General features: G+C 44.1%; 1 protein-coding gene across 1 annotated transcript; it reads left to right on the top strand.

Annotated features, from left to right (window-relative positions):
* The first annotated feature begins 5,319 nt into the window (after positions 1–5,319).
* LOC144258988 (interleukin-5 receptor subunit alpha-like) lies at positions 5,320–34,069 on the top strand. The gene is made up of 12 exons (XM_077807140.1): positions 5,320–5,446; positions 6,646–6,774; positions 13,176–13,324; positions 13,482–13,629; positions 14,650–14,758; positions 14,840–15,027; positions 16,364–16,500; positions 22,273–22,417; positions 28,267–28,366; positions 29,143–29,233; positions 32,220–32,289; positions 32,845–34,069. Exons 2-12 carry the CDS (start codon positions 6,702–6,704, stop codon positions 32,934–32,936), a joined length of 1,302 nt encoding a protein of 433 aa, XP_077663266.1. The 5' UTR covers positions 5,320–5,446; positions 6,646–6,701; the 3' UTR covers positions 32,937–34,069.
* Positions 34,070–62,667: the final 28,598 nt, after the last annotated feature.

The raw sequence follows: 62,667 nt of genomic DNA, 5'->3' as shown, positions 1-62,667 counted from the left end.
ATTTTTGGCACCCACCTACCCCTGCTCCTATGCCCACTCCCAGCTCCTGCTCCTAACCTCGCTCCCCCACATGCTTCTATTTCCTCTTCCCCACCCTGCGTCTCTTCATGCAATCCCCCCACCCCCATTACTTACCCCTCTACCTTTGAGTTGGACACCTTCCTCCTTTCCCTGCACCCTGGGCTCTGGCAGGGGGAGCATTGCAAACGCAGGCAGGCTCCCTGCTCTCATTTCTGGCACTTGGCACCACAGTTGCTCCCTAGCAGCCAGGAGCTGCAATTGCAGAGAAAGCTGGCTTGGCCCTTGCAGCACTGTGAATCTTTGGCGAATTTAGCTGCCAAACTCGGACAAGTCTCCACTGAGCATGTGTAAACTGAGATTTTGCAGACGCTTATAATTTACCAAAATGGGGAAATTTTTCACAGAAGTGGCAAAAGGCACATTCCTGATATCAGGTCAACCCCCCTCTCCCCCAATCAAATTTTAAATCCCTACTCCAAAACATGGAGGTGTTAGAGATTCTCATGAAACAGATAAGGAGTACTTGCGGCACCTTAGAGACTAACCAATTTATTTGAGCATAAGCTTTCGTGAGCTACAGCTCACTTCATTGGATGCATACTGTGGAAAGTGTAGAAGATCTTTTTAGACACACAAAGCATGAAAAAATACCTCCCCCCACCCCACTCTCCTGCTGGTAATAGCTTATCTAAAGTGATCACTCTCCTTACAATGTGTATGATAATCAAGTTGGGCCATTTCCAGCACAAATCCAGGTTCCCCCCCCCCACACACAAACCCACTCTCCTGCTGGTAAATGGACACAAATCAGATGTCAAGAATTATAACATTCATAAACCAGTCAGAGAACACTTCAATCTCTCTGGTCATGCGATTACAGACATGAAAGTTGCGATATTACAACAAAAAAACTTCAAATCCAGACTCCAGCGAGAGACTGTTGAATTGGAATTCATTTGCAAATTGGATACAATTAACTTAGGCTTGAATAGAGACTGGGAGTGGCTAAGTCATTATGCAAGGTAACCTATTTCCCCTTGTTTTTTCCTACCCCTACCCCCCTCCTCAGACGTTCTTGTTAAACCCTGGATTTGTGCTGGAAATGGCCCACCTTGATTATCATACACATTGTAAGGAGAGGTTTCAGAGTAACAGCCGTGTTAGTCTGTATTCGCAAAAAGAAAAGGAGTACTTGTGGCACCTTAGAGACTAACCAATTTATTTGAGCATAAGGTTTTGTGAGCTACATCTCACTTCATCGGATGCATCACGAAAGCTTATGCTCAAATAAATTGGTTAGTCTCTAAGGTGCCACAAGTACTCCTTTTCTTTTATTGTAAGGAAAGTGGTCACTTTAGATAAGCGATTACCAGCAGGAGAGTGGGTTTGTGTGTGTGTGTGTGGGGGAGAAAACCTGGTTTTGTGCTGGAAATTTGATTATCATACTTGATTATCATACACATTGTAAGGAGAGTGATCACTTTAGATAAGCTATTACCAGCAGGAGAGTGGGGTGGGGGGAGGTATTTTTTCATGCTTTGTGTGTATAAAAAGATCTTCTACACTTTCCACAGTATACATCCGATGAAGTGAGCTGTAGCTCACGAAAGCTTATGCTCAAATAAATTGGTTAGTCTCTAAGGTGCCACAAGTACTCCTTTTCTTTTTGCGAATACAGACTAACACAGCTGTTACTCTGAAACCATTGTGAAAGGCACTGCATTTAGCCGTATGGAGTGGAAATCTATCAACTGCATGAAAAAACTTGCACAGATACAGCCAGACATCATCTTCCTTTCCAAATGCAAACAGATGGATATCGTACCAAAAGGACTGAAGGTAAAAAATCCATTACAATCTACATACCACACAGACTATGCTGACAGCTTGTGCCACACGCTCTCAAAGAAACTGCGGAACCACCTGATCAACATCCTCTACAGCAAACAGGGAAAGATGAAGAATGAGCTCTCAAAAATGGATATTCTCATAAAAAAACAACCTTCCACACAAACTTCCTCGTGGCTGGATTTTACTAAAACTAGACAAGCCATTTACAACGCACACTTTGCTTCTCTACAAAAGAAAAAGGACACTACATTTTCTAAACTACTACATGCCACAAGGGGCCACAGCAATGGTTCCCTCAACCCACCCAGCAATATTGTTAACCTATTCAACTATACTCTTAGCCCAGCAGAAGCAGCTGTCCTGTCTTGGGGCCTCTCCTTCTGCCCCTCCACCCCCACGAACATGATACAGTTCTGTGGTGACCTAGAATCCTATTTTCGACGTCTCCGACTCAAGGAATATTTCCAACATATCTCTGAACAACATACTAATCCACAGAAACCTCCCTACCAACACTACAAAAAGGAGGATTCTAGGTGGACTCCTCCCGAAGGTCGAGACAGCAGACTGGACTTCTACATAGAGTGCTTCCGCCGACGTGCATGGGCTGAAATTGTGGAAAAGCAGCATCACTTGCCCCATAACCTCAGCCGTGCGGAACACAATGCCATCCACAGCCTCAGAAACAACTCTGACATCATAATCAAAAAGGCTGATAAAGGAGGTGCTGTTGTCATCATGAATAGGTCGGAATATGAACAAGAGGCTGCTCGGCAGCTCTCCAACACCACTTTCTACAAGCCATTACCCTCTGATCCCACTGAGAGTTACCAAAAGAAACTACAGAATTTCCTCAAGAAACTCCCTGAAAAAGCACAAGATCAAATCTGCACAGACACACCCCTGGAACCCCGACCTGGGATATTCTATCTACTACCCAAGATCCATAAACCTGGAAATCCTGGGCGCCCCATCATCTCAGGCATTGGCACCCTGACAGCAGGACTGTCTGGCTATGTAGACTCCCTCCTCAGGCCCTACGCTACCAGCACTCCCAGCTACCTTTGAGACACCACTGAGTTCCTGAGGAAACTACAATCCATGGGTGATCTTCCTGATAACACCATCCTGGCCGCTATGGATGTAGAAGCCTTCTACACCAACATTCCACACAAAGATGGACTACAAGCCATCAGGAACACTATCCCCGATAATGTCACGGCTAACCTGGTGGCTGAACTTTGTGACTTTGTCCTTACCCATAACTATTTTACATTTGGGGACAATGTATACCTTCAGATCAGCGGCACTGCTATGGGTACCTGCATGGCCCCACAGTATGCCAACATTTTTATGGCTGACTTAGAACAACGCTTCCTCAGCTCTCGTCCCCTAACGTCCCTACTGTACTTGCGCTATATTGATGACATCTTCATCATCTGGACCCATGGAAAAGAAGCCCTTGAGGAATTCCACCATGATTTCAACAATTTCCATCCCACCATCAACCTCAGCCTGGTCCAGTCCACACAAGAAGTCCACTTCCTGGACACTACAGTGCTAATAAACAATGGTCACATAAACACCACCCTATACCGGAAACCTACTGACCGCTATTCCTACCTACATGCCTCCAGCTTTCACCCTGACCACACCACACGATCCATTGTCTACAGCCAAGCTCTGCGATACAACCGCATTTGCTCCAACCCCTCAGACAGAGACAAACATCTACAAGATCTCTATCAAGCATTCTTACAACTACAATACCCACCTGCGGAAGTGAAGAAACAGATTGATAGAGCCAGAAGAGTTCCCAGAAGTCACCTACAGGACAGGCCTAACAAAGAAAATAACAGAATGCCACTAGCCGTCACCTTCAGCCCCCAACTAAAACCCCTCCAAGGCATTATTAAGGATCTACAACCTATCCTGAAGGATGACCCAACATTCTCACAAATCTTGGGAGACAGGCCAGTCCTTGCCTACAGAGAGTCCCCCAACCTGAAGCAAATACTCATCAGCAACCACATACCACACAACAGAACTACTAACCCAGGAACCTATCCTTGCAACAAAGCCCGTTGCCAACTGTGCCCACATATCTATTCAGGGGACACCATCACAGGGCCTAATAACATCAGCCACACTATCAGAGGCTCATTCACCTGCTCATCCACCAATGTGATATATGCCATCATCTGCCAGCAATGCCCCTCTGCCATGTACATTGGTTAAACTGGACAGTCTCTACGTAAAAGAATAAATGGACACAAATCAGATGTCAAGAGTTATAACATTCATAAACCAGTCGGAGAACATGTCAATCTCTCTGGTCATGCGATTACAGACATGAAAGTTGCGATATTACAACAGAAAAGCTTCAAATCCAGACTCCAGCAAGAGATTGTTGAACTGGAATCCATTTGCAAATTGGATACAATTAACTTAGGCTTGAATAGAGACTGGGAGTGGCTAAGTCATGCAAGGTAACCTATTTCCCCTTGTTTTTTCCTACCCCCCCTACCCCGCCCCCCGACGTTCTTGTTAAACCCTGGATTTGTGCTGGAAAAGGCCCAACTTGATTATCATACACATTGTAAGGAGAGTGATCACTTTAGATAAGCTATTACCAGCAGGAGAGTGGGGTGGGGGGAGGTATTTTTTCATGCTTTGTGTGTCTAAAAAGATCTTCTACACTTTCCACAGTATGCATCCGATGAAGTGAGCTGTAGCTCACGAAAGCTTATGCTCAAATAAATTGGTTAGTCTCTAAGGTGCCACAAGTACTCCTTTTCTTTTTGCGAATACAGACTAACACGGCTGTTACTCTGAAACCTGTCATGAAACAGATGTAAGCACTTTTTAAATATGGGAAAAACAATCTATTTTCCCTTAATCTGATATTCAGACACATGCAAACCATTTTAGCTGAACCTTTTCCCCAATATACCAGACACTCGGGATGGAAAATATCAGCTTGAACAATTAAAGTTTGACAATATTATAAACCACTACCCACGTAGCCTGTAACCAGGCCTCTGGAGAGGAAGTCCTGAACAATCACTAATCAAAGGTCAGTATTCTCACACAATTTAATTACAATTTTAAAAATATTTTTAAAAATATAATTAACAGAATAAACAAGATGAAAGCGGATAATTCCAGGAACTAAGTTAGGTAGATCTGATATCAAAAGTGAAATTGGTAGGAAAAGTCAAGTTCCTTTTGTCAAGATGAGGCGGGTCATTCTTTCCCCATCCGGTAGGGCTGGAGCTCTTTTGCTGATCTGTTTCCTTGTTATTTGTTGCATACAGCAAGACGCATGAGGCTGTAGTAAGTGCTGTACAATCTTTCCTAGGATTAGAGTTTTTATTTTTGAAACTACAGTTGGTGTTGATTAATTTAATTTCATTTAAGGCCTGGACGTTTCTTTAAAGACAAGAGCTGATAGCAAGATACAGAGTGGTTTGAAAACTTTCTCTTCCAATGAAGTCAAGGGAAGAGTTGGTAATGACTGTGACTATTGGGGTCTCAAAGAAGATGAAACTCAAAGCAGTCTGATAAAGTTCTGGTATGTATCCACACTCCCAAGTCTTTAGGGATTGGTTTTGAATTTGATCCCATGCAAGTAGTGACAGGTTGTAATCATTGACATCTGCAGTTTTGTCTTGAGAAGAGGGGAGTCTCTTACATTAATTCCTCAGGCTGTCAATACATAACCTCAAAACATGACCTCTCTAGGATTGGGGTATCTTATGGAGGTGCTTGGGCCAAATCCCAAGTGATAAGCGGGCTCCCAGGCTGGAAAATGTCCTGCCACAATGTCAAGTATAACTTTGAAAATACATGTGACTAAGAGTTGCTATTTTAAATCGTATGAGCCCACATCTTAAAACTGTAACGTTATCTATGTTGGTTATTTAATTGCTCCTAAATATTTCAGAACATTACATAGCATAATATGATATCACTGCAAGTAGTGTTAGAAAAACCTTTGTCCTCAACCTTAAATACAGTGCAAGTTCTAGTCATATTCTAATTCTGCAGATGTTGGTAGTGACGCTGCAATTTAGATGGCTTTGAGCTTTGCCTTTAAAGAAGTAATAAAATCTCCATGTTTCACCTTTTAAGGATTGAATTTAGTTCCCAGATTTGGCACTTGACATGTCCAGGTTATTTCTGTAGTGAAATACTCACTTTTTCAGAGAAAACATTTAAAAATGCTGCTGTTTAAAATGTTATCCTCTTTTCCTAATTTCTGTGTGTCCTCCAGCAAAATAATCAGAGTTCCCTCACAGAGTAAACTGTCTCTCTCACACACACATAGTTTAAGAGACTATCTTAATATGGTCTCTTGAATAACTGCTTTAAACCATATAGCTGTCAGAACTCCTGAGATCCGTTACTTTCATATTCCGACACAGACTGCCTGCTTCCTTGTTTCACCAGATGTGCTCTGCACAAACCCAGAAAACCTCAGAGCTGCTCTAACTTGCGCTGGGCACTGGTTCAGCCCTTGGTAGCCCTGAGGATCAGCAGGTGTTGAACATGGGTGGCATACAATGGCTTGCCTCTCCCCACTACCACCACCACTTGCACTAAATAGAGCTCAAACAGACCTGAGAATTGGGAGTGTTATTTCTTTTACAACAAAGTTCAGAATGACATTTTGTATTCATGGTTTATGTCTATTTAAGAAACCACTTAAAGTGTTAAAAGTTTTTTTTCCACAGCTTGAAAATAACGGTCATGTCCTAACTGTCTTTTCAGCCTCAAACAGAACTGAAGCATTTCTAAGGGCACATGCTACAATTACTCCTTCAATCATGCTTCTGCTTAGCCTTACCTGGTATGAGATGATTTCTGTTAGCCTGGCAAATGGAGAACCAGCAATAACTGGTAAGTTTTGTGACATTTAAAATGATACAAAGAAGATGAAATTGAAAGCAGTCTGATAAAGTTCTGGTATGTATACACACTCCCAAGTCTTTAGGGATTGGTTTTGAATTTGATCCCATGCAAGTAGTGACAGGTTGCAATCACTGACATCTGCAGTTTTGTTTTGAGAAGAGGGGAGTCTCTTACATTAATGTTTCACCTTTTAAGGATTGAATTTAGTTCCCAAATTTGGCACTTGACATGTCCAGGTTATTTCTGTAGTGAAATGCTCACTTTTTCAGAGAAAACATTTTAAAATGCTGTTGTTGGATAGGATGTGGTTGGATAGGAAAGGTGCACTGAAAGTGGCAGGGGTCCTATGGGAAAAATAATATGTGATCATATAATTAAAGGTTGTATCACAATGGATACACACAATGGGTCTTAATCTAGGTGTGATAAATGAAGGGGGTGGAGGAATCTCCCTTTTATGGACACCCAGCCAGCCAGTTAGCTATAAAATCCCCTGTTAGTATTTGTTCTCTACTTGCTTTACCTGTAAAGGATTAAAAAAAAGTCCACAGGTAAAGGAAGGAAGTGGGCACCTGACCAAAAGAGCCAATGGGAAGGCTAGAACTTTTTAAAATTGGGGAAAAACTTTCCCTTTGTGTCTGTTGTTGTTCTCTGGGGAAGAGGGGAACAGGGCAGCAGTTATGCTGTGAGAAGCTGAAGGCCAGGTATGAAAATCATCAGAATCATACCTAGAAATTGCATATTTGGAAACCCAGATATGTAAGTGGATCAGAAATGTCTAGAAAGACGCAATTAGGTTAATTTCTTTTATTTTGTAAAGCTTGTGGGTTCCTCTGTGCTAGCCCCAAATGCTTCTGTTTTGCTTGTAACCTTTAAGCTGGACCTCAAGAAGGTTATTCTTGATGTTTAATTTTTGTAAGTGGGATTTTTAAATATAGTAAAAGCCTAAGACCCAGATGTATTTTCTTTCTTTTTGTTTTTAATACAATTTACATTTTTAAAAAACAGGATTGGATTTTTGGTGTCCTAAAAGGTTTGTGCCCATGTTTTTTTAATTAGCTGGTGGCAACAGCTGGTTTCTTTCTCAGCTCTTCCCTGGGTTGGGGGTGTGTGTGAAAGGGCTTGAGGGTACCCCACACAAAGGAATTCCCAAGTGCGCCTTCCTGGATTCCAATGGGTTTTGCATTTAGGTGGTGGCAGCATCTACACAACCAAGGTCAGAGAAAAACTGTAACCTTGGGAGTTTAATACAAGCCTGGAGTGGCAAATATTAGTTTTTAGAGTACTTGCAGGCCCCCACCTTCTGCACTTGAAATGCCAGAGTGGGGAATCAGCCTTGACAATAGGCAGCCTCAATTGTGCCATTTCCTAATTTCCCCTGTGGGTCCGGGGACAGAATAGGTCTTCTGCATGTCCTCCTGCATGTCCTGAAACTAAAAGGGGGCTGCCTGGAGAGGGATGGACTCTGCCAGGTTAGAAATTTGCCCAAGACACACCATATGATGAGCAAGTCAACCATGTCTATACCAGATTGATCACAGACCGGGTTAATAATGACCGCGCCATCCACCAAAGCAGACGCAACAAGTATACTACTGGTGTAACCCCAACAAAGAGAATCCCTGGAAGAGATAACATCACCATAGCCACATGGAATGTAAGGACATTGAGACAAATAGTGAATTGGAAGAACTTATGTATGAAATGGAATAATACACCTGGCACCTCCTAGGAATCTCTGAGGTCAGATGGAAGAACTTTGGAGAGGTACTAACGGAAGAAGGCCATGTACTCTATTAGAGTGGAGAGGACAAACATGTAAGCGGCATACGATTTCTTGTGCATAAAGATATCAAGAATTCAGTATTAGGATTCCGTCCAATGTCCAGCAGGTTTATTTCCATCCGTCTAAAGGCAGTACCATTTAATATCACAGTGGTACGAGTCTACAGCCCGACAACAGACTATGATGATGAGCAAATTGAAGATTTTTACAATCAGCTCCAAGCATCACTGATAAGGTAGACAAGAAAGATATCCTGATTGTATAGGGAGATTGGAATGGTAAAGTGCGTATCATAGGCGCCGACTCCCTGGCTGCTGCCGGGCTGGAGCACCCAAGGGAGAAAAATTAGCAGCTGCTCCGCACCCACTGGGAGCCAAGCTCCCACCGCCCCCACCTCCTCCTCCCCCAAGCCCGCTGTGTACCTGCTCCTCCCCCTCCCAGCACTTCCAGCCCGCTGTCTAACAGCTATTTGGCAGTGCTTAGGACTTTCCAGGAGGGAGGGGGAGGAGTGGGGACGTGGCGCTCTCCAGGGAGGAGGCGGTAAAGGGGAGGGGCAGGGGCAGGAACTTGGGGAAAGGGGGTGGAATTGGGGCAGGGTGAGGGGGGGAAGGGGCGGGGCCAGGGGTGGGGGAGTGTTGAGCACCCCCATGGCAGAGGGGAAGTTGGCGCCTATGGTGGCGCACAGGCAAATTAGCGAGATTTTTGTGGCCCTTTCTGTAATGCAGTAACCAATGAGAGAGGTCTGAGACTTTTGCAGTTTACCAGCTATAACAATCTGGTTCTTGCAAACACATTAGGAGCACATAAAGCAGCCAGACGATCAACGTGGTACACACCTAATGGTCTACATCACAGCCAGTTCGACTACATCATGGTGCAAAACCGATTTAGTTCTGGGATTAACAGAGCCAAAACAAGGAGTTTCCCCGGTACTGATATTGGAAGTGATCATGACCTTGTGATGCTAAATTTTTGGCTGTGGCTAAGGAAAATCGTCAAGCCAAAGTTCACCAGAACGAAGTTTGACTTAGCAAGACTCAGAGACCAGAACATTGCAGAGTCATTCCAAGCAATGATCGGTGGAAAATTTGCCCCACTGCTTGCTTTAGAGGAAGACTTAGAAACAATCACCAACAATTTCAATGCTGTAATGCAGTGGTTCCCAAACTTGTTCCGCCGCTTGTGCAGGGAAAGCCCCTGGCGGGCCAGGCCAGTTTGCTTACCTGCCATGTTTGCAGGTTCGGCCGTTTGTGGCTCCCACTGGCCACGGTTCGCTGCTCCACGCCAATGGGAGCTGCGGGAAGCGGCGGCTGGTACGTCCCTCAGCCCGCAGCCCCCATTGGCCTGCAGTGGCGAACCGCGGCCAGTGGGAGCCGCCATCAGCCGAACCTGTGGGCGCAGCAGGTAAACACACCGGCCCGCTCCGCCAGGGGCTTTCCCTGCACAAGCGGCGGAACAAGTTTGGGAACCACTGCTGTAATGAATGAAGCAGCAATGGACATCCTTGGGAAACATTGTAAGACGACAAAACCATGGGTCACAAATTAAATATTACAAATGTGTGACATTAGAAGAGAACTTAAGAGAAACAAGAACAGCACTAAGGGAGCTGATAAATACAGAGCAATTGGCAGAAAGATCAAGAAAGGAATGAAGGTGGCCAAGGAGATATGGATTGAAAAAGAATGCTCTAAAATTGAAGAGCGTATCAATAATAAAAATAGCAAACGAGCCTTCCAGAGTGTATCAATAATAAAAATAGCAAACGAGCCTTCCAGATTGTAAAAGATCTGATGAAGGAAAGAGGGACCAAAGCTAACGCAATTCAAGACAAAGAATGAAACAGTCTTACAGAAGAAAGGGACATCATCAATAGGTGGACAAAGTACCACTCTGATCTATGCAACTGCCAGACAAATGGAAATCCTATTGTCTTAGACAGCCCAGATTCTTACCATTAAACAACTGTAGGCCAAGGCCAGCAGTTCTCGTCAATAGCATAACAGGAGAGTGATTTTGCACCACTGTTGGAGTCTAGGAAGGCTGCCTTTTTTCACCCACACTATTCAACATCTTCTTGGAGTGCATAATGACTGGGGGTGACTGTGCATAATGACTGTGATGCCGTAGAAGATCACATATGCACATTCAGAATTGGGTGGTGGTCAATCTCAAATCTTCAGTGTGCTGATGACACTGACGGCCTGGCAGGCAGTAAGGATGAACTTACCAACCTTGTGAAACAATTGGATGAAACCTCTGCAAAATATGGCATGGAAATCAGTGCAGATGAAACCAAGCTGCTGACGAACAAACGTGACAGGATCAGCTCACATATCACTGTCAGTGGACAAGAGAGGGAGACAGTGAAACAGTTCAAGTATTTGGGGGCACTCATCATTGATGAAGGATCCAAGGCAGAAATTCTGGCAAGAACTGTGCAAACAACAGCAGCAGTGGCAAAGCTAAAGCCAATTTGGAGGAATAAGAACATCTCCCTGGAATCCAAACTGAAACTGCTGCACACATTGGTCATCTCCATTTTTCTGTATGCGTGGGAGACATGGACCCTTATGTCAAAACTTGAACAGAAAATACAGGAAGTAGAGGTAAGACACGTCCGTAAAATCCTGGGCATCTCCTACTTCGACCATGTCACTAATGAAGAGGTCTGCAACATCATCACCCAATGCGCTGGGTCATATGAAGACCTCCTGACGACTGTGAAAAAGCACAAGCTGAAGTGGTATGGCCATGTAACAAGATCATCTGGCTTATCCAAGATCATCCTCCAAGGGACAGTACAGGGGAAGAGAAGAAGAGGTAGACAGAAGAAGAGATGGATTGACAGCATAGAAGAGTTGACAGGAATGGACTTCGCGGAGACTCAAGCACTGACACACTATCGTTAGGGGTGGAGACAATCGGTTGATTGCTCATCAGTGATGGTGGCCCAACAACCAATGTGGTTATGGGAGTGATGATGATGATGTTGATGATGAATTTTGGAGTGCTTTTCCTTGCATCCTTAATAATGTTCTTTTAATGTAGGTTTTTGTCTGTTATTAATATTGGTGGGGTTTATAGCATTGCCTATGATTAAGTTTGCCGCCTGCACATCCACTTCCAATTTCCTCTCCCAACAGCTCCAAGAGTTAGTCTTCTAGCTCAGGAATCCCAGTCACCCCTCAACTCTAACTTCCAGTCCCAGTTTTCCTCTTCCCCAACACGAGCCTTTAGTCCAAGTCTGCTGCCCCCTTACAAGATCCTTGTCCAAATCTATTCTGCCGTGCTACCTCCCACCCAGAGGTTTGGCTCTCATCCAGGGGCATAGCCCTGGGTGGGCCTGAGTGGCTGCAGATCACACACTTAGCATCCAGGCCTTCCCAAATTGGGACCAGAGCCCCCCAAATCTACAGGCTGGGACTCCCGACCCTGGCTCAGTGTCTGTGAGCCTGGCCGCTTCCCCATCCTGCCGGCACTGCACACTGCTGCCCTGGTTTCTGGCCCCAGTGCTAGCCCCGCGGGCGTTGTGCCTCATGGGGGCGGGTCTGGGCAGAGCTAGCATTGAGCACTGGGGCCGGAGACCAGGGCAGCTGTGCACGCACAGGCAGGAGGGGCACAAGGCTGGGCTGACAGACACTGAGCCGGAGTTGGGAGGGGTTGGCAGACTCCAGCCCCAGTGGGACCCTCCTCTACCCTATGGGCATGCTGTGCAGCCTGTCTGCCCTGGGTGCCTGCTGAGCAGTAAGCGGGGGTGGGGGGAAGTGGGCCTCCCATCCCTCCTTCCTTCCTTGCCCCATTCCCCAGGGCATCTGTGCCCCTGATCCTTCCTGACCCCCCCTACCAGGGCCCCAATCCCTCCTGTCCCTCTCCCCTCACCCCCCATCGTTGCTTGCCCACCCGAAAGCTGGGGCCCACCCAGTTTTCCTATCTTAGCTATACCACTGCTCTCATCCCATCTGAATTTGATTCAGACAGCTTTCTCCTCCAGGCTGCTTGGGCCCAGCAGATGGGGCACTGAGAGCACAGGAGAGACAAGCTCTCTTCTCTCAGTTCTAGTGTCCAGACCTTGCACAGCCTGCAGCAGTCTAGCGCCGAAATTGCACAGGGCTGGAGCTTGCTCAGTGTGGAGAGAATCTTTGGGTACTTTAGCAGCTAAAATCTAAGAACGCTCAACTGAACCTTTGCAAACTGCAGTTTTTCAAAAGGCTTATAAATTGTCTAGATTTGGGTGGATTTTCATGAGGACAGCAAAAGGCAAATCTGACACAAAGGCCAGCCCGCCTGCCAAATGTCAGGTCCCTGTTCCAAAGCATCAGCACTCAATAGTATTTCAAATAAAAGGTCTCAAGACTGTTTAATGCAGATCATACAATGAATTCTTTGCTAGCCTTGTTCTCAGAAATGGCAGAACACTTCAGCTTTAGGCAAACACTGGACATGAAAAATTTCAATGTACGCAGTTCAATTCTGGTAAAGTTAGAAGCAACTGAAAACAGGGTCTTAGAGTAAGAAGTGTTGGGCAACGCAAGAATGGGCTGTACCATCAGCCCCACCTATTATACAGTAATAATTATCATTCATCTTACTGTATTTACAGCTTCTATTATGGCACCCAGTGATCTGCACATTGTTAAACATGAGTTTGGAGTTATTCTCTCCTGGAACAGTAACATTACAGAAGAAATGGAGACATATTATGTGAAATATATTTTGATTTATAAGTTCAATACAGCTAAGGAAATAACAGTAAGTCACAACACACTTTACACATGGTTTTGGTAAAATAAGATAATGCCCCTTATTTATTGGCTGTCATTTGCAGACCTTTCCTCTAATATTACTACTAATTGGCTATTGCATAGAACTCTTCATTATAATGCAGTTCCATGTTTTCTTCTTCCAGGAAAGACTTCGAGAAAAGGAAAAGATGATAAGACTTGGGTTACACTCTGGTTTCCATGCTAAAGTTAAAACACAGCTTTTTTCAAAAGAAACAGAAGACTTTATAAAGGAGAGTAACTGGACTGAATTTACTTACAAGGCACCTCCAGGTCAGCTACTTTTCTGCATAGTGTTAGGATATTAAAAATGTCTGATAAAAAAGTTAGAGATGCACCAGTTCTGAAGTCCTGGCTAATAGCTCTTTCTTGTGCTGGCTATTTTTTGGTATGCATTTCTAAGGAAGGATAATGACAGAGGTCTATAAAATCATGATTGGTGTAAATAGGGAAGTGTTATTCACCCCTTCACATAACATAAGAATCAGCAGTCACCCAATAAAATGAATAGGCAGCAGGTTTAAAACAAACAAAAGGAAGTACTTCTTCACACGATGCACAGTCAACCTGTGGAATTTGTTGCCAGGGGATGTAGTGAAGGCCAAAAATATAACTGGGTTAATAAAAAACTTAGATAAGTTCATAGAATATCAGGGTTGGAAGGAACCTCAGGAGATCATCTAGTCCAACCCCCTGCTCAAAGCAGGACCAATCCCTAATTTTTGCCTCAGATCCCTAAATGGCCCCCTTAAGGATTGAACTCATAACCCTGGGTTTCGCAGGCCAATGCTCAAACTGCTGAGATATCCCTCCCCTCCATCAATAGCTCATAGCCAAGATAGTCAGGGATACAACCCCATGCTATAGGCATTATGGGAGAGATGGGTGGAAGCAAACTACAGTTACAAAATGACCACCTCTACTCTATTGACTCAGACATAGAAGCACCCCTCGATCCTCTTGGACTTCCCTAGCAACTGAATGGATTATGGAAGTCCCATAGCACATGGTTGCTGGGGAATCTCAGGTGGGCTCCTTAAGCGACTGCAATAGGAATTTTTGAGTGTTTCTGCAAATGTCTCCAAAAGGACCTCTGGCAATAGGAATAGAAATGTTCCCAATGTCCTATAAGGCAAAGGCAGACACATCCTTTAACTCAGTTCTAAAAACGTGGATCCCTCTCTGTCTCTCTCCTGGATATGTACTGGCACCAGTCACTTCAAGGATCAATGTAAAGCAAGCAACATGCTAATATCCTTCTCTTTTCTTTCTTGCTTTCTTTTTTGGTTACAGTATATATCCAAAATCTCTCATGCATCATATATAACATTTCCCATTTAAATTGTACCTGGGACATTAAAACAGAAGCTCCTGAGGATGCTCAGTATTTTCTTTCCTACAGGTAAGGATCCTGTTAAAACAAGCACAAAATAATATTAAAAAATCACCAGAGCTTTATATTACTTCTGCTTGCTTCCTACAGGCACAACAGAGAAGAGTTTCAATGCCAACTCTATTTAACAAATGCAAAGAACAAAAACATTGGCTGTCACATGAAAGAAGTGTATTTTAATCACGCTAATAAAATCAGATTTAATATCACGGTAAAGGAACTCAGCAACAGTTCAGAAAACCGTTCCTATTACAAAAAATTTACACCTCAAAGTCTAGGTAGGTGTTTTCATTATTGCCTAGCATTGTGAAATGTTCAATTGCTTGTGATTTCCTGCAGGGGAGAGGGGGAAAAAAGCACGACTCACTGCATTCAAAGGGGTATATTCTGTTTCTATAATGCATTGACATTTGTAGGAGTTTGACATAAAGCTCACAAACCAAAGAATCTCTTATACAAATCACTTTGTAATTCAGGCTGTTCGAAAAATGGTAATGATTGTTTTGTGAAAAAAAAAATCAAATGTTTCAAAATCGTTTGTGTCCTGCACAATTTGAAAAGTAATGATTTTTAGTTTATTTAGAACATGTCATGAAGATTTTTATAGAACATTTGTGTTTTTGAAGTTTTCATTTCTCCTAATTTCTTCCCCTATCCCCGCTTTCCCCCCATTTTAATCCTTTTTATTTCTTTCCCCCCTTTTTTGCCACCACAAAAGGGGAAATAAAAACAAAAACTAAAAACCAAATCCTCAAAATTTTCATGTTGGTGTTTAGTTAAAAAAGGAAGATTTTAAACTATACTTATTGGCAATATTCATTTTTTAAAATGAATTTGCATTGAAACCTTTTGATGCAAAATTTTTTAGTTGAAGAGTTTCAGTGAGTGCTATTTGTAACTGTTGATAATTATGGCTGATCCGATAAATTTCTTATTCATTTACTTCTATGGATTAAACCTGGGGAGGAGGGGGGAAAGCTTCTCATAAAAAGTCTGGGTATTTTCCTAGTTGGTTCTAGTTCACATCTCAGTTACAATAAATACGTAGCCAACCTTTTACATTATGAACCTAAAGGGTTGTAGTCAAACCTCAGTTACACTGCCATAAATCTGGAATAACTCTAGATGATCTGATGGTCCCTCTAGAGGCCTTAAACTCTATGAATTTATGAACTCCATTGATATCCGAGCAACAGAAATATTGTCGCAGGCAGTCCAGATTTACACCACTATAACTTATTTCAGAAGATGGCCCACCATGTTTACTCTCATCTACACTCTGACTCAGATTCTGAATTCATTTACACTGATTTACATCACTAGGATTTACTGGCATCACCTCAGATTTACACGGTAACTGAGATCATTATGTGGACCTTCAAACGTATTTCTGGTGTGAACTCTTTGTTCAGACCCTAGGAAAACTTGTGCAGCACTACATTTTGGTTTAGCTTTAAGCTACACTAGACTATTGCGATTACCTAACCAAAATGCGGACAGCATACTTTGACTGAAACTGCCAAACAGAAGCTGCAGTCTGCCAGTATACTGTATTCCATTCACATGCCTGCTTGCTGAAAGAATGTGAAATAGTCTGTTTTTGTTTATTGTCAGAGAAACTGAACCCTCCAATCAATGTGTCTGTATCACTTGAAAACAGAAGCGTTAAAATTAACTGGAAACCACCACCTACTATTGGTTCAGCAAAAAAAAATTGCTTTACATACCAAGTGAAAATTACAGATCTAGAGGTAATATATGGTAATACTTCTTAACCAGTATAACCTCAGCTCTATACCAACTAATTCCCCACTCAGGTTAAACAGAATCGAGTCTTGGTTGAACTTCTGAGAAATTCCAAGCCCTGCAGCAAATGACCTAGCATTTACCATCCTTTCTTCTCAGTACAGCTGGTCAAAAAGTGAAAACCTATTTTCATGAAGATGTAGAAAGTTTTTTTCATTTTGAAAGGAATCAGGTTTTCATTTGTTTTGTTTTCTTTTTTACTGAAAACACTATAAAACGATTACTGACGTTTTTCGTTTACTAAACAGCAGATTTTTTGGTAAAAGAAAAATGTCGATAACCATCTCAACATTTTCAATTTTAAAAATATTGGCATTCATTGTTTTGTGAAAAATGAAAAAAATAATCAACAATACTGACAAATTTCCATGAGAAATGTCGATTGAAAAGACCAGTTTGACTCTGAATCTTTGTGTTGAAAAATTTTGAGCAGTTCTACTTCTGAGTCATTGCTGATCAAAAATTCCTTAGCAAATACTAGGGTGTTAGAGAGGCTGTTTCTGAGATGAAGGCTCACTTGTTATTTAAGAGCTTGTGATATGTTTTGCAAGAGGATGGGTATGTCCTGGTCAAATTAAAGATTTGCTATTTTATTGTACTCCTTTCCTAAATTTCATTTAGAGTTTCAGTATCTCTGAAACTGGTGAATAGAAGTAACAGATCTCCATAGGCATTGGCATAGGCATTTTGAGTACTTGTGTGTATGAGGGGTGTTATATGCATGCAAGTGTTGTCATAATTGCAGTATTTAGTTGAAATTGTGAAAGAGTACATATCCTAAACTCTAGGCCTTATGCTTATCTTCCCTTAAGAATGTCTGCTAAATGTGTTTTTTGTAGTTCTTGCTATAGTTTTAAATTCATATAGATATAGATATGTTTTGAAACAAAAGACACTGGAAGTTAAAAACAGAGAACGGCATCCACAATTCATGCTTCCAAAGCTGAGTGTAGACAGAACTCCATGTGCACAAGAAGCAAGTTGTGGGAATTCTGAATTTTGTCTGTGCTCAGAATAGAGAGAGCACCCTGCACTGAGCTCCTGGTGAGCTGGGTCCAATATAAGCTATAACCTAGGATTACAATAACATTGGAAAACTCTGGACAATGGACTGGAGTATTTTTGGACACCAAGAAGGAAACATCCTTACCCAGAAAAGCACTTAAAGATGTGTTTAGGTGCTTTCTTGAATTGGGGCCTTAAAGCACAATGTTGCATTTTAATAGGAAATTAGTTGAATATAAAAATTTCAGCATGAATTTAATTAAGACTTGCCAACTTTCCATCAGACATTTTTCTCCCTTCAAAATAAAAATGTATTGGAAAAATAAAACTAGATATGTAGTTCACTCTCAAAATATGTATTTAGTCCCCAGTCCTGCAAGGATTTACTCATGCACTTAATGTTACACACATTGAACTCAATGGCAGTATTCATCTGCATAAAATACATATGTAGGTCTTCGCAGGACTGAGATTGTAACCTGTGTATTTCAAATGCCATAATTTGTACGTGATGGCAAAATTCCTACAATAAAAGATCCAGTGTTGGTTTTTCATGAGTGCTATGAAGATTTGAAAAAGCTTCCCTATATAGCTCAAGCATCTAAATTAGTTGTACTAATGAATACAGTGTAATATTAATATTTTGTAATATTTATTTTAGAGATGGACCTCATCTGTCTTAGTTTTTTTTTAAAGCACCTGACACTACAAAATGTAAGCAGCTGAGCTGAAAAGTTATGGTCAATTTATCTGGACAGCTAAATTGTAGGACTGTCAATTACTTTCAGTTAACTCAAAAAAATTAATTGCGATTATTAATCGCAGTTATAACAATAGAATATGAATTGAAATTCATTACATATTTTTGGATGTTTTTCTACATTTCAATATTGATTTCAATTACAACACAGAATACAAAGTGCACAGTGCTCACTTTATATTGTTTTTTTATTACAAATATTCGCACTGTAAAAATGATAAAGAAAAGAAATAGTATTTTTCAATTCACCTCATACAAGTACTGAAGTGCAATCTCTTTATTGTGAAAGTGTAACTTACAAATGAAGATTTTTTTGGTTACATAACTGCACTCAAAAACAAAACAGGGTAAAACTTTAAAGCCTACAAGTCCACTGAGTCCTACATCTTATTCTGCCAGTTGCTAAGACAAACAAGTTTATTTACATTGACAGGAGATACTGCTGCCTGCTTCTTATTTACAATGTCACCTGAAAGTGAGAACAGGTGTTCACATGGCACTTTTGTAGGCGGTGTTGCAAGATATTTACCTGCCAGATAAGCTAAAGATTCATGTGCCCCTTCATGCTTCAGCCACCATTCCAGAGGACATGCTTCCATGCTGATGATGCTTGTTAAAAAAATGCATCAATTAAATTTGTGACTGTACTCCTTGGGGGTAGAATTGTATGTCTCCTGCTCTGTTTTACCCGCATTCTGCCATATATTTCATGTTACAGCAGTCTCAGATGAGGACCCAGCACATGTTTGTTTTAAGGACACGTTCACAGTAGATTTGACAAAACGCAAAGAAGGTACCGATGTGAGATTTCTAAAAATAGCTACAACACCCGACCCAAGGTTTAAGAATCTCAAGTGCCTTCCAAAATCTGAGAGGGTCGAGGTGGGGAGCATGCTTTTAGAAGTCTTAAAAGAGCAACGCTCTGATGCGGAAACTACAGAATCCAAACCACCAAAAAAGAAAATCAACCTTCTGCTGGCGGCATCTGACTCAGATGATGAAAATGAACATGTGTCAGTCTGTATCACTTTGGATCGTTATCAGGCAGAATCCATCATCAGCATGGAAGCATGTCCTCTGGAATGGTGGTTGAAGCTTGAAGGGACATATGAATTTTTAGCACATCTGGCATGTAAATATCTTGCAATGCCGGCTACAACTGTGCCATGCAAACACCTGTCTCACTTTCAGGTGACAAGAAGCAGGCAGCATTATCTCCTGCAAATTGTAACCAATCTTGTTTGTCTGAGCGATTGGCTGACCAAGAAGTAGGGCTGAGTGGACTTGTAGGCTCTAAAGTTTTACATTGTTTTATTTTTGAATGCAGTTTTTTTTGTACCTAATTCTACATTTGTAATTCAAATTTCATGATAAAGAGATTGCACTACAGCACTTGTATGAGGTGAACTGAAAAATATTTTTGTTTGTTTTTTACAGTGCAAATATTGGTAATAAAAATAAATATAAAGTGAGCAGTGTACACTTTGTAATCTGTGTTGTAATTGAAATCAATATATTTGAAAATGTCGAAAACTTCCAAAACTATTTAAATAAATAGTACTCTATTGTTAACAGCACGATTAATCGTGATTAATTTTTTAATCGCTTGACAGCCCTACTAAATTGATATCTACCCATTCTTTGAAAATCACAAGATAAAGTGGAAGTGTGCTAGTTGCATATTGTTGCCTTTGTAACCCACATGCACTATTAGAACTGTACTTTTCCTCTTCAAAATAGACACGTGCATTGCTCAGCATTTTCAAATTCAATGCAAAAAGTTAGGTTTTAGCAAAGTCTGTATTTAGACACTTAAACACAAGGACGCTGAGTGTGTGAGGTGTTGAGCACCTGTAGCCTTTGCTGAAGTCAGCATGTGACTAGCTCTGTGCATAAGGAGGGCTCACACAAAGCACACTGTCAGGATCTAATCTAAGTATCATACAACAAAGGACAACAATGAATAAAGCCTGGAGATGGGGGCAGAGAAGGATGAAGGTCATATCAGTGAAAGGTTGTTACACAGGCTAAGTTTGGTATTTTAGAGGAACATTTGTCAAAGCCCAAAGGACAGTTAGGTGCTTAACTTCCATTCAAAGTCGGTGGGAGTTGGTCACCTAAGTGCCGTGCGTGCCTTTGAACATGCCCCGTCCCCCACCCCACCTGAGATGTTTTAGTTGCTTTTATAAAAAGTAGCATATTAACATTTTTGGCATTCCTGGACCGAAGGTTGAGATGGAGGTCAGGAAGGATTTACAGGAGGAGAGTAAAGTCACATGGTACACAGGTCACACCTATGCTGTGCACCAGCCCATGCCGAGAAGACAGCACGCTAAATCTTTTTAAAGGTGTAGTGTAGCCGGCACCTCACTTGCTTCCCCAACATAAGAGCATAAGAATGGCCATACTGGGTCAGACCAAAGGTCCATCCAGCCCAGTATCCTGTCTACCGACAGTGGCCAATGCCAGGTGCCCCAGAGGGAGTGAACCTAACAGGTAATGATCAAGTGATCTCTCTCCTGCCATCCATTTCCACCCTCTGACAAACAGGCTAGGGACACCATTCCTTACCCATCCTGGCTAATAGCCATTAATGGACTTAACCTCCATGAATTTATCCAGTTCTCTTTTAAACCCTGTTATAGTCCTAGCCTTCACAACCTCCTCAGGCAAGGAGTTCCACAGGTTGACTGTGCGCTGTGTGAAGAAGAACTTCCTTTTATCTGTTTTACACCTGCTGCCCATTGATTTCATTTGGTGGCCCCTAGTTCTTATATTATGGGAACAAGTAAATAACTTTTCCTTATTCACTTTCTCCACACCACTCATGATTTTATAGACCTCTATCATAGCCCCCTTTAGTCTCCTTTTTTCCAAGCTGAAGAGTCCTAGCCTCTTTAATCTCTCCTCATATGGGACCTGTTCCAAACCCCTAATCATTTTAGTTGCCCTTTTCTGAAACTTTTCTAACGCCAGTATATCTTTTTTGAGATGAGGAGGCCACATCTGTACGCAGTATTCAAGATGTGGGTGTACCATGGATTTATATAAGGGCAATAAGATATTCTTGGTCACCTAACTGCCGTGCGTGCCTTTGAACCCTCCCCTTCTCCTCTCCCCCTCCCCCCCAGAGATGTTTTAGTTGCTTTTATAAAAAGTAGCACATTAACGTTTGGAGTTAACACCACTGGAGTCATTTTGCCTTGCAAAATTATAATGATTCCAGACCTCATTGCTTAGGTTATCACAACTTCCCTGCACAGCTCTCTGCCTCTTAGTTTATTCCTTTGTATCTTTCTTCCACTATTGATTCTCCTTGTCAGTAACAGTCCCCTCCCCTCCTTTTTTTCTGCCTCTTGTAAACCATGTATTATTGCACATGTATGATAGTCGGCCTGAATTTTCATAAATGACTAATTATTTTAGGTGCCTCAATTTTTCAGTGTCCAACTTGGGAGACCTTAATGGGCCCTGACTTTCACAAATGCTGAACACCCACTCTGAAGTCCATTTTAAGGTTAGTTACCCCAAAATTGTGGCACCCAGAATTGCTAGTTATTTTTGAAAATGTAGGCTATTTCTTTAGGGAAACAAATACAATTCTGTGACAAAATCAAGCCAAAACAAACACTAACAAAAACAAAAGAGCTTGGCCTTAATATGGTTTTCAGGCTCACTCTAATAGAAAATCAACAAGGAGTCATTGCTCTTTGTGTATTAAAATTCTCCTGTTCTGTAGCTTCTCATCTTATCAGCTCCCAGGCTTTGCCCTTTTGTTTTGGAATCTGACTTTTCATATACCCCAGCTAGCAATCAGACTGATTTACCATAATCACTGTCACTAAAAATATATCTATATTAGGTTTGAAAGAGAGAGAATGACATTTGAGATCTCTAGTATTATATGTTTCTGAGTTGTATTGCTAAATCACTAAAACAAAACCTGTGCTAGCCCGTAGATGTGTCTGAAGAGGAATATGTGCATCCAGTTCATGATCCAGCAAAACAATATGTTGTTCAAGTCAGAGCAAAGAAAATAACATGTATAAGTAACAAGATTTGGAGTGAATGGAGTGAACCAGTTTTTATTAATGATGGTAAGTTACCAGACTTCTATGACTCATAATATATAAAAGGGAAGAACTTTAGCTGCCAAAAGGCAATGCCAGAACAAATAGGAATACGGGACCACGTCTTGGGGGTCAGTCAGACTACATGCAGTGCAGGTTGAGAGAAGGGGTGCAAAGATGGAGTGAAGTGCCTAGGAGCCCTAGTCATGGACCAGGACCACTTTGTGCTAGGCACTGTACAAACACAGGACAGAAAGACAGTCCTTGCCCCCAAAGATCACACTCCCCTGATCCTGGGGCCACTGTGTGCAGGGCTATTCTCTTGGCTGGCTGCTACTTGTTCCAAGAGGGAAAACTTCGACTGGGGGTTAGCACAGTATAGGACCATCCCAGACCTGACTCCTTTCCTCCAGTCAAATCCCTTACCCTAAAGCATGGAGCTATCTTAGTGGCCTCTTTATTGCTGCGCATTACTGGAGAACTTCCTCCTGAACTGGAGTGATCTTTCTGAGAACAGAAGCACTAGCCCGATGAACAAAATCCATCAATGGCACAAATGCAAAGCAGCTATGTTGCCCTCAAAGGAGTTGGCCTAATATATTCAGCCCTGTTAATAGATCATGGGGACAATTTTTCATTCTGGCAGAGCTAGAAATTGGAAGAAGTAGGAAGTTAGGTTTGTGCCACCTTTTCATCTCTCCACATTCCGGAGCTGTCCAATTTATACTTCCTTGCCCATGGCCCCCAGGGGACATTGCAACAGCCAAGCAGAACTGGAGCACACGGACACTTGCCTACACCCACTATGCCAGGGTTATGCCACCTCCTTGCCACCCAGAGAAACCCCTATGCTGGGGTATTCCTGATGAGAGAATCTGCTGCCTTTCTGGTATCTTGATGGTGTTAGACTGGTGTAAAGGGGCCACAGAGCAACAGAGCACTTAGCCCTATATGCATATATATGGAAATATATATATTTGTGTGTATGTGTGTGCCTGTGCACAAAATCTTACACATATCTAATCATTTCTTCAGTGTGTCCTTCAGAGGATCCTCCTCATCTGCCCTCCAGCTTTCTGTGGGGCTTCTACAGGGCTCTGTCCTTGGTCCCCTTTTCTTCTCCATCTTTCCACCTTAGCTCTGCCCAATCTCATCCACAAACACAAATTCAACTACCATCTCTGTGCTGGTGACTCACAGATCTACCTGTGTGCCCCAGACCTGACTCCTGTCCAAATGAAAATCTTTGCCTGTCTTTCTGACATCTTCTCGTGAACATCTAGCCATCAGCTAAAGCTTACCATGGCTAATCTTTCCTCCCAAACCCTTCCTGCTGCCTCCTTCCTTGATCACTATGGACAACATCACCATCCTGCCAGTCACTCAGCCCTGTAACCCAGGCATCGTCTTCAGCTTGGACATGAATCAGGGATGGCTCAGGGGATGTAAAATATGTAAACAAGACTTGATCCTTTGAGAAGAGAAAATGGGTTTATTCACCCTCCACCCATAGCCACTAAGAAAAAAGAAACAAAAATTGAATAGCAGAGTTCCCTAATATGAGTAGTCGTTGGTTTCCTGCTCTTCAGATATGAACAAATCTAAAAGAAATTGCAAAGGTGACTATGTTAAAAGCAGACATGGTTTACCGTAAACTCATGCTACACCCCTGGGATGAGCACAGGATCTTAGAATTAACCATATCCAATGACAGTATCCTTGGATATTTGGGGAATATGTTCCACTGCTTCCTCCCCCTCAAAAGCCAGTTCACCAGATCCCCCTTCCTGCACTCCACCCTGCAAGTACTTCTGGTCCTCTTTTTCCCTTCGTTCCCTCAGGAGTTTGCAAGGTTTGTGTGCTAGGGTGGGGAGATTGCCAGGAGCACAGCCTTCCTTTACCCATCCCTAGATCGCTATTGAGCACAGTACTTAAACACGTGCCTCACCTGAAGCAGTCCCTGACTTCAGCCTGTCTGAGACCTTCCTGAACCAGGGCCCCGGAGGGCAGGGAAATGTCTGCTGTTTTTTTTTCCTCAGTCCCCAAAGAGTGTGGTCAGAAGGAGAGTAGACCTGGTGTTTTGGCTGGGGTAAGGAGTGCTCCGAGCTCCTCTTTCTCTCTGGTCTATCTAAGGAGACCTAGAGTTAGCTGAGTCATTCACTCAGCATAAAACTTGCCGCTAAAATGGAAAGCAACAGACCCTGCTCTGAATTTATCTCCGGCACACACATTTGAGAAAAATACCTAGTTCATCTTAAGGTGTATAAAGATTTGTTAAAGGCCATTCTTACATTCCACTCTGCCTACCAGTCTGTAAATTGCTTAGCCCTGGTCTACACTAGGATATTAGGTCGAATTTAGCAGCGTTAAATCGATGTAAACCTGCACCTGTCCACACGATGAAGCCCTTTATTTCGACTTAGAGGGCTCTTAAAATCGATTTCCTTACTCCACCCCTGACAAGTGGATTAGCGCTTAAATCGTCCTTGCCGAGTCGAATTTGGGGTACTGTGGACACAATTCAACGGTATTGGCCTCCGGGAGCTATCCCAGAGTGCTCCATTGTGACTGCTCTGGACAGCACGCTCAACTCAGATGCACAATTGTTTGCCGTTGCTCTGACGCAGGGAGGGGCAACTGACGACACAGCTTACAGGGTTGGCTTACAGGGAGCTAAAATCGACAAAGGGGGTGGCTTTACATCAAGGAGTATTTCAGGCAGGACTTCACGGAGGCTTCCAATAAGAAATGGTGCACCTAAGTTATTGTTCTTATTGAAACAAGGAGGTTAGTCTGGCCTCTGATTGATACATGGTTAGATTTATCTCGCTGCACCTTCTCTGTGAGTGACTGCAGTGTGACCTAGAGGAATGAGTCCCCTAGGCGTGGGGCGGGTTTGCAAATGAGTACAAATCTGGTCTATTTCTTGTTTTGATCCACTCCATCTATCTTTTACATCTTTGGCTGGCAGCAGACGGTACAGAAGGACTGCAAGCCATCCACATCTCATGGCTGCTCGGCAGAAGATGGTGCAGTAGGACTGCTAGCCATCCTCATCTCTTGCCTGCCCGGCAGAAGATGATGCATAGGACTGCTAGCAATCCGTATCACCTGCCTGCTCACTATAAGATGGTTCAATAGGACTGACTGCAGGACTAAAGAGAATGACTTGATCAAGTCACTCCAAATTTAGTCCCTGCGCCCATGTCTGCCCAGGCGCTCCTGATCGACCTCACACAGGTGACCAGGAGCACCTCGGACATGACGATGACGGCTGCCAGTCCTACTGCATCGTCTGCTGCCACAAGGCAATGGGTTGCTGCTACTGTGTAGCAATGCAGTACCACATCTGCCAGCACCCCGGAGACATACGGTGACAGTGAGCTGAGCAGGCTCCATGCTTGACGTGGTATGGCGTCTGCACAAGTAACTCAGGAAAAAAGGCGCGAAACGATTGTCTGCCCTTGCTTTCACGGAGGGAGGGAGGGAACAGGGGCCTGACGATATGTACCCAGAACCACCCGCGACAATGTTTTAGCCCCATCAGGCATTGGGATCCAACCCAGAATTCCAATGGGCGGCGGAGACTGCGGGAACTGTGGGATAGCTACCCGCAGTGCAATGCTCCGGAAGTCGACTCTAGCCTCGGTACTGTGGAAGCACTCCGCCGAGTCAATGCACTTAATGCACTTAGAGCATTTTCTGTGGGGACACACGCACTCGAATATATAAAACCGATTTCTAAAAAAATGACTTCTATAAATTCGACCTAATTTCGTAGTGTAGACATACCCTTAGTTTCTCCTGATTTCACAGTAAAACCATATGAAATAGATATAGATAAGTTCAAACTGGAAGCCCATATTCAAGCCCTTCATGCTCTGAAATTGATCTGGGTTGGATCTAAAACCAGTTACACATCTCGCCTGATGGTAGCACAAAATGATGAAAAACTTGAGTGCTAACCTTACCTGGTTTCTGCCATTTTGAGTTACATTCTGTGAAGTGTGTTGTTCAAAGGAATCCGAACCTAAGCTTTGGTTCAGTTTTGAGCCTCAACCCTAATTTCAAACAAATCCACATTCAAATATGGCCTCCTCAGCCCACATCCATGAAATCAGCTAGGCTCCACTCAAAGATGGTTATTATTATTTGTATTGTGGTAGTGCTTAGTGCAATAGGTCTTGTATAAACACACATGAAAACAATTTCTGCCCTAAAGATTTTACAATCTAATCAGAAATGTGATGACACTTTTTGCTGAGTCTGGGACTCAGTTTTGAATGCACAAGGAACCTTGATTCAGGCACGTTTTGCATGGTTTCAGCTTTGAGTGCAAAGAATTGGAACAATTTTATAGTCACAAGGTTAAAATGTACCCAATATAAACCACACTGAATGAACTACATAATGTATGAACAAGTACTGTGCTATAAAACCTGTAGAATATTTACCTCAAAAGCAGATGCCCCTACCATAATTCTATTGTGCATAGAATAGCAGCATAACAGTAATACTTCTGGAAACTATAATAATTAATAATAATAATAAATTAACAGCTACCTCATGTATAGCACATTTCATCTCAAAGATCTCAAAGTGCTTTACAAAAGAGTTCAGTATCATTATCCCCATTTTGCAGATGGAAAAACTGAGGCACAGTGTGGCAAAGTGACTTGCCCAAGGTCACCCAGCCAGTCAGTGGCAGAACTAGGAATACACCCAAGGTTTCCCTCATTCCACTCCAATGCTCTATCCGCTACCTCTCATAAAATCTCAAAGAAGTGTTATCTTTGGACTTACAGCATTGCAGAAAGGACCATAATATCATTTGATTCAATAATTCATAGAAACGAGGCCATAGAGCAGGGATGGGCAAACTGTGTGCCAGCCATTTTAATCTGGCCCTTGAGCTCCCGCTAGGGAGAAAGGTCTGGGGCTTGCCCCGCTCTGTCGCTCCATCGAGGAGCAGGGTTGGGGGCTGCTCTGCGTGGCTCTTAGAAGCAGCGACATGTCCCCACTCCGGCTCTAACACATAGGGGCAGCCAGAAGACTCCACTCTGCACGCTGCCCCACCCCAAGCGCCACCCCCACAGCTCCCATTGGTCGGGAACTGTGGAGAATGGAAGTTGCAGGGGCAGTGCCTGTGGATAGGGCAATGTGCAGCACAGCCACCTGGCTGCACCTCTGCATAGGAGCCAGAGGGGGGACATGCCGCTGCTTCTGGGAGCCGCTTGAGGTAAGCGCCACCTGGAGCCTGCACTCGTGAGCCACCCCCCTGTGCCCCAACCCTCTGCCTCAGCTCTGATCCCCCTCCCACCCTACGAACCCCTCAGTCCCAGCCCAGAGCACCCTCCTCCACCCCAAACCCCTCATCCCTAGCCCCACCCCAGAGCCCGCACCCCCAGCCAGAACCCTCATCCCTGCATGTCCCAAACCCCTGCCCCAGCCCTGAGGCCCCTTCTGCCCTCCGACCCCTTGGTCCCAGCCCAGAGCACCCTCCTATACCCCAAACCACTCATCCCCAGCTTCACCCCAGAGTCCGCACCCCCAGCTAGAGCCCTCATCTCCCCCGCACCCCACGCCCCGCTGCCCCAGCCCGGAGACCCCTCCCCCATGCTGAACTCCTCATTTCTGGCCCCACCCCAGAGCCCGCACCCCCAGCCAGAGCCCTCACCCCCTCCCACACCTCAACCCCAATTTAGTGAGCATACATGGCCTGTCATACAATTTCCATACCCGGATGTGGCCCTTGGGCCAAAAGGTTTGCCCACCCCTGCCCTAAAGTGTATAATGCAACCATTTATGGTTGTACCTTTTCAGGATTCTATATTCTCTTCACTTGACTAAAACTAACTTTCCCTCTTCTTTTTAAGAATATAAAGATAATAAAATGAACACCTGGAAGCTGCTCATACTAATTTTGTTTCCCTCCATGATCTTCACTGGAGGATTGCTGATATTTCTTTGTAGAAGGTAATATACATTTTTTGGGAGGGGCAGATGGGGAAGGAAAGGGGGAGTTGTCTTTCTGAGGATACACAAACACTTTGATGAATCAGTGTTCTACCAAAAACAGATCTTCCTTTTCATAGGGGGGGTCATTATACTTAGAATAATCAGGTCATTGTGAATTAGGGGGCTATAATTCTGAAGACTAATCTGATGAGAGGCTGAGAGCCCATAACAGCTGCTGACTTCTCTGGGGATACTGGGAACATATGTGTACTGTTCCTTAAAAGCTGTAGCAAGAAGCCTGGCTGGAGGGGAACCTGGGAAAGTGCTAGGTAGAAGTTCTCTAGTGAAGTAGAGAGATGCAGGTAGACAAGCTTTTGGGACAATGTTGTTTTTCCTTTGCTAACAGTCACTTGATCAGTGCTAGAAGAAGTTGACCTTTTTCTGTGACCTTTATATCCTTGTTGGATAACAGACAGCGTTCAGCATCTTTCAGCAGGCACAGCTGGTAGGATCAAGCCTCCAGTGACTTGCCCAAGGCCACACAGCAGGGCAAGCCACGGACAGAGCCAGGGTTAGAACTTATACATTCCTGATACCTTGTCCTATCCTCAGAGCAATAGACCTTGTTGCCTTTAGACTGATGCTTCCTCTCTGTATATACTGCTGGTTTACTTAACATGTTATTTTACACATGCTCACAAACAAGACAAAAATACCCTGGCATGAACAATCTGCTCCTGCAGACATTTAATAGCAATAACAACCCTGTGTTTTCATCTCTCTCTCTCTTATAGGTATAAATGCATTGATCCTATACGCACACCTATCCCACACCCTTCAGACAGAATCAGAATCTGGTTAGCTTCTGATGCTGCTCTGTGTCAGGTACAGTACATGCTGACCTTTTCCTCCAGTACAGTGCTATGTATGTTGCACATACAGGGTCAGGATGGTATGGCTGAAGAAATTTAGTCAGCTGGGCAAATAATAGCAAAGAAATATTCCGGAGCATTCTTGTGTCTCTAGCCCATGGAGTCGCTGGGATGGAATTTTCCACACCTTTAATTCAGTGTTTGTGTATGTTTGAGCTGGAGAAAAAATTGGGGCAGTCATTTGCATTGGTGCCAGTGCAGAACCCCAGTGCTCCAGAGGAACTCGGAGAGTGATTGTGCCTCCAGGACAATCATGACCATCGCCTAGCTGGGTGGCTGGGTGTATGTGGTATATGGGAGTGTGTACCCCTACCATTCTCCTTTTGAGACGCTGTTGAAAGAAGATGTTAATATGTGGATCTCCTCCTCCCTATCCACTAATAACACCTGTCCTTGACAACTCCACGGGATCCTCGTTCTTCTATTGGATTCCATTCCATTCCAGATAGGTTCTTATACTACGCCCAGCACTGTAGTATCTGAACACCTTCCAGTAGTGCATTAAGCAAGATGACTAACATCTGTCACATGTTTGTTTTCCATTCCTCTCCCCAGAAGGAGCGGTGTGTGGAGTGGAGCGCTTCATTTGGGATTTTTTTATAAGGTCAAAGAAATGCACCTTGTGCTTACAGCATAAGGTGGTGAGATTTGTGACAGTTTTATACTGATAAAATAAAAACCAGCAGGATCTTATTAAAGGATCTTATTAAAGGATCTTATTAAAGGGGAAAAGGCAAAATGCCACATTTATTGTCAATACAGAAAAATCATAGTAAGCAATTAGTTATAGCTATAACATTCCATTCAATTTCATATTTATTCACACATTCATTCATACACACACACACACACACACACACACAGGTTCTGCAAGGTTGTTATCATAGCTACCAGCCTTAGAGTTGCTCATGCCAAGCCACTGGCCAGGTGGCCTGGACATAAGGAGGGAGCAGGGCCTTGTCAGATGCTCATCTGATGCTCCTGGAAGTTGGTTTGCAGAATCAGACCCCAAAGTTCTCACTTGCTAGAGTCCATTTTTATAGGAATTTATTCCTTTGCCAGTCTATGGGAATTGCTTCATCATGCTGTTGCTGAATCAATCAGCAGATAGCACATTCCTGACGGCTCCGTGCTGCCAGATGTTATCTTGTTCTTTGGTTCTCCCATCCTTGAGGCTGTAGGGTGGATTCCAGTCTGCCCTCCGGGGGTCCTCAGGTTATTTCCACTTGACACCTTCTTCAGCCGATGGACATTGGATTCTTAGGCTGGCACCTCCCTGATCATTCACATTTATTTGAGCATAAGCTTTTGTGAGCTACAGCTCACTTCATCGGATGCATTCAGTGGAAAATACAGTGGGGAGATTTATATACATAGAGAACATGAAACAATGAGTGTTACCATACACACTGTAACCAGAGTGATCACTTAAGGTGAGCTATTACCAGCAGGAGAGCGGGGGAGGGGGGAACTCTTTGTAGTGATAATCAAGGTGGGCCATTTCCAGCACTTGACAAGAAGGTCTGAGGAACAGTAGTAGTGGTGGTGGGTGGGTGGGTGGGGATAAACATGGGGAAATAGTTTTATTTTGTGTAATGACCCATCCACTCCCAGTCTCTAACTAAGTTAATTGTATCCACTGATTGCAAACTGGATACAATTAACTTAGGCTTGAATAGAGACTGGGAGTGGATGGGTCATTACACAAATAAAACTGTTTCCCCATGTTTATCCCCCACCCCCACCGTTCCTCAGACGTTCTTGTCAACTGCTGGAAATGGCCCACCTTGATTATCACTACAAAAGGTTCTTTTCTCCCCCGCTCTCCTGCTGGTAATAGCTTACCTTAAGTGATCACTCTGGTTACAGTGTGTATGGTAACACCCATTGTTTCATGTTCTCTATGTATATAAATCTCCCCACTGTATTTTCCACTGAATGCATCCGATGAAGTGAGCTGTAGCTCACGAAAGCTTATGCTCAAATAAATTTGTTAGTCTCTAAGGTGCCACAAGTCCTTTTCTTTTTACGACTACAAACTAACATGGCTGCTACTCTGAAACCTGATCATTCAGTTATTATCCACACCAAGCACCCAGCCACATACATCCTCTATCTCTGTTTTAATCACAATTTTTAACAAAGTGAGATGACTACAACAAAAGGGCGGGGAGTCTCTGGGTGCTATTTCTGTTGTTAGAGAGTATTGCTTTGAGTCTCTCTCTGTGTGAGTAGTTGTTGTTACAAAGAATTGCTTTGAGAACAGACTCTGTCTTAGTATGTACTAACACACTTAGCAGCTTGCAAGTTTCACACAGAGAGGGAGAGAAACAGTCCCAAAACCCAAAAGACCTCTTAATTAGTAATACCCTGGAATTTAAACTATGGGGAATCAAACTCATTTGTGATTTTAATACAGAACTTCTTTAATATGATCCAACAACAGTCCTTAGTTTCTGTGGGATTTTGATACATAGTCTTGGGCAGCCTCTCAGAAAGCTTTGTCCATTTCGTGCTCCTGAAGAGTAACTGCGAAAAAGGTCACACCACCATCTCTTTCAGGAGATGAAAAACCCAGCCAGAACTCAGGGGAAGATGAGCCTTCTCTCCTTAAGAAACAATATCGGTCTCCACTTCCTTCTGTGATTGGCCAAACTCGTTTGCCACCTTTTCTCAGCCAAAAAGGGCATTGCCTTATTGCTTTCCTCAATAAAACAGTGCAAATTAAACTGATATTTCTGTACAGCAGTTCACTGTGGCTTGCCAAACTGTAAGGACCAAGCCCTGGTGGTCGTGTCTATGTTAAGCGTGTCCCCTGGCATCTGTAAGAGGTTTTTTCAGAGGCACAGAGCCTCTTTTACTTCAGCAACCTTGTTTATTCATTATGTGAATGGAAGATCCAAACAAGCAGTTACTAATGTTGTATATTATTAACACAGCAGGAGTATGGCCTGGTTCCCCAAATTCCCGACATGCTGTTTATCAGCGATCTGAGCACACCTGTCACAGGTAGGTCCAAGGAAACACATGTGTCTACTGACCTGCTGGTGACAACAAATGGCAGGGGTGAATGTTGATAGTGCTGACAGAGGAGGGAGATTGGTATATGGAATAAAGAGTACTTGGCAGATCCTTTATATGAAATCATGGTTCTGTACAGAGATGAGAGTGGGACACAGAAAAATGACTATTAGTGTCAAGATGCCTAGAGAGACTTGCCCAGACCCAGCCTGTCTCATCCACAAATGAGCCTAACCCCTGAAATAAGATAATATTTATTATCTTGGGGCTAGAGTGTGACTGTGCCACGAGCCCATGTTGCATAGTTACACTGCCCCAGGAGCAGACCACAGACCATATTGGGATTCAGAGAGTTAGTTGGCGGGGCAAGGAGTGGACTGAGAGTCTAACAATGTAGTCTCTGGTTCCCACTTTGTTCCAGTAATCTATCCCAACCTGCACATGACATGTGGTTTGCACAAATGTAACAGAATGCAGAATCTGATCATGTTTGCTACACCACTGAATGAATGCATTTGTGTGTAATACAATTTTACTCAACAGAGCTATGTTTCAACACAAGTGAAGTGAACATGCACTCCGAGATCATATTGGTCCCTCTGGAAAAGAACCAACACAAGGGGATTAACTATTGAAGTTTCTTAAGCATCTGGAAAACAGCCTACATGTATTAGCATATGTATCCTGAAGGATGATAATCCTCATTGCTGTATCAGTGGGTTATCTTTTCTGTGCTGAATTATCTTGTGGAGATACTCTAGCTGAATCCAAATAGGTCTGAGCCAAGAACCAGTCTGAGCCCAGCAATTTGACAGATCTCAAAAAGGTTCTACTAGTGACATCATGAGATTCCTGAAATGTGTATTTGGGTCACAAGAACAGACACCAGAGACAGTTTGTAGTTTGTCTTTTACAACTACTCTTAACCACAACACTATTATAGCTACATAATAGAGGGTTAAAGCCAGTTCAGGTGAAATAACATGAGGTGGTTTTTGGATGCAAATTATGCTAGGATTTGGGATTAGAGTCGAAGGTCAAATCAGTGTTAGTGTTTGGGTTTTCATTTCATAGCACTGTTATCATATGAGATTGTGGCCAGAAGAGCAAGATCAGCTGTTCTTACAAGACCAATGAATAGTTGTTAAATACCTGATTGATTTATGGGCAAGCTAAATTGTGGGTGATGACTGTTTTTTATAACATTCCTGGAGGTAACAGCTCCTAAAGGCTGTATAGAACTTTGAGACATTTATAATCTGAAAACATTGTATCATATTGTTGATAAGCAGACATCAGCAGAGAAATAATAGCCTTGTATAAAGATGTAAGATCCTTTAATGCTAATGTAGAGATGCTTTTGGACATTGTAACTGGGCGGCCTGCCCCTTTAGGAGCCAAAGACCTGGAGCTGGCTAGTCCCAGCTAGTTAGTTTATTGGCCACACATGAGAGAGAGAGAAAATGGAGTTCTACCAAGCCTATCTATAAAAGAGCAGCAGGAAGCCATGAGGTCAGAGAGACTCTGAACAAACAGAAAGATTGGACTTCAAAGCTCTCCAGGCAGGGAGAGACCCTGAGCAAGCAGGAGAAGGAGTGCAGGGCTCTCCAGGCAGGAGAGAAGCCCGAGGCCTTACAGAAGAATTTGTTGCTGGAATCCGGAAACTTTTGTGTGGGGGCTCTTACGCTTTGTCAGGGCTCAGGGGGTAGAGCCTTTAACTTGTTTCAACTGTTCCTTTCAGATTGCTTTATTAAATGGAGATATGCTGACATTAATTAGAGAGTTCGGCTTCTTTTTGATGGGGCTGTTAAAGTGACCTCAGTGTTACCTCATCAAAAGAGAAAACTGAGATAGGCTGCAGCAGAGACTTATGTAAGCAAGGTCTGAATGACCTCTCCACTGACAGCTAGCTGGGGACGGGAAAAGATTTCAGGACCAGACTGTATTTAAATGAACACATCCACTCCGCCTAGGTATCCAGTGGACAGGAGTTATGTAGCTTCAAGTGATCAACTTTGGCTGGTGTTGGGTTACAAATCACTTTAGTACTTAATTCAGGGGTAGTGAAATGTTGTTATCAATGTTGTTCTCTTTACTGTATAAGTAAAGGGCAGCAGACCTGTGCTAAGCCTGTCCTGACTGAGGGGTCACCCTCAACTGAAATGAACTCACTAAGTCAGAGGCTCAAATGCTGGACCAGTGTGAAAGTAGGAGGGGGTGGGGATAGGTGTCCTTGCCAGAAGTTGTGGACTGTATTTCAAAGCCCCAGGCAAGTGTAATCTGCCCTTCCCCTATGTTCAAGGATAGAGCTAAGTAAGGCTCCATTAGGAGTCTTTTGTTTTGTTAAGTGATCACTAGAGTTTAAATCACTCCCTGTGGGACAGCATTTCTGCCCAGCTTGCTTCAGCAGCCCCATTAAGAGATGACAATCACTGAGGCGAACCTCAAGAGACTGACCTGCAGAGAACACAACAGAGAGGTAGGTGGCAGCAGAAGGTGACTGTGTCTAGCGCAGCAGCTGGCAAGGCGGACAGTGGAGTAGAACTGTGTGCAAAACATCTAAGAACTGCAGCTTGCAAGAAGGTGGCCGGCAGAGCAGCGATGGTGGAGCCGAATGGCAGCTGGTGGGGTGGCCGGTGGAGTGACAGCCGGCCCACGAAGTGGTGTCTGGTGGAGTAGCCAGCATAACAGAGAGCGGCTGGCGGGGCAGCCAGCAGAGCAGTGGTTGGCCAGCAGGGCGGGGAAACCAGAGCAACTGTTCAGATGGTGGAGCAAGCAAGATGCCCTTCAGCCCCCACTCCCGGTGGGAAGTGATCTCACACAGATGCACCTCTGAACTCTGGGTCCACACTGACCAAGGACAACCACTGTGAGTGAGATGTGGTGAGGGAGCAGAGAGGGGCATGGAAAGGGAACTTTTGGTTGTAGAACTTAAGAACCTGAGACAGAAGATACTGCCCCATGCACTCTGGGCTGGATGTTTTGCTCACAGATTTATGTTTATGAATCCTGCTTGTGGCATTTTCCCTAATTAATATTGGGTGACTTCTGTCCTTTCATTAAAAGTTTGTTTTCTACACTCAGACTCTGTGCTTGCGTGTGGGGAAGTATTGCCTCTCAAAGGCACCCAGGGGTGGTGTGTAATTGTCCCAGGTCACTGGGTGGAGGCTCGAGCCGGTTCTATGTTGTATTGTTGAAAAGGAACCCCTAGATATTGAACCCGCCCCTAGTTGCTGCCGGATCCACCTGGCAGAAGGTTACACATCAAAGCTGCGCAGATTTTGGAGCAAAGAGTTTCTAGTTATAGAATTTTCTGAGGGCATTGCCAGACAAAGTGCTAGCAAAGGGAAACAGCTTTAGGGAGTAAGAGGAGAAAGGAAGATATTTTCTGCTATCGTGTAGGTTATTTTTCAATATTTTTATAACTGAGTGGCAGTTCTGTGCTGTCCAGCTAGGGCTGTTTATTTTTTCCTATCTTTTTAAGAGATTTCTCTCTCCATTTCCATACAATTGCCAGCAGTAAGAGTTTATTCTGAGGAAGACATAGTGAATTGGCTCTCTGAACTGCTAACTGAGGCAGTCACTGGCTGATCCTGGAGAGGGAACAAAATACCCTGGACTTGCAAAGTCAGGTAATAGCTTGTGTGAACAGTCATCAAGAAGGCTGCAGTCTTTCCCCACAGAGAATACTAAAAATGGGTGCTGACAACCATAAAGCCCAATCCAGTGCCCAATGAAGTCAATAAAAGGCATCCATTGACCTCAGTAAGCACTGGAACAGGCCAGTAGTGACCAAAGGGAGAGCCAAATGATCTACAGCAGTGGTTCTCAAACTAGGGCTGCCGCTTGTTCAGGGAAAGCCCCTGGCAGGCCAGGATGGTCTGTTTACCTGCGGCGTCCGCAGGTTTGGCCAATCGTGGTTCCCACTGGCTGCGGTTCACCGCTGCAGGCCAATGGGGGCTGCAGCAAGGGCGGTCAGCGCATCTCTCGGCCCGCTTCCTGCAGCCCCGATTGGCGGGGGGTGGCGAACTGTGTCCAGTGGAAGCCGCGATCGGCCGAACCTGTGGATGCAGCAGGTAAACAAACGGGCCTGGCCCGCCAGGGGCTTTTCCTGAACAAGCAGCGGCCCTAGTTTGAGAACCACTGATCTACAACACCCTGGCTATTGTTACTTGTCTTTGTGGCATGGAGTTTTTATGTCAGGTAAGCATGCCAGTGCACCCCCACCTGCAGCTATGATCCTGCACCGTATCACACTATCAAGGGAGGAAATGCTCATTAGTTACTACACATCAAATCCTGTTTCAAACTGTCATTGCAACTCCTTTTGTTTCTTAATTGTGTAACTTTAGCGCCCTCGTGGCCAAGATGGAGTCTGCTCTGCAGGCAGCTCTGGCCAAGAGACGGCGCGCGCAGGAATGCAGCAGGAAAAATTCCTTTCACCTCAGGGGCACCTGTTCCAAACTGCCCAGAGTGAACACCCCCACCCACAGGAAAAGTACAGTGGATATAATAAAGGGAGATATTTATTTACAGAGGGATGAGAGGAGAAAAACAAGAAGGGTAAGTATAGGGGGAGCAGTAGAACAGGGTTGCATCCAAACCAAGGCCCCACAGGCCCAGTGGTAGCACAGTCTGAAAAGGCAGCCACTGAGGAATGCGTCTGCACACACAGTTCAGGAGTTCTGAGCAAGTTTCAGTTCAATGGTGAGTTTTGGGTGCTCCTGCTCATCTTCAGCACCAGTGAACTTTCCCTAACAAACCCCTTCAGTGCCGTTTTTTGCCGCTCTCTGCAAAGCCACACAGAGCAACCACCTCCCCACTTAACTAGCCAGCAGCCTCCCTCCTTATTCCCAGTGCAGAGTTACAAGCCCCAGTACTCACAGCCCCATGCAGCTCTGGGCGGCATGATACTGGGTCCAGCTCTGGCCTGTCCTTCTCGGGCAATTCCTCCCTGGCACAGTGCTCCTCCTGGCTCCTGTCCTGGGGTGTCCCCGACTGGCTGCTCTGTCCCTCCCAGGCTTCAGGCAGGTTCTTTCTGCTTCCTTTGTCCAGGGCCTCCAGGCTGCAGCCCTTCTCTCCTGGGGAGCTCCAGAGCCACACCCCCAAGTTTTCCCTCCTTTCTCTCACTGCTCCCCCGCCCCACTAGGAAAAAGATTTAAACGGGCCATGCTCTCTCAACCCCAAGGAGTTACACTTGTAAACGAAAGGTACCATTACCAACACACTTATCTTTCACTCAGGAGATCAGACACCCAAAGTACTCTATTGGCTGCAGTTCTAGCGATAGCTCGGGAATGTGGCTAACTCTGTGGATCGACATGGCAGCCATTCTACCCTCGCAGTGCTACATGGCATGAGGTGAAGGTATCACTTCTCCAACTCAAACCACCAGAGGAGGCATTTTTGAAAGAAGAGGCCTTAATTCACAGCCTTTGAAGAGGCCTTAATTTACAGCAGTTGAAGATACAGTTCATAAGGTGGAAGTATTAAAATAGCAGGAGTGCAGCTGACGTAAACAAATAGTACACAATAACGAAGGACTTCTGGAGTCCAGACTTCAAATGGTGAATCAGGCAACAGTGAGCATGGAATAATATTTTTTGGCCTGAAGGACTCTTAGCCCACAACTGGTGCTGGGATTTAAAGTGACACGTGGTGCCTACACAAGTGAAAAGAATGTGTCGTCATTAACGGACAATAAACTGAGCGACCAGTTTGTAAAATAAAAGTTACTCTGACTTTAATCATCTCATTTTAGGCCTCTTTTGTTCACTTCACACAGTCACACACAGTTCAGCCCCAGTGGCAGTTTCCGTTCGAAAGAAGCCTGGGACTGTACTATCAGGTATACTGCAGATGAAGATTAAGGTGCAAAAAGTTGTGTGAGGGAAACATGTAGAGCATCAGCTTGCACTCTGTGAGACATTTACTTAACAAAAACATAGTCACATCAGCACTCTCTATGGCATTCTCAACCCAATAGGCTAGTCCAGGGCTGAGGGACATTGGCAGGACCGTGTGAGGGCTATTTTCCTGCTGCTGTTTCTCTATTCATTGTACCTGTAATTCAGAGAGAGAATTTCAGTTTCTAGCTAGCACATTTAACATACCTTTAAATAACTTTTTCTTAGACGGTTATAAAACAGTATAATTTGTTTTGCAAACTAGAAGGCCAATTTATGTATGTATAGTTTAAAAATGTCCATTATATACTCAATAAATCTTTAGTATCTGAAAGTAGTGATTCTGCTATCCATTAAATAGGTATTAATTAGAGATAAGTGAATAATAGATTTTTTTCAGTTTGTTGACCATATCAAAAAGTAAACAAACATTTTGGGTTAGATCAAAAACATCAAAACACATAATTTTAATTTATGTATTTATTTATAGTAAATAATAATTAATTAATCTATTATTTTATTTTAATTTAATTAATTTTTTTCAAAATGAACAATTCTGCAAAATTTACATGAGTTTGCAAACTGTTTTGGTGTCACCAAAACTCCATTTTTTGGCCAAAGTATGTATCGACCAAATAATCGCATCCAGTTCTAGTATTAATACTCTCTGCACCTAGAAAAATTTCTTCTGAGCTATTGTTATGTTTCAGGGATGTATTTAGCTTTCCATATTATTATAACATATAATTTACTTACAGCATGTGCAACCTTTACTCACATTAGTGAACACTTAGGTACTTGTTTAGTCTCGGTCAAGTCAGTGAGGATGTTCCTGTGACTAAAGTGATTCATGAGTAAGGATTCCAAAATCTAGAGCTCAAGTGATAGGGACTTCTTAAGAGCTTTTGTAGTGCACACAGCATATGAGGATTTATGTTTCCCTCCATTTATGCAGAGACATCAATCCCATTACTGATACTGGGCAGTGGATGCAAAAATTATCTTTAACATTATAAAGCCCTATGAAATATTAGGAATTGTCATGTTCACTTTTTCATCTCCGGGGCTCTGATTCAGGAAAAGACTTAAATATGTGTCTAACTTAGCCCTGGTCTACACTAGGACTTTAGGTCGAATTTCGCAGCGTTAAATCGATGTAAACCTGCACCCGTCCACACGATGAAGCCCTTTATTTCGACTTAAAGGGCTCTTAAAATCGATTTCCTTACTCCACCCCTGACAAGCGGATTAGCGCTTAAATCGGCCTTGCCGGGTCGAATTTGGGGTACTGTGCTACGAGCTATCCCAGAGCTATCCCAGAGTGCTCCATTGTGACCGCTCTGGACAGCACTCTCAACTCAGATGCACTGGCCAGGTAGACAGGAAAAGAACTGCAAACTTTTGAATATCATTTCCTGTTTGGCCAGCGTGGCAAGCTGCAGGTGACCATGCAGAGCTCATCAGCAGAGGTGACCATGCAGAGCTCATCAGCAGAGGTGACCATGATGGAGTCCCAGAATCGCAAAGGAGCTCCAGCATGGACTGAACGGGAGGTACGGGTTCTGATCGCTGTATGGGGAGAGGAATCCGTGCTATCAGAACTCCGTTCCAGTTTTCGAAATGCCAAAACCTTTGTCAAAATCTCCCAGGGCATGAAGGACAGAGGCCATAACAGGGACCCAAAGCAGTGCCACGTGAAACTTAAGGAGCTGAGGCAAGCCTACCAGAAAACCAGAGAGGCGAACGGCCGCTCCGGGTCAGAGCCCCAAACATGCGGCTTCTATGATGAGCTGCATGCCATTTTAGGGGGTTCAGCCACCACTACCCCAGCCGTGTTGTTTGACTCCTTCAATGGAGATGGAGGCAACACGGAAGCAGGTTTTGGGGACAAAGAAGATGATGATGATGATGAGGTTGTAGATAGCTCACAGCAAGCAAGCGGAGAAACCGGTTTTCCCGACAGCCAGGAACTGTTTCTCACCCTGGACCTGGAGCCAGTACCCCCTGAACCTACCCAAGGCTGCCTCCTGGACCCGGCAGGCGGAGAAGGGACCTCCGGTGAGTGTACCTTTTAAAATACTATACATGGTTTAAAAGCAAGCATGTGAAAGGATTAATTTGCCCTGGCATTCGCGGCTCTCCTGGATGTACTCCCAAAGCCTTTGCAAAAAGTTTCTGGGGAGCGCAGCCTTATTTCGTCCTTCATGGTAGGACACTTTACCACTCCAGGCCAGTAACACGTACTCGGGAATCATTGTACAACAAAGCATTGCAGTGTATGTTTGCTGGCGTTCAAACAACATCCGTTCTTTATCTCTCTGTGTTATCCTCAGGAGAGTGAGATATCATTCATGGTCACCTGGTTGAAATAGGGTGCTTTTCTTCAGGGGACACCCAGAGGTGCCCGTTCCTGCTGGGCTGTTTGTCTGTGGCTGAACAGAAATGTTCCCCGCTGTTAGCCAAGGGGAGGGGGAGGGTTGAGGGGGTAGCCACGTGGTAGGGGGAGGCAAAATGCGACCTTGTAACGAAAGCACATGTGCTATGTATGTAATGTTAACAGCAAGGTTTACCCTGAAAGAGTGTAGCCACTGTTTTATAAAATGTGTCTTTTTAAAAACCGCTGTCCCTTTTTTTTTCTCCACCAGCTGCATGTGTTTCAATGATCACAGGATCTTCTCCTTTCCAGAGGCTAGTGAAGATTAGAAAGAAAAAAAAATGCACTCGTGATGAAATGTCCTCTGAGCTCATGCTGTCCTCTCACACTGACAGAGCTCAGATGAATGCGTGGAGGCAAATAATGTCAGAGTGCAGGAAAGCACAAAATGACCGGGAGGAGAGGTGACGGGCTGAGGAGAGTAAGTGGCGGGCTGAAGAGAGTAAGTGGCAGACTGAAGACAGGGCTGAAGCTCAAATGTGGCAGCAGCGTGATGAGAGGAGGCAGGATTCAATGCTGAGGCTGCTGGAGGACCAAACCAGTATGCTCCGGTGTATGGTTGAGCTGCAGCAAAGGCAGCTGGAGCACAGACTGCCACTACAGCCCCTGTGTAACCAACCGCCCTCCTCCCCAAGTTCCATAGCCTCCTCACCCAGATGCCCAAGAACGTGGTGGGGTGGCCTCCCGCCAACCAGCCACTCCGCCACAGAGGATTGCCCAAAAAAAAGAAGGCTGGCATTCAATAAATTTTAAAGTTGTAAACTTTTAAAGTGCTGTGTGTCATTTTCCTTCCCTCCTCCACCACCCCTCCTGGGCTACCTTGGTAGTCATACCCCTATTTGTGTGATGAATGAATAAAGAATGCATGAATGTGAAGCAACAATGACTTTATTGCCTCTGCAAGCGGTGATCGAAGGGAGGAGGGGAGGGTGGTTAGCTTACAGGGAAGTAGAGTGAACCAAGGGGCGGGGGGTTTCATCAAGGAGAAACAAACAGAACTTTCACACCGTAGCCTGGCCAGTCATGAAACTGGTTTTCAAAGCTTCTCTGATGCGTACTGCACCCTCCTGTGCTCTTCTAACCGCCCTGGTGTCTGGCTGCGCGTAACCAGCAGCCAGGCGATTTGCCTCAACCTCCCACCCCGCCATAAACGTCTCCCCCTTACTCTCACAGATATTCTGGAGCGCACAGCAAGCTGTAATAACAGTGGGAATATTGTTTTTGCTGAGGTCTAAGTGAATCAGTAAACTGCGCCAGCGCGCCTTTAAACGTCCAAATGCACATTCTACCACCATTCTGCACTTGCTCAGCCAATAGTTGAACAGCTCCTGACTACTGTCCAGGCTGCCTGTGTATGGCTTCATGAGCCATGGCATTAAGGGGTAGACTGGGTCCCCAAGGATAACTATAGGCATTTCAACGTCCCCAACAGCTATTTTCTGGTCTGGGAATAAAGTCCCTTCCTGCAGCTTTTGAAACACACCAGAGTTCCTGAAGATGCGAGTGTCATGTACCTTTCCTGGCCATCCCACGTTGATGTTGGTGTGTCATAAATATAAAGGGAAGGGTAAACCCCTTTGAAATCCCTCCTGGCCAGGGGAAAGCTCCTCTCACCTGTAGAGGGTTAAGAAGCTAAAGGTAACCTCGCTGGCACCTGACCAAAATGACCGATGAGGAGACAAGATACTTTCAAAAGCTGGGAGGAGGGAGAGAAACAAAGGGTCTGTGTCTGTCTGTAGTCGTCTTGGCCGGGGATAGAGCAGGAATGGAGTCTTAGAACTTTTAGTAAGTAATCTAGCTAGGTATGTGTTAGATTATGATTTCTTTAAATGGCTGAGAAAAGAATTGTGCTGAATAGAATAACTATTTCTGTCTGTGTATCTTTTTTGTAACTTAAGGTTTTGCCTAGAGGGGTTCTCTATGTTTTTGAATCTAATTACCCTGTAAGATATCTACCATCCTGATTTTACAGGGGGGATTTCTTTATTTCTATTTACTTCTATTTTTTATTAAACGTCTTCTTGTAAAAAACTGAATGCTTTTTCATTGTTCTCAGATCCAAGGGTTTGGGTTTGTGGTCACCTATGCAAATTGGTGAGGCTTTTTATCCAACATTTCCCAGGAAAGGGGGGGTGCAAGTGTTGGGAGGATTGTGCATTGTTCTTAAGATCCAAGGGTCTGGGTCTGTAGTCACCTAGGCAAATTGGTGAGGCTTTTTACCAAACCTTGTCCAGGAAGTGGGGTGCAGGGTTTTGGGAAGTATTTTGGGGGGAAAGACGCGTCCAAACAGCTCTTCCCCAGTAACCAGTATTAGTTTGGTGGTGGTAGCGGCCAGTCCAAGGACAACGGGTGGAATATTTTGTACCTTGGGGAAGTTTTGACCTAAGCTGGTAAAGATAAGCTTAGGAGGTTTTTCATGCAGGTCCCCACATCTGTACCCTAGAGTTCAGAGTTGGGGAGGAACCTTGACATGGTGGCATAGTGGTGGGATTAACCTGAAATCATTTTGAGATCCAGTTGAGATTTTTTGAACTAGAAATACAGATTTTAAAAAGGAATTTTTTTTTTCCTGTGGAAAGGAAGTCCAGAAAGCAGCTTTGAAACTGAAAGCAGCTTGGCTTTTCTCTGCTTTGTGGCCAAGCAGAGACAAAAGGGGATTATCTTTGTGAATTGCAGGTTTTCTTTGCCTGGAGGCAGGGTACTTAACTCCTGCAGGGAAATTCACAGTCTTCCAACCCAGAGTTTTTTTTTTCTTTTCTTCCTAAAAGTAAATAGGGGGGTGTGCTCTACCCATTTGCCTGGAGACAAAAGGGTTTTTTTTTTTAGGATTTTGATTTTTTTTGTTTTACAAGGAGCACAGGTTTGAAAGGGAATTTTTTTTTTCTTTGGGTTGGGTAAGCAGGTTTCCAAGTAGTTGGAGGTTTTTTGCTTTAATTTGGGCCCAGAGCAGAGACAAGGGAATTGTCTTTTTCTGTAGGCTGACAATCACTATCAGAGAATAGGTATTCTATTCCAGCACAGCAAAATTTTACAGCCAAGTTTTGTTTGTTTATTTCTAAACCTCGGGTGTAAAGTTAGTTAAAAACAGAGAGGTTAGAATGGCAAAATCCGCGGCTCGACTACAGCTCGAATTAGCCAAATTTCAGGCTGAGGAAAGACAAAGGGAACATGAAAGACAGATAAAACTCATGCGGCTGAAGAAGGAACAAGAAAGGGAGGCAGAACAACACCAAGCGGCTGCTCACAGGAGAGCTATGGAAGCGAGGGACAAAGAACTGGAGGAGAAGGAAAAAGAGAGGAAGTATGTGGAGGAGATGGAGAAGATAAAGGCTCAGCAGAATATCCCAACAAATCCTAGTAATCCTTCTCCAAGTACCACTTCCCATCCCAGAAAGTTCCCCACCTACAAGGCAGGCGATGATACTGAGGCCTTCCTAGAAAACTTCGAAAGGGCCTGCCTTGGGTACAACATCTCTACTGACCAATACATGGTAGAGCTGAGGCCGCAGCTCAGTGGACCCTTAGCTGAGGTGGCAGCTGAAATGCCTAAAGAACACATGAACAAGTATGAACTGTTTAAATCCAAGGCGAGAGTCAGAATGGGGATAACACCCGAGCAGTCTCGTCGGAGGTTCAGAGCCCTAAGGTGGAAACCAGACATGTCATTTACCCGACATGCCTACCACATTGTGAAACATTGGGATGCCTGGATATCAGGAGCAAGTGTTGAATCTCCAGTAAATTTGCCCTTCCTAATGCAAATGGAACAATTCTTAGAGGGTGTTCCTGAGGAAATAGAAAGATACATCCTAGATGGGAAACCCAAAACTGTAATTGAGGCAGGAGAGATTGGAGCCAGATGGGTGGAGGTGGCAGAGAAGAAGAAAACTGGTCGCAGTTGGAGCGGAGACCAGAAGGGACCACCCCAGACCACACCCTATTACCGGGGGCCGCCCAAAGCCCCACCTACCTCCCAAAGAACCCTCCAGACCCCTTATCGTCCCACCACCCCGTTCTCCAGCAACCCTCCTCGCCCCAGTGACCCGTCAGCTGGACGATGTTTTAAGTGTAACGAGCTGGGGCATGTAAAGGCCAACTGCCCCAAGAACCCCAACAGATTACAGTTCATTGCACCGGAATCACACCAGAGGTCCACAGGCCCAGATACCTCCCAGATACCCTTGGAGCGGAGGGAAACTGTGAGTGTGGGCGGGAAGAAGGTCACCGCGTGGAGGGACACCGGAGCACAAGTGTCAGCTATCCATGCTTCCTTAGTGGACCCCAATTTAATCAACCCAGAGATCCAAGTGACGATTCAACCCTTCAAGTCCAACTCTTTCAATTTGCCTACAGCCAAGTTGCCTGTCCAGTACAAGGGCTGGTCAGGAATGTGGACTTTTGCAGTCTATGATGATTATCCCATCCCCATGCTGTTGGGGGAAGACTTGGCCAATCATGTGAAGCAGGCCAAGAGGGTGGGAATGGTCACCCGCAGCCAGGCTAAACAAGCCGTGAGGCCTAGCTCTGTTCCGGAAACTTCAATCAGGACCCAGTCAGAGGTGATTGACCCGGACCCCAGGCCAATGTCTGCAACAGCAGTAGTGGATCCAGTCCCAGAGACCCAGACGGAACCAGTCCCAGAACCGGAACCAGCCAAACAACCAACACCAGACCCCGTGCCAGCACTGAATCCAGTACTTGCAACCTCAACACCAGAGGGCCCCACTGAACCTGAACTGGCAGCAGCCGATAACCCTACACAAGAGGCTCAGCCGGAGCCTGAATCCCAACATAGTGCACCAGCGGAGAGCGGTTCACAGTCAACAGAAACAGCTCCATCCCCTATATCGCTTCCAGAGGGACCAAGCCTAGGTCCACAATCCAATGAGGAACTGATGTCCCCAGCATCAAGGGAACAGTTCCAGACCGAACAGGAAGCAGATGAAAGCCTCCAGAGAGCTTGGACGGCGGCACGGAGCAACCCACCGCCTCTCAGCTCTTCTAATCGATCCAGGTTTGTTGTAGAAAGAGGACTTTTATACAAGGAAACTCTTTCTGGTGGACACCAGGAAGACTGGCATCCTCAGAGACAGTTGGTAGTTCCAACTAAATACCGGGCCTAGCTCTTGAGCTTAGCCCATGATCACCCTAGTGGCCATGCTGGGGTGAACAGGACCAAAGACCGTTTGGGGGGATCATTCCACTGGGAGGGAATGGGCAAGGATGTTTCTACCTATGTCCAGTCTTGTGAGGTGTGCCAAAGAGTGGGAAAACCCCAGGACCAGGTCAAAGCCCCTCTCCAGCCACTCCGCATCATTGAAGTTCCATTTCAGCGAGTAGCTGTGGATATTCTGGGTCCTTTTCCGAAAAAGACACCCAGAGGAAAGCAGTACATACTGACTTTCATGGATTTTGCCACCCGATGGCCGGAAGCAGTAGCTCTAAGCAACACCAGGGCTAAAAGTGTGTGCCAGGCACTAGCAGACATTTTTGCCAGGGTAGGTTGGCCCTCCGACATCCTCACAGATGCAGGGACTAATTTCCTGGCAGGAACTATGAAAAACCTTTGGGAAGCTCATGGGGTAAATCACTTGGTTGCCACTCCTTACCACCATCAAACAAATGGCATGGTGGAGAAGTTTAATGGAACTTTGGGGGCCATGATACGTAAATTTGTAAATGAGCACTCCAATGATTGGGACCTAGTGTTGCAGCAGTTGCTCTTTGCCTACAGAGCCGTACCACATCCCAGTTTAGGGTTTTCCCCATTTGAACTTGTATATGGCCGTGAGGTTAAGGGGCCATTGCAGTTGGTGAAGCAGCAATGGGAGGGATTTACACCTTCTCCAGGAACTAACATTCTGGACTTTGTAACCAACCTACAAAACACCCTCCGAACCTCTTTAGCCCTTGCTAGAGAAAACTTACAGGATGCTCAAAAAGAGCAAAAAGCCTGGTATGATAAACATGCCAGAGAGCGTTCCTTCAAAGTAGGAGACCAGGTCATGGTCTTAAAGGCGCTCCAGGCCCATAAAATGGAAGCATCGTGGGAAGGGCCATTCACGGTCCAGGAGCGCCTGGGAGCTGTTAATTATCTCATAGCATTCCCCACCTCCAACCGGAAGCCTAAGGTGTACCATATTAATTCTCTAAAGCCCTTTTATTCCAGAGAATTAAAGGTTTGTCAGTTTACAGCCCAGGGAGGAGACGACGCTGAGTGGCCTGAAGGTGTCTACTACGAAGGGAAATGTGCTGGTGGTGTGGAAGAGGTGAACCTCTCCATGACCCTTGGGCGTATGCAGCGACAGCAGATCCAGGAGCTGTGCACTAGCTACGCGCCAACGTTCTCAGCCACCCCAGGACTGACTGAACGGGCATACCACTCCATTGACACAGGTAATGCTCACCCAATTAGGGTCCAACCTTACCGGGTGTCTCCTCAAGCTAAAACTGCTATAGAACGGGAGATCCAGGATATGTTGCAGATGGGTGTAATCCGCCCCTCTGAAAGTGCATGGGCATCTCCAGTGGTTCTAGTTCCCAAACCAGATGGGGAAATACGTTTTTGCGTGGACTACCGTAAGCTAAATGCTGTAACTCGCCCAGACAACTATCCAATGCCACGCACAGATGAACTATTAGAGAAACTGGGACGGGCCCAGTTCATCTCTACCTTGGACTTAACCAAGGGGTACTGGCAGGTACCGCTAGATGAATCTGCCAAGGAAAGGTCAGCCTTCATCACACATCTCGGTCTGTATGAATTTAATGTACTCCCTTTCGGGCTGCGAAATGCACCCGCCACTTTCCAAAGACTTGTAGATGGTCTCCTAGCGGGATTAGGAGAATATGCAGTCGCCTACCTTGACGACGTGGCCATATTTTCGGATTCCTGGGCAGACCACCTGGAACATCTACAAAAAGTCCTTGAGCGCATAAGGGAGGCAGGACTAACTGTTAAGGCTAAGAAGTGTCAAATAGGCCTAAACAGAGTGACTTACCTTGGACACCAGGTGGGTCAAGGAACTATCAGCCCCCTACAGGCCAAAGTGGATGCTATCCAAAAGTGGCCTGTCCCAAAGTCAAAGAAACAGGTTCAATCCTTCTTAGGCTTGGCCGGTTATTACAGACGATTTGTACCGCACTACAGCCAAATCGCTGCCCCACTGACAGACCTAACCAAAAAGAAACAGCCAAATGCTGTTCAGTGGACCGAAAAGTGTCAGAAGGCCTTTAACAAGCTTAAAGCGACACTCATGTCTGACCCTGTACTAAGGGCCCCAGACTTTGACAAACCGTTCCTAGTAACCACAGATGTGTCCGAGCGTGGTGTGGGAGCAGTTTTAATGCAGAAAGGACCTGATCAAGAATTCTACCCTGTAGTGTTTCTCAGCAAAAAACTGTCTGAGAGGGAAAGCAACTGGTCAGTCACTGAAAAAGAATGTTATGCTATTGTCTATGCTCTGGAAAAGCTACGCCCATATGTTTGGGGACGGTGTTTCCACCTGCAAACCGACCATGCTGCACTGAAGTGGCTTCACACCGTCAAGAAAACTAACAAAAAACTTCTTCGGTGGAGTTTAGCTCTCCAAGATTTTGATTTCGACATCCAACACATCTCAGGAGCTTCTAACAAAGTGGTTGATGCACTCTCCCGTGAAAGGTTCCCAGAATCAACTGGTTAAAATCGTCCTTGAGATGTGGAAAATATTGTTAGTCTTTATGTACTTGGTAGTATATTTAGAGATGCATGTGTCTTATTAACTCTGTTTTTCCTAGAGCTCCAGGAAGAAATCCCAGCCAGTGTTTCACCCTAGCTGAGATTTGGGGGGCGTGTCATAAATATAAAGGGAAGGGTAAACCCCTTTGAAATCCCTCCTGGCCAGGGGAAAGCTCCTCTCACCTGTAAAGGGTTAAGAAGCTAAAGGTAACCTCGCTGGCACCTGACCAAAATGACCAATGAGGAGACAAGATACTTTCAAAAGCTGGGAGGAGGGAGAGAAACAAAGGGTCTGTGTCTGTCTGTAGTCGTCTTGGCCGGGGATAGAGCAGGAATGGAGTCTTAGAACTTTTAGTAAGTAATCTAGCTAGGTATGTGTTAGATTATGATTTCTTTAAATGGCTGAGAAAAGAATTGTGTTGAATAGAATAACTATTTCTGTCTGTGTATCTTTTTTGTAACTTAAGGTTTTGCCTAGAGGGGTTCTCTATGTTTTTGAATCTAATTACCCTGTAAGATATCTACCATCCTGATTTTACAGGGGGGATTTCTTTATTTCTATTTACTTCTATTTTTTATTAAAAGTCTTCTTGTAAAAAACTGAATGCTTTTTCATTGTTCTCAGATCCAAGGGTTTGGGTTTGTGGTCACCTATGCAAATTGGTGAGGCTTTTTATCCAACATTTCCCAGGAAAGGGGGGGTGCAAGTGTTGGGAGGATTGTGCATTGTTCTTAAGATCCAAGGGTCTGGGTCTGTAGTCACCTAGGCAAATTGGTGAGGCTTTTTACCAAACCTTGTCCAGGAAGTGGGGTGCAGGGTTTTGGAAAGTATTTTGGGGGGAAAGACGCGTCCAAACAGCTCTTCCCCAGTAACCAGTATTAGTTTGGTGGTGGTAGCGGCCAGTCCAAGGACAACGGGTGGAATATTTTGTACCTTGGGGAAGTTTTGACCTAAGCTGGTAAAGATAAGCTTAGGAGGTTTTTCATGCAGGTCCCCACATCTGTACCCTAGAGTTCAGAGTGGGGGAGGAACCTTGACATGGTGAAACTTCCCTTGTGATCCACCAGAGCTTGCAGCACTATTGAAAAGTAACCCTTGCGGTTTATGTACTTGGCGGCTTGGTGCTCCGGTGCCAAGATAGGGATATGGGTTCCGTCTATGGCCCCACCACAGTTAGGGAATCCCATCGCAGCAAAGCCATCCACTATGACGTGCACATTTCCCAGGGTCACTACCCTTGATATCAGCAGATCTTTGATTGCGTGGGCTACTTGCATCACAGCAGCCCCCACAGTAGATTTGCCCACTCCAAATTGATTCCCAACTGACCGGTAGCTGTCTGGCATTGCAAGCTTAAACAGGGCTATCGCCACTCGCTTCTCAACTGTGAGGGTTGCTCTCATCTTGGTATTCATGCGCTTCAGGGCAGGGGAAAGCAAGTCACAAAGTTCCATGAAAGTGCCCTTACGCATGAGAAAGTTTCGCAGCCACTGGGAATCGTCCCAGACCTGCAACACTATGTGGTCCCACCAGTCTGTGCTTGTTTCCCGAGCCCAGAATCGGCGTTCCACAGCATGAACCTGCCCCATTAGCACCATGATGCATGCATTGGCAGGGCCCATGCTTTCAGAGAAATCTGTGTCCATGTCCTGATCACTCACGTGACCGCGCTGATGTTGCCTCCTTGCCCGGTATCGCTCTGCCAGGTTCTGGTGCTGCATATACTGCTGGATAATGCGTGTGGTGTTTAATGTGCTCCTAATTGCCAAAGTGAGCTGAGCGGCCTCCATGCTTGCCTTGGTATGGCGTCCACACAGAAAAAAGGCGCGGAACAATTGTCTGCCGTTGCTCTGACGGAGGGAGGGGCGACTGACGACACGGCTTACAGGGTTGGCTTACAGGGAATTAAAATCAACAAAGGGGGTGGCTTTACATCAAGGAGTATTTCAGGCAGGACTTCATGGAGGGTTCCAATAAGAAATGGTGCACCTAAGTAATTGTTCTTATTGGAACAAGCAGGTTGGTCTGGCCTCTGATTGATACATGGTTAGATTTACCTCGCTGCACCTTCTCTGTGAGTGACTGCAGTGTGACCTAGAGGAATGAGTCCCCTAGACGGGAGGGGGGGGAAGCAAATGAGTACAAAACAAATCTGGTCTATTTCTTGTTTTGATCCACTCCATCTATCTTTTACATCTTTGGCTGGCAGCAGACGGTGCAGAAGGACTGCAAGCCATCCACATCTCATGGCTGCTCGGCAGAAGATGGTGCAGTAGGACTGCTAGCCATCCTCATCTCTTGCCTGCCCGGCAGAAGATGGTACAATAGGACTGCTAGCAATCCGTATCGCCTGCCTGCTCACCATAAGATGGTTCAATAGGACTGACTGCAGGACTAAAGAGAATGACCTGGTCAAGTCACTTCTAATGTAGTCCCTGCGCCCATGTCTGCCCAGGCGCTCCTGGCCGACGTGGCCAGGAGCACCTCGGACATGACGATGACAGCTACCAGTCCTATTGTACCGTCTGCTGCCACAAGGCAAGGGGTTGCTGCTGCTGTGTAGCAATGCAGTACCACGTCTGCCAGCACCCAGGAGACATACGGTGACGGTTACCTGAGCGGGCTCCATGCTTGCCATGGTATGGTGTCTGCACAGGTAACTCAAGAAAAAAGGCGCGAAACGATTGTCTGCTGCTGCTTTCACGGAGGGAGGGAGGGAACGGGGGCCTGACGATATGTACCCAGAACCATCCGCGACAATGTTTTAGCCCCATCAGGTATTGGGATCTCAACCCAGAATTCCAATGGGCAGCGGAGACTGCGGGAACTGTGGGAGCTCCGGAAGTCGACTCTAGCCTCGGTACTGTGGAAGCACTCCGCCGAGTCAATGCACTTAATGCACTTAGAGCATTTTCTGTGGGGACACACACTCGAATATATAAAACCGATTTCTAAAAAAACGACTTCTATAAATTTGACCTAATTTCGTAGTGTAGACATACCCTTAGAGTTAATACCTAGCTTATGTGCCGTGCTGAATGGGGGCTGTAGTAATATACACCCATCCAGAAAAGCATGGTGCTTGGGGGTACCATGCAGCAAGGTGAAGCTTTACGAGGCACAACAGTTATATCCTTGTGCTCTGATGACTACATAATTGCCTGAAAGTAAGACCGTCTTAGGCACATTCAGTAAAGCAATCCCCAAACCTGAGCATGTACAGAGCTGAACTAGATGGCTTGCAGACTACACTAGTGAGTCACTGCTGCCACCTACTGGACACATGATGTATTCTAACTGATTCAGCTATTTTTAAAGCTTTCATGTTGGCTTAATCAAGGGTCTATCTACACACAAAAGTTATATAGTATTGCAATATACCAGTATAGTTAAAGTGGTACAGCCCCCATCCCTATGTGGATGCATGATATACTTGTATAAATGTGCCTTATACTGGAATAGCTTATTCTCCTTTCTGAAAAGGAATAAACAATTCCAGTATAAGGAACCTTAATGTCAGTATAACTGTCCACACTAGAGGTAGTACAAGTATGACTGTATCAGTACAGAATAACATAGTTATCCCAATATAAAAACAGTGTGTAAGCCAGGACTAAATTTACTTATAAAACTAAATTAATTTTCAGAGTACTTAATCAATTTCTGTGAATTTTTACATTTGTAACGGTTGATAGGCTGGCTGTTCAAAAATTGTAGGATAGCGTATTTAGTTGCAGCTAACAATATTGTGATCACCATTGCTCCAGATACTCTCCTTGAGCGGAGATGGGCTTGAATCGCAATATTTGGGTCCAAAGTTTGACTCTTCCACCAGCTAAGTATACTGGTATTTAGATTCAAGATTCTGGTTCAGGCCCATCTTGACTTCATTTCCTGTGTTAATTTAGTCACTCCAACAAACAGAGATTTTCAACAAACTGAAGTACAGTTTGATATAATGTGACTTCATAATTTCAAATGCATGAAAATACATATTCAGTGATAGCTAAATAAAAAAGAGATGTGTGTGCATGGAATGGTGGTGGGGAAAACACTATTGAAGTCAAAGGTAAAACCCCATAAGACCAGGTTTAAATGCTATACCCTTAGCACAGAGTCCTTTTTCTCTCCATTACTATCATGTGTGATTCCACTCATACCTTTAATTACCCAGTGCTAAGCTGAATCTTGTGTTTAGTAAAACTAGATCTGCTTGCTAGTGAAAGATAAAAAGGAACAGGCTGCCTGTCATAAAAATGCATAATATTGCAAGAAAATATGAAGTCACAAAAAAACTTTGCGAGGAAAACTTGTACAGCATCAGCTGAACTATGCTAGATGCTCTTTTTGGCAACCTTAGCAGAAAGGCCAAGGCCAGGACTTTCAAGGCAAAGCTTTCCTAAAGCCTGCGGCCTTAGTTTTAGTTCTTACAACACCTGACAGTTTGCTGGTCACTAGGTCCCAGTGTTGTGCAAACCGAATTATGCTCTTGTGTCACAAGTTTGAGAGCCTGTGATTTCAGTTAATTTTTACTTTTAACTAGGGGGTTCACTTAGAGCAAAATTAAATAAAACCAGAAAAATGGTAAATACCAGTGAATCAAAGCTATCTATGTTTACAAAGCTCTACAATTATGTTCACCATATAAACTTAAAATAGCTTCCATGTCCCACTCTGTCTACCATTTTTACCTAGGGCACAGCATATCCAAAATACACAATCTTAACAAAAATCATTTGTAAAATAACTACCTTAGAGAAAAGAGAACGTTTGCTATGAAAAACTAGAATCTATAAAGATTCATAGATTTTAAATCAGGCAGGGACTATTCTGGTCATCTAGTCCAAAGCAAACAACTTCACCCAAAATTTCACCCAACCCATTTTCCAATAATTTCTGCATCAAGCCCATAACACCCATCTGAGCTAATGCGTATCTTTCAGCGAATCATTCAGCATTGATTGAAAGACTGCAAGCAATGGAGAATCCAGGTAAGACTGGACCATCCTGGCAATGGAATTAGTGTTAGCATACAAGAATGAAAAAAATATTACAAGATGCTAAACATGTGTCTGAGGCTGAAGAAAAATATATGCGATTATATTGTATTATTCAAGAAATAGCATATGATTAAAACTATTGTGCGCACAAGCGAAATAGTGTTAAATCTTACATTCCCCTTGTCTCATATCCTGGGACCAACATGGCTACAACACTAGAAATAGCAAAGCAACTGTAATTGTTTCAATAAAGTAGGAGGGTTTCTTGCTGTTGTTCTTTCATTCATTTGTTTTTTCAATTACAATTTATTAGCCTGTGGTTCCTTGGAGTGTAGAGATGCTCCTTTGTCTAGTTACTCCTTCAGTGAGTGTGTATTGGGCAGTTTCTGCTGTACCACATTCCTTGTGCACAGACCATTGGGACACATACAATGCTTTTGGGAGCTCCCCAGTGCACGGGGAGCACGCCCACTGTACCATGACTTAGGAGGTACTTGGTCCTAGTGCTTCTGGGGTTGCTGACCGGCCTAAAAGGGGCAGGGAGGAATGGGACAGTGGCAGGACAAATCCTCTGTATGCCACTGTCCACCTCAACTCTGTCCAGCAGGGTTAACCAGCCCCAGAGGGAAGCCTGGTGCACTCCTAAGGCACACTCGTTTTTGAGGTTTCCCTGAGGCATCTCCGCACTTCCCTTAGGGCCGTGATAGGCTTTACTGGGGCAATGAGGACTTTCTTCATCTACTCCACAGTTCAAGAAGACCTTTCTGACTGTTTTTAGAAAGCATTTTTATCCAGGTGAATGGATTTCAAACACTAGGTGTCAGTCAGCCCCCTCACAAGTACCACTGATTCTCACGGCTCAGACTATTTCTCCGTATTAGTTAACCCTGTTTTATGAGGCACTGGAGACATAGTCAACAACATACAAATTCATGCCAACTAGTCGAGCTAAGTTATGTCATTAGTAAATGCACTTATCCCAAACCTGGGCCCAGCAGCTTCCTCAGAGCAGACTCCGTGGGAGATTGCAGGCTTCCGGAGTTCTGCAGTCATAGGGGACACGCTAGGTTCTGAAGGAAGGGACATGAGGGACTCTTTTCCTATGGGAACCTTGTATAGGCTATTTGGCTTCCCAACTCCTTTTCAGGGACCGAGTCTGACTCGATTAGCCAGATACAGCAGCCAGGCTCAGGGTAATGACATCAGGGTGCATTGGCTATGAGCAGTACACCCCCCAGTGCCCCAGAAAGGGAATAAATTCTTCCCTGGATGACTCTCAGTCACCCAGACAAGACACTTTAAGGGATGGTACATTCTAAAGGCATCCCTTATGGACAATTCATGCCTGGAACAGAGATGGCGGGATACCGTCTTACCCCTGCAATTAGCTCCATAACGTGTGTGAATGTTATGTATGTACAGCAGCCTCAAAAGGATAGGAACCTACCCCAAACACATCCATCCCTCTCTAGAAATGTGAGGAGGGCTATTGGAACTCCTTCTACGTATACTTCCCTATGAGGGTGACTAGAGTGGGACAATCTCAGTAATGCTAGTCAGATGTACGTGAGTGAAGAATCCTGGTTTGGTGAAGTTTTACACCCGTTGTGCACAGATGTAAATGACTACACATAATGTTTAAACCAAACCTTTTCCCAGGACCTTATATGTACATTTTTGCTCATTCTCTTCAGCTACATTTTGATTCAGAAATCTCAATAAACCTTCAAGAATCTCAGATATATACTCCTGGCATATGTTTGGACTCCATGTTTTCCTAGAAGCATACATATACATTTCAATTTCACTGCATATGCTTCTAACGTGATGTGACCATTATATCCAATATTACTTTAGGTGACTCAAATGTGTGAACACAATTTATAATTAAACTATGCACTCTTTTCTCACATGTGTATTTTGTATCACTATCCATGTTCTGTGATTTATGCAGTGAAACACCTATGACAATGCATACCCACCTGTAGGAACAATCACACTACATTTTCTGGGCCCAGTCTTTAGGTCTGGACAAGCTGTGCTGATCACCTGGTGATTCCCTGATTCCCAGGGGTACCATGAGATGCTCTGGCTCCTGGTGTAAATTAGAGCAGCCTGAGATGTCATTGCAGTAATTGGGTATTTCCAAAATACAGAGTGCTGCAGCCACACCTTTCCAGCTGACACTGCCCAAATGGCTTTTGCACGAGCGGCTGACAGTGGAGGTAGCATAGGCCTGGCTATATCAGCCCTATATTACTTGAGGATTTTCCTGCAATAGGGAAATCCTCAGCTGTTTGTATAAACTGGCCCTAGAGGTGTGTCTACACTGCATTACACATCCGTGGCTGGCTTGTGTTAGTTGACTTGGGCTGGCAGGGCTGGTGCTGTGGGACTGTTTTATTGCAGTGTAGACTTCTGGGCTTGGCCTGTAGTCTGAGTTCTGAGACCCTCCCACCTCGCAGGGTCCTAGATTTTGGGTTACATCCCAGTCTATCCCAGAAGTTTACACTGCAATTAAATGGCCTTGCCAGCCCAAATCAGCTGGTACAGGTCAGCCATGGGGGTCTAATTGCAGTGTAGACATACCCTAAGTCTGTTCTGTGGCATCAGAGTTGCACAAAGCAATCTAGGATTGGATTTTCCAGTGCCCTGAAACTTGTGGAGTCTCTTATACCAATGCAAAGTGGGTGTTAAATGCTAAAAAATCAGAATGAGTGCACTTTTCACCCACTAACCTCCATGCACTTTGTCTGGGTGTAAATGACTACACAAAGTATAGAGCTATGGGAATGAGTCTTCTAGTTGGGCTATGGTTTGGCCCCCTGACATTTGTGAAATTACACTCTCAAATGTATTGCTACATGAGCATTATTTTTGTATTATTTTGCTTCCTCTCATTGCTGAGTTTTAATACTTTTACCCTTCTGTTGGGAGGAAATAGTATTGAATCAGTTTCCTGTCCCTGCACACGTCTCTCTAAAGCTATCCTTCCTTTCCTCCACCCTATTATTCAAAATTCTTACTCCTCTGGTTATGTCCCACTGTGTTTGCACTGAAACCCCTTTAGATTAATCAAAACTCTGCCTTATGATTGCTTGTATTGTGGCAGTATCTACAGGCCCTAACACAAAATCAAGGCTCCTTTGTGCTAGGGACTGTACAAACACATGGTGAGAGACACCTCCTACTCCAAAGATCTTACAATCTAACAGAAAAGACAAACAAAGGGCATGAAGTAAAACAGACACACAGAGAGGTGAAGTTACTTGCTCAATGTCACAGAGCAATAAATAGAACTCATGTCTCTTGAGTCACAGTCCAGGCCACTCTGACTGGACTCTACTGCCTCTCAGCCGTCTGTAGTATCTTTCTATTTTACATGTATATCTCACACTCATTTGCTTGAAAGCGGCCTTGAACAAACATTAGCAAGATGCTGCTGGCTGCTATTGAAAACTGTCCATTACTGGCATAAAACAATTGCCATTTATGACTTCAGCTAAGCTGAATACAGAAAAGAAGAAGGCATTTTGCATCAAAAGAATTCACAATAGCTGAAAATCTGCTTTTTACAAATGAAAGCATCTTCAATTTAAACCTATCCTGAAACAACATTCTCTGTACAGTGTGACAGCTGTGGCAATCTCCTTGACAAGCCTTACTGAATTAAGGTAACCCTTATTGAATTAAGTATCTTAGGAGCTCGCTGTTTTGAAAATGCAAATGTTGATGTGCTATTGTGTGATTGTATGTAAGTTTTCTATGAGACATGACTAATGTAAAGCTTGAGTAATATTATGAGCTTCAAAGGACTCTTTTAAACAATGGACTAAGACAAGAATGGACTGTTTGTTGAGTAAGTTTCCTAGGAAATATTTAGGAGGAGGGGAATGCAAAGGCACTCCTCTTGACCTGATCTTTTAAAGCTTTGCCATGGAGCAGGGACCTTTGTCTACGAATGATCTGTTCCTAGTATCAAAAGGCCCAAGTGGCATAAAGGAGTAAAGTGATGCTGGCAGACCAAGTGCCAGCTCATGCCAAAGCCCCAGATAAATTCACTTGCATATTAGTATAGGTCAAAGTGATTGTTAAATGTATAAGAGTGTATTTGGTGTTTAAACTTCACTTCCACTTATCTGTATTGTTAGGGGGCTTATTCCTTTACCCACTCACTTCCCTGGTCCTTCTCGCATGAACAAAGAGCAACAATACCCGAAGTTCAAAGGTGCAAACAATTCGATGTTTATTGGGGTGAACTTCCAGCAAGCATGATTCCAGTTTCCTTCCTTAGTATCCTCCTTCCCAGCTCTGACACCACAGAGCCTTACACCTGTGTTCCTGTTCCCATTCCTGCCCTTAGCCAAACATGATTCCAATTTCCCCAGCCCCATTCCCTGTTCCCATTTTCCCCTTTAGCAAAACATGATTGCAATTTCCTTACCCCTATTCCCTGTTCCCATTTCCCCTCTTTAGCAAAACATGATTCCAATTTCCGCACCCCCATTCCCTGTTCCCATTCCCCCACCCACACACCCATCCCCTCCCACCCACGCCCACTCACTTCCTCATTGACTGCAGACTATACAGTAAAACTTGAGTTCTGCTTAGCTATACCTTAACCAATCATTTTCCTGAAATTTAACTAACCAATCCTAACATATTGTAACATGATTATGTAACCAATTCTATCCCACCACCTTAATTAGTTTACACCCAGCAAAATTAATTATACAGCAGACAGGAACAATCACAGAACCAGACAGAGATTATACAGACAAACAACAGAGAAATGGGGACTACAGTGATAGAACAACAAAGAAATGAGGATTTCACATCCCAGCTATTGATAAGTGAGTTCTTGCCAGACAGGATGCTATCAAACTAAGTTTCCGTTTACGTTTTCTAGGCACTTCCCTTTCTCTGGAGGTGATAGGAATACAATCCTGTCCTGATAGTGCCTAACAGCCCAATAGCACCTTATTTCAATGTGACTAGTTTGAAATGTGAGAATGTGACCGTTCGCTTCCTAGCTTATGGCTGCCTCTGCTGCTTAGCCAAAGGCCTTAGCCTAAGAACAGGGCCTCAGACTGTCACAGTAAGAGAAGGCCCTTACACCAGCAGACAGTGATTTTGATTCTTTCTTTTGTACCTCTAGAACTAGCCAAGTGATAAGAATACCCCTAAATTCTTAAAGTACAGGCCTTTGCAAACAGGCCTGAATATCTATATCCTAACATGTATCCCGTTATAATGTAATAGCAAACATTTACTTGTGAATACCCCTGTAACTAAATAACCCATCAAGAAGAAAGAAGCTGTGTGGCATGCAAATGAAGATCTTTACCAGAAAAGTGCTAATTTCAAAGCAAGTAGTCATTATGCGTGATGATCGGAGGTCAAAGACTCTAAATGCATTCCTCACTCCTTGTCATCAAAGGAAAAGCCCTCTTAGGTAGTGATACTGTCAGCTTGTTTTCTGTGAGACGAAGCTATAAAAATGGATTCAGGAAAGATCCTTCATCTCTGGACTGTTTGGATTCTAACAGAGCAGAACAACTGAACGAGAAGACGGCGATCCCCAGAGTTAGCCCTGAGAGATACTTTTTGGAAACTGGCAGATTACTACATCTCTGCTATCATTTGGAATTATAGACTGTGGCTCACCTGTACATATATTTTACCTGCTTTAATCTCTCAATAACTCTCACTTCCTTTTCTTAGCTAATAAACCTTTAATTAGTTTACTATAGAATTAGCTACCAATGCTGTCTTTGATGTAAGATGCAGAGTACCAATTGATCTGGGGTAAGTGATTTTTGGTTTGAGTGACCTTTTATCACGAAGTCCAGTTGTCAGTGTGGCAAAGTAGACTGAAGAATCTAAGGGGACTGTCTGTGACTCCATGCTAAGACTGGTATAGTGATCCATTTGTTACTGAGTTGGTGAAATCTAATTATAGGACACATGTCAAGGTTCCTTCCCCACTCTGAACGCTAGAGTACAGATGTGGGGACCTGCATGAAAAACCTCCTAAGCTTATCTTTACCAGCTTAGGTCAAAACTTCCCCAAGGTACAAAATATTCCACCCTTTGTCCTTGGATTGGCCGCTACCACCACCAAACAAATACTGGTTACTGGGGAAGAGCTGTTTGGACAAGTCTTTCCCCCCAAAATACTTCCCAAAACCTTGCACCCCACTTTCTGGACAAGGTTTGGTAAAAAGCCTCACCAATTTGCCTAGGTGACTACAGACCCAGACCCTTGGATCTTAAGAACAATGAACAATCCTCCCAACACTTGCACCCCCCCTTTTCCAGGGAAATGTTGGATAAAAAGCCTCACCAATTTGCATAGGTGACCACAGACCCAAACCCTTGGATCTGAGAACAATGAAAAAACATTCAGTTTTCTTACAAGAAGACTTTTAATAGAAATAGAAGTAAATAGAAATAAAGAAATCCCCCCTGTAAAATCAGGATGGTAGATACCTTAGAGGGTAATTAGATTCAAAACATAGAGAACCCCTCTTGGCAAAACCTTAAGTTACAAAAAAGATACACAGACAGAAATAGTTATTCTATTCAGCACAATTCTTTTCTCAGCCATTTAAAGAAATCATAATCTAACACGTACCTCGCTAGATTACTTACTAAAAGTTCTAAGACTCCATTCCTGGTCTATCCCCGGCAGAAACCAGCATATAGACAGACCGAGACCCTTTGTTTCTCTCCCTCCTCCCAGCTTTTGAAAGTATCTTGTCTCCTCATTGGTCATTTTGGTCAGGTGCCAGCGATGTTACCTTTAGCTTCTTAACCCTTTACAGGTGAGAGGAGCTTTCCCCTGGCCAGGAGGGATTTCAAAGGGGTTTACCCTTCTCTTTATATTTATGACAACATACGAGCAGTTTGAGATGTCTGCCCTGTTTCTGACAGCCTGCCCTGAGGTAGTCATTCACAGTTGTGAGCCACTGCAGACATCCTGACAAGTAACTCAGTGATTCATGGGGTGTTTATTTTGAGCTAAGAAGGTTATGAACATGTAACCACAGGAAAACCCCTTGGTGGGTCTTGAAGGGAACTGCAGCCTGGAAATACTGTGGTCAAGAGGGAGAGAGATACAGGTCTCTGCCCAAGAGAAGATGACTAAGGAGGCAGAAGCCAAGAGTAGATGGGCTTAATCTGCAGCATGAGAGTTTGAGGTTAGATATTAAGAAAAACTTTCTAACTCTAAGGACAGTTAAGTACTAGAACAGGTTTCCAAGGGAGGTTGTAGAATCCCTGTTTGGAGGTTTTTCAGAACAGGTTAGACAAATACCTCTCAGGAATGGCCTTAGCGCAGGGAGATAGACTAAATAACCTTGAAGGCCCTTCCAACCCTACATTTCTATGATTCAATTCTCAGAATCATCCGGCAGATACAAGTAAAGGCAAAAGATTTATCCTTCAAAATGAGCTTGGAGGACCTGTTGTATGAAACTGAGGATTTAAAGCTGAATTTGGCATCTCACCAGCAAAGAAAAACAAATCTCCAGAAGATGCAGTATGTGGGTTGAATTCGAGCTGCGATTTCAGAGCTTAGCTCTGACTATATAAATATGTGCACTGCTGGGATAGGCCAGTTTAACATAATCAGTGGAAATCTTTCTTTCCTTAAGATATTCACACAAATTTTAGAAGGAGAACATTTCAGTGACTGAACTGATTGGTAGGGTTCCTACTTAGAAGCCATGTGGAAAGTCATGCTGATATCTGAGTCACTAACACGATGACTAAAAGACCTCAGTGACTTACAAACCAGCTCTTAAACCCCCATGAAAAAGGAAATTATACTTTTCTTCATGTGGTATTAAGGGCTATATAAATGAGAGACTATTTTACAGGGAAAGTAAAGATGTGAAATGACTTATCTAAGAAGAAACCCAAGTGAGAAAAACACAAACAGTTTGTAACCAATATGTGATTATTGCACATGATTTCAAAAGCATTCTGTTAGCATGCAGATCATTCTTGTGGTTACCCAGATGCTAAAGGATGTGTGCAGTTCTCCGCATAATTGAAAAATGATATTGAACTTGTCCTAATACATTCAATACAAAATACAGTGTTAACATTGCAATGTAAGGGCCCATGCAGTCTTGCTCCCATTGAAGTCAATAGCAAAGCTCTGACTCACTACCCTGAATCTTTCCCCTCACTGGGACATGGGAAATGAATTATCTCCTGGCAACATTACCCAAAGTCTGGTTACTATACATAGCTGGGCAGAGACAGGTTCCAGCCATGGGTGGGACGAGTAGTTTGGCAACCACATTGCCTTGAACATTACCGGGCCACCTCAGGATCCAGACTGTATGACTGTAAAGCACAGGCAGGCTACAAGCTCTTATGAGCACCTATTAACTTCCATGTGAGGAGGATCTGGCTTTAACACTATACTATAGCTGAAACTTTTTTTTAAATGTTGATTTTGTCTTGTAAACATCACTCAGAAACAATATTTAAAAAATAAAGATTTATTTTTCACCAGAGATAGATGGTGCCTGGTGTAAATAGCTCAAATAATTAGCTGGATTCTATTAGGAATCATCATGACAGAACAGGCGAATGGTCCATCTAGCTTCTCAGTCACTTAGAATACTGTTGACTAAATAATTTAGAGGAAGGCTGGTATCTGTGGGGCTTGGGGTTAGACTCCCTGCTTTCTCTGCATGTGAGGAGATGGATGTTAGGAATCTAATTGGAGGAATATAAAACAATTCTGCAAGTTGAACACTGGCATTTTCTTCCTTCTTTACCCCATTTGTGGAGAAGTATGAGCTAACTCTTAGAATATCAGCGCCTGCTCTTGCATGTTTGATAAAAGCAGTGAAAGTGAAGGCTGTGAAATGAATACAACTAGCTCATGACTATTCATTCCACTGTCCATGAAGGAGATCTAGTGTCTGTTTACAACAAACCTAAGTAGAGTCCCTTCGACTGTGAACCAAACCAGATATACATTTTCTGGCAAATTTATCACCTTTGTAAGACTCCTCCATGACCGGATGACTGCCTCCATCCTGTGCAGTGGCTCCACTTCTGAGCCCTTTGTCATCTGAACTGGATGTGTACTGGCACTCAGCCTTTTTTTCCATTTTCTTAGCAGCTATGAAAGCATTAACCCAAGACCGTCTAACACAGGGCATTGGCATTCAATATCAGACTGACGGCAACCTCTTCAACCTTTCTTGTCTCCGTGCCAGAACTAAAGTAATATCAGCAACAATAACTGAACTCCAGTGTGCAGATGATTGTGCTGTAGT

This window comes from Eretmochelys imbricata, chromosome 1, assembly GCF_965152235.1.
Source record: "Eretmochelys imbricata isolate rEreImb1 chromosome 1, rEreImb1.hap1, whole genome shotgun sequence".
Classification (NCBI taxonomy): Eukaryota; Metazoa; Chordata; order Testudines; family Cheloniidae; genus Eretmochelys; species Eretmochelys imbricata.
This window is presented reverse-complemented; position numbering and strand designations above follow the sequence as displayed.

Excerpts from the sequence above, each read along its gene's own strand:
- LOC144258988 (XM_077807140.1), top strand. The coding sequence starts at position 6,702 with ATGCTTCTGCTTAGCCTTACCTGGTATGAGATGATTTCTGTTAGCCTG. Across the intron at positions 13,325-13,481 it reads ATACAGCTAAGGAAATAACA|GAAAGACTTCGAGAAAAGGA; the intron begins GTAAGTCACAAC and ends TTCTTCTTCCAG. Across the intron at positions 16,501-22,272 it reads TGAAAATTACAGATCTAGAG|CCCGTAGATGTGTCTGAAGA; the intron begins GTAATATATGGT and ends AACCTGTGCTAG.